This window comes from Chrysemys picta, chromosome 3 (assembly GCF_011386835.1).
Source record: "Chrysemys picta bellii isolate R12L10 chromosome 3, ASM1138683v2, whole genome shotgun sequence".
Lineage (NCBI taxonomy): Eukaryota > Metazoa > Chordata > Testudines > Emydidae > Chrysemys > Chrysemys picta.
The window spans coordinates 182,621,480-182,689,746 of record NC_088793.1 but is presented as its reverse complement, the minus strand read 5'-3'; the positions used below and the strand labels follow the sequence as shown (position 1 = coordinate 182,689,746).

The 68,267-nt window shown below is 44.0% G+C and overlaps 1 protein-coding gene and 1 long non-coding RNA gene across 8 annotated transcripts; one reads left to right on the top strand and one right to left on the bottom strand.

Moving 5' to 3' along the window:
• The first annotated feature begins 7,829 nt into the window (after window positions 1-7,829).
• STON1 (stonin 1) lies at window positions 7,830-66,726 on the top strand. 7 transcript variants are annotated; one of them, XM_065590741.1, is made up of 5 exons: window positions 7,830-7,970; window positions 51,563-52,813; window positions 53,276-53,536; window positions 62,279-62,481; window positions 63,387-66,726. In XM_065590741.1, exons 2-5 carry the CDS (start codon window positions 51,613-51,615, stop codon window positions 63,459-63,461), a joined length of 1,740 nt encoding a protein of 579 aa, XP_065446813.1. In that variant the 5' UTR covers window positions 7,830-7,970; window positions 51,563-51,612; the 3' UTR covers window positions 63,462-66,726. The 7 variants fall into 7 exon arrangements, with proteins under 7 accessions (XP_065446813.1, XP_065446814.1, XP_065446811.1 ...); XM_065590742.1 differs by lacking the exon at window positions 53,276-53,536; XM_065590739.1 differs by having other exon boundaries at window positions 51,563-53,536.
• LOC135982698 (uncharacterized) lies at window positions 15,908-46,633 on the bottom strand. Its single transcript, XR_010600242.1, has 3 exons — window positions 46,496-46,633; window positions 26,451-26,720; window positions 15,908-16,493 (listed from the first exon to the last, which is right to left on the bottom strand). It is a non-coding gene; the product is annotated as an uncharacterized LOC135982698 (long non-coding RNA).
• Window positions 66,727-68,267: the final 1,541 nt, after the last annotated feature.

Below are 68,267 nucleotides of genomic sequence, written 5' to 3'. Positions count from 1 at the left end.
TCTCTCAGAGTCTCTCCCTGAGGAGGCCTCAGATGGAGCCCCCTGTCACCTGTGCCCCCCGTCGGCGTCGAGACAATTGCTGCCTCAGTTGCAAACAGGGAGGACTCTGGGGCAGTGCAGGGAGACTTTACCTCCATCTTTGACCCATCCACTGGGTCTGACCCCGATCACACAGGGGGAGGACGACCCTTTGCCAGCGGGTCACGCCACCCCCTCCTCCTCTTTCTCCCTTGCCCCAGGCTGCTGCTCCTGCTCTTGACCTTGGGGCACCCCTCAGTTCATCCATCTGCCTGACCGCAGACAGCACCCTGCCCATGACTGCCAAGTCCCTGGTGGCAACGGCCGGTGCTGAGTGGCTGGGCCCCGAGCCCTTGGGTGCGCCCCTTTCTGAGGCAAGGTGGATGCCTTCCCTCATGGCGGGGGGGCCCTGCCACTGATGCCACCATGCCCGACACCGTGGTTGAGGGTGCTGAGCCTGTTGAAACACCTGGGCCTGGCGTCGGTGAGGGCCCCCTTCCCGTCCTTGCCCCTTTGGCCCCTGAACCCGGTTGAGAGGTGCTGCACCCCGGTGACATGACTGCTGGGAATACTGCTACCAATTTTGCCCCTGTTCCTGCCCCTGACCCCAGTGAAGCGTCACCTGCCTCCTTCCCCTCCACTCCCCATATTGCTGCTGACCCCTGGGTTGACTCGTTTCCCCTGTCCTTGGACAACTCTCAGGGGGGCAGTTTTCATGTCCCTCATTCCTGACCCTCTAGGGGCTGCTCTGTTCCCTCGCTGCTCCCTCCCCCACCAGTACCGAAGGCGGGTCACACAGTGCCACCACTACAGGCGCCGCACTGGGGGTCTGCCCCCTCTTTGCCTGTCTTCGTGGGCCACAGAACTATCGCTGGGACACAGCCGGAGGACGGCAGCGGGTCTGTGACCCCATCCCCTGCTGCACTGCAGGACAAGCTGCGCCTCTTCCTGGTGGAAATCTGTGGCTTTAAGGATAAGGTGCAGCTCACTCCCCAGCACTGGGGGGACTTCCATCTCATCCTCCAGGCCGTGAGGGTTGTTTTGCAGGAGGGGAGGCTGACCAAGAGGCCGGACATAGAGGCCTACCGGTGGGCCCGCAACTTCCATGACTTCCTGCTGGCTTTTGGGGTCGGGCACGGATTGTTGTAAGGCCCACTGGGGGCTGCCGACACCCCTGCCCACGAGGATCCTCCCCAGCCCTCACTATGAAACTGACCATCTTTCCCACCTTGAACACCCTCAGCTGTAGGATGGGTCTCCACAGGAGTCAGGTGCTCTCCTTCCTTTGGGGTCGGGGGGTACTCTGATTTTCCTGCAGGAGACCCACACGGCTGCAGCTGCCGAGGCTAGCTGGCGGCTGGAGTCGGGGGACAGTGTGTTCTTTAGCCACCTCAGCACCCATTTGGCTGGGGTGCCCATCCTGTTTTCTCCTGACCTACGGCCCGAGGTGTTGGGGGTCGTCAAGGTCGTGCCCAGTTGCCTGCTCCATATCCGGGCCGGTATGGAGGGGCCGACGTTGAATCTAGTCAGCGTCTATGCCCCAAACACAGATCTGGAGCGAGTGCGTTTTTATCAGCAGGCGTCCGCCTTCCTCGGCACCTTGGATCCTCACTAGTGCCTGGTTCTGGGTGGGGATTTCAATACCATCCTTGAGGAGTGGGATCGCTCGGGGTGAGAGAGCAGCCAGGCCACCGCAGTCGTCCTCAGGGAGATCATTGAGCATCACTCCCTTGTGGATGTCTGGAACAACCACCACCTGGATGATGATACCACCTTCACCTACGTCCGGTTGGAGGGTGATTGGTCACGCCACTCCCGGTTGGACTGCGTTTATTTATCACGTTTCCATCTGGCATGGGCCCACTCCTCCAACGTTCGGCTGGCCCCGTTCTCGGATCACCACTTGGTGACGGTGACTGCCTCTCTCAGCTCGAAGAGGCCGGGGGTGGCCTATTGGCACTCTAATAATAGCTTGCTGGAGGATGTGGGCTTCGTGGTGTCCTTCCGGGAATTCTGGCTGGCCTGGTGGGGGCAGCGGCGTGCCTTTCCCTTGGCACAGTGGTGGTGGGATGGGGGGAAGGTGCACGCCCAGCTTTTCTGCTGAGACTGTACCTGGGACGCCAACTGGTGGAGGGATGCGGTGATAGGGCAGTTGGAGCAGGAGGTCTTGAAGCTGGAGAGGCATCTACCTGAAGGGGGGTTCCAAAGAGGCTGGAGCTCGGCTGTTCTCAGTGGTGGCAGATGACAGAACAAGGAGCAATGGTCTCAAGTTGCAGTGGGGGAGGTCCAGGTTGGATATCAGGAAAAACTATTTCACTAGGAGGGTGGTGAAACACTGGAATGCGTTACCTAGGGAGGTGGTGGAGTCTCCTTCCTTGGAGGTTTTTAAGGCCCGGCTTGACAAAGCCCTGGCTGGGATGATTTAGCTGGGAATTGGTCCTGCTTTGAGCAGGAGGTTGGACTAGATGACCTCTTGAGGTCCCTTCCAACTCTGATATTCTATGATTCTATGATCTGGCCGCCAGCACTGGGGATCCATCCCTCTGCGGAGCATGCCGGGAGAAGCGGGAGGAGCTCCGGGCCCTGGAGGACCATCGCGTTAGTTCGATCCCGCATCCGTCTCCTTTGGGAAATGGATTGCTGCTCCCGCTGCTTCTATACCCTGGAGAAAAAGAGGGAGGCAAAAAAGCATGTCACCTGCCTCTTGGCGGAGGATGGCACTCCCCTCACGGATCTGGAGGAGATGTGTGGAAGGGCCAGGGCCTTCTACGCCAGCCTCTTCTCCCCAGATCTGATGGACTTCGATACTTGAAGGGTGCTCTGGAACTAACTCCCAATGGTCAGCGTGGACAACCAGGACCGGCTGGAGCTGCCTCTCACTCTGGCCGAGTTCTCGGAAACCCTCCGTCCCATGCTCACCAATAAATCTCTGGGCATGGATGGGCTGACTGTGGAGTTCTACCGCGTGTTCTGGGATGTCCTTGGCCCGGACCTCGTCACCGTCTGGGCCACGTCCTTGGAGAGCGGGTCCTCCCTCTGTTGTAGAAGTGAGCCATGCTCGCCTTGTTACCCAAGAAGGGGGACCTCTGCGACCTTCGGAACTGGCATCCTGTCTCGCTCCTCAGCATGGACTACAAGGTCATAGCGAAGGCCATCTCACTGTGGCTGGGGTCTGTGCTGGCCGACTTGGTCCATACCGACCAGACCTACCTCGTCCTCAGCCACACCATCTTTGATAACTTGATCAGGCTCAACTGGACCCTGACAGGGGTGTCCACTGTTGGGCCAGTTGTATACTCTGGCAAGCAAGCCCTTCCTCTGTCTCCGTCCGAGGTTGACGGGGTTGGTGCTCTGGGAGCCGGAGTTGCGGCTGTTAGCGTACTCCAACAACGTGCTCATGGTCCAGCTGCTGGGTGACCTGGTGCAGGTGGAGGCCTGCCAGATGATCTACTCGGTGGCCTCCTCCACCCGGGTCAACTGGGTCAAGAGCTCTGGCCTGATGGTCGGGGCAGGGTGGCAAATGAGCTCCTTCCCACCTGTGCTTCAAGCCATTCAGTGGAATGTGGGTCCACTGCTCTATCTTGGCGTTTACCTTTCCGCCACGCATCCTTCTCCACAGGAGAACTGGCAGGATTTGGAGGCCAGGGTGGGTGAGCAGCTGCACAGATGGACAGGACTCCTTTGCTGCCTCTCCCTGCAGGGGAGGGCACTGGTACTGAATCAACTAGTCCTGTTCATGCTTTGGCACTGGCTCAAACACCCTGAACCCAGCCCCGGGGATCCTAGCCCAGCTCCAGAAGGTAGCTCTGGAGTTCTTCTGGCCAGGACTGCACTGGGTCTCTGCAGAGGTCCTGAGTCTTCCCTTGGAGGAGGGAGGATAGGGCCTGGTCTGCCTCCACAGCCAGGTCCATGTCTGCTGCCTCAAGGCCCTGCAGAGACTCCTTTATGGTACAGGTAGTCCGGCATTGAGCACGTTGGCGCACGCCTGCCTCTGCCACCTCCGATACGACCAGCAGCTCTTTTTTCTCTACCCAAAGAGTCTTTCACGAGAACTCTCCGAGCTGCCGGTCTTCTACCAGGACCTCCTCCAGACCTGGAAGCTGTTCTCAGTGACCAGGTCTGTTGTGGCCACTGAGGGGGTGGACCTCCTTGTGGAGCCACTGCTACACAATCCCAATCTTCATGTGCAGGTGGAGGAGTCCCCCTCGGTGTGCCAGAGGTTGGTCCTGCAGAAACCACCAGAATTGGAGACCTCCTGGACTATGACTGGGGGGATTGGGTGGATCCCCAAGCGCTCGGTCGGTGCATGGGGTATCCACCCTCCTGACCCCCCTGCGCGTACTCCAGGAGGTGGGGGCAGCCTTATCGCCCACCTCTTGGGTTTTCCTTGAGTGGGTACTGCGAGAGGGTGCTCCCCGCCCGCCCCTCACCCCAGGCCTTCCGGACCTTTTCACCAGGCCACTGTCCCGCAAGCCCTCTCGGCCTCCTCTCGTCCACAATCTGAGCTGGCTGCGTGCCCTGCAGCTGGTTTGCTTCCGGACCACACCAAGGAAACAACTATACACGTTTGTGCTCGACACGTTTCACTTCCTCACCCTTGTGGCGAGACTATCTACTACCTGTGGAGGGTGAGGAACCCCGGTGGGCCAGCCTCTATTCCACCCTGGTCCCACAGCCCGCCAAGATATCGGTTGGTGGCTCCTCCATGGAGCTGTGAGCACAGGCGTGTACCTGGCATGGTTCACCACCATCCCCGACGCCTGCCCCTTTTGCGGCGTGAGAGAGAACCTGGCGCATGCCTATCTCGAATGCACCAAGTTGCAGCTCCTATTCTGGCTGCACTTTTCCCCACACCTGTTTATATTTACACACCCTGTCCGTGGCCCCACCAAGACACGAGACCTCCTTGTCAACCTCCTCCTGACTCTGACCAAAGTGGCCATCTTCAACAGCAGGAGGAGGAGGTTAGACTAGGGGTGCTCTGCCACTGTGAGGCCTATCTCCGCTCCTTCCTGGTCTCACGCATCTGGGCAGAGTTCCTCTGGGTGGCGTCCACTGGCTCCCTAGACAGCTTTGAGGAGAAATAGGCGCTGTCTGGGGTTCTCTGCTCCGTGTCCCGCTCTGGATCCCTAGTTTTGAACCTGTGTCCTTCACTCCTGACCCTGTTATTCTTAGTTGTCCCCCATTTTCAGTTGGTTCCCCGGTCCAGTGGTCCCTCCCGCAAGGCTGTGGGAAGGGCCTTTAGATATGGGTGGGCTTGCACCCGCAAACCTCCCAGGATTTCTAATAAGGTCCCACTAAAACAACATACAAAAATAGAGATGAAGCATTATACTACATAAGCTACATCATCTTTAAAAAGGAAAAATGTGTAGAGAAAGGCGCTGGTATTGTTCTTCTAACAAACAAGTCTGAAAGTAACTCCTCTGTTTAAATTAAAATAAATTATGCGGTCTCCCACAGTATTCTTACGGTCTCCCACAGTATTCTTACGGTCTCCCACAGTATTCTTGCCACCAAGTTAAAGAAGTATGGGCTGGATGAATGGACTATAAGGTGGCTAGAAAGCTGGCTAGATCGTCGGGCTCAACGGGTAGTAATCAACGGCTCCATGTCTAGTTGGCAGCCGGTTTCAAGTGGAGTGCCCCAGGGATCGGTCCTGGGGCTGGTTTTGTTCAATATCTTCATTAATGATCTGGAGGATGGCGTGGACTGCACTCTCAGCAAGTTTGCAAATAACACTAAACTGGGAAGAGTGGTAGATACGCTGGAAGGTAGGGGTAGGATACAGAGGGACCTAGACAAATTAGAGGATTGGGCCAAAAGAAGCCTGATGAGGTTCAACAAGGACAAGTGCAGATTCCTGCATTTAGGACGGAAGAATCCCATGCACTGTTACAGACTAGGGACTGAATGGCTAGGTGAGGCCTCATCTGGAGTACTGTGTCCAGTTTTGAGCCCTACATTACAAGAAGAATGTGGAAAAATTGGAAAGAGTCCAGTGGAGGGCAACAAAAATGATTAGGGGGCTGGAACACATGACTTATGAGGAGAGGCTGAGGGAACTAGGATTGTTTAGTCTGCAGAAGAGAAGAATAAGGGGGGATTTGATAGCTGCTTTCAGCTACCTGAAAGGGGGTTCCAAAGAGGATGGATCTAGACTGTTCTCAGTGGCAGCAGATGACGGAGCAAGGAGTAATTGTCTCAAGTTGCAGTGGGGGAGGTTTAGGTTGGATATTAGGAAAAACTTTTTCATTAGGAGGGTGGTGAAGCACTGGAATGGGTTACCTAGGGAGGTGGTGGAATCTCCTTCCTTAGAGGTTTTTAAGGTCAGCTTGACAAAGCACTGGCTGGGATTATTTAGTTGGGGATTGGTCCTGCTTTGAGCAGAGGGTTGGACTAGATGACCTTTTGAGGTCCCTTCCAACCCTGATATTCTATGATTCTATCCCGGAACAAAGAGTGAGAGTGATGTCATCATGAAAGTGCATAAGACAGAAAGTGCAAATAATCAACAAATCAACAACAAAAGTGAATACACAAAGTGCTTTCAAAAAGAACAAAGTAAACTGAAAAAAGTCTTTTTTGGCTAACTTCTCTGTTATACCAATAATAGGTGTTACTCAGTATGGTAGAAAGAAAAAATGGTAAGAAAATATGATTTTCAAGTGGATGCTGTTTTGATCTATTTTATAGAGAGAGGATATTAATCATTACCCCAATTTATTCTATAAAAACTTCCATAAGCTCTTTAACTTCCATCAGAACATTAGCCAGAGATGGGTGGAACAAACCTTGACCTAGTGTCACCTGAACAGCAGCACTTTCTTAGTACTATACTGCATTGTCAGGCTCATCCTAATGCTTGGTTTGGGACTAAGGGTTTCCATTTGTCACTTTTGCCATTTTGATCTGGATGACTTAAAGTGATCTGAGGTATGTGGAGTCTCTCACTTCCTCAGGATAAGTTTGCAATTTTTTGCACCTTTGAAGATAATGTATTATGGCTCATACACCATCCCTCATCTAACCTCCCAATGTTAGCTAAAGCCGATTCAGCAAGGTTCTTAAGCATATGATTAACTTTAAGCATGTGACTAGTCCTGTTGACACAAAGTTAGGCACTTAAAATAACATTTTCAAGGACATTTAAGTGTCTTGGGAGCGTCCCATCTTCAAAAGAGACTGAGCGTATGTCTACACCAGGTATGGCGCTGTAGCTGTGCTGCTGTAGCACCACAGTTATGCTTCCTACATTGATAGAGGGTTTTTTTCCAGCAACGTAGTGCATTCATCTCTCTGCGGTGGTACCTAGGATGATGGAGGAATTCTTCTGTCCAGGTTGCTATGCCTCCAGTAGGGATTAGCTTGACCTAACTATGGCACTCAGGGTGCAACATTTTTCACAGCCCTGAGCAACACAGCTAGGTTGATTTAATTTTTAAGTGTAGACCAGGTCTTAGGACTCTAAGTCCTATTGACTTTCAATGAAATCTTGGTTCTTAAGTTACTAAATCACTTTTGAAAATTGGATTTAGGTTATTAGGTTACCAAGAGGCTTTTGAAAATTACACCCTTTAGGATGCTTAAGTTTACCTTGTTCAACCAGGGTTCTAGACATAGTGCAAATTAAAGACACTCAACTTTGTTTACAAGTAATTAAATGTGTAAAAACGCTGCGTGCCTACGACCACTGCTGCTTCCTCCCTGGGCTGGCTCCATCTTAGCCTGGGGCACGCTCAGTTTCCCCAGCTGCGAGCTTGGCCCATAGCCCGGCCTGTGGGCCTGCAGCCACTAGGGCCCTCCCTGCAGCAGGGCTGAGAGCAGAGGAAGCTCCAGCCTCCTGCATTGTGCGCCGGCCCCTCCTCCCCCTCCGCCAGTCTAGAAGCCTGTCCTCCCGGCCGGTGGCCGGCGCCAAGGCTGCGATCCCGGGTGCCGTGCAGTTCACACGGGTAAGGGGGGTCCCGGGGCAGCAACGCCCCGCCGGGCAGGGGATACCGCGGGTTGACTCCGGCTTGGGGCAGGGAGCAGCTGCCCGGCACCGGGTCTGACTGCAGCCGGACCGGGCAGGGGGAGGTGGGAGCCGTCAGTCCCCCCGCCCCTTACGAGGTCAGGCTGCTGCCCGGGGCGCTCTCTGCAATGCTCTCCCCCTAGGGTACTCAGGAGACCTCCAGCGTGAGTTACTTTGTTCTGTGGCCAGCAGGGCTGGGGAGAGACTGCGGACAGGGCTCAGCTGGTATGCGCGGCGCCGGCAGCTGAGCTGATCACTGCCGGGCCCAGGCCTGGGCCCTGGGCCAGCCGTCCTGCGTGGGCTTCCCACTGGACCCCACTCCCTTTGCCAGGGTGGAAATGAGGGGGGGGGGGGGAAACGGAGCTCTAGGACCCTGGAAGTGGGAAGGGTCCCCTCCGCTGCTGGCTCGGACTAGTTGATTATGATTAGGCTTCTTGCGTTCGTTGAATATTTAGAGGCTAGTCAGGCAAGTCGTGTGTTTCTGTTCACAAGGTTGAAAATTGTCATTTGCAGCAAGTTGAACTTCTTGCAAAGTGCAGACTCTCCCAGTAGCTGTTGAGAAGTGTAGTGTAGCTTGTGTACTAACGGAACTAACTACTACCCTCCTCCCTGGTTGTGTGGAAAAATGGCACGGAATTTCTTTCTAAAGGCTGCTGTTCCCAAAGTCAGAGCTCAGGGGCGCCATTTAAGATTTAACTTTAACCATGATTCTAAGGACTACTTAGGGACCTGAAAACTCTAGGTGTTATTTTGTTTTTTTTCTTGTTTGCAGATAGTTTAGAAATTAGCTGATAGGAGCACTGTATCTAATTCCTATACAAAAAAAGAGGATTTAATGACTATTAGACCCACTCAGCTCTAATGCTAACATGTTCTCACATCTTGTGTCAAGTCACTTAAGTTACACTAGTTAGGTTTAAAAATTTTATGTATATTCCTTGTTACTAACTCTTGAATACAACAATTGTAGAAAAATCTAGATTACTTTCTATCTTTTTTTTTTTTTTTTTTTTTTTTTTTTTTTGCAGTTCACCAAACTTGGAATAGATCATGTAACTTTGGAAACATCTTACTAGGGCAAGCCCCCCCATGAGTTTATACTGCACCTGCCTGGGGTTCTAGAGGTGTCACCTCACTACAAATAACAGACTAGAAACTAACCTTAAACAGGAGTGAAACTGACATTTTCAAGTCACTTTCACAGTACTGCCAATCCCAAATGTTCAAAAATCATGAATCAGGTTCACCAAAAATCATGAGATTGGCTTTAAAATCAGGAGATTATGGGAAAATAACGGATTTGGAGTTCTTTTGATTTGCCTTCTGCTTTTTGAGCCTTTAGTGTGCACTGGGGTCACATTTTGAAGTTTTCTCCACAGCCACGAGGACTAGAAACTTCATTTTTCTTTTAGAATGAAGGCTGAAATCATCACATATCCACTTGACTCCAGGAGCTGGGGCTTTAAGGAAAACAATTATCATGAGACTCATGACAAAATCACGAGAGTTGGCAACACTGCTTTTACTTCTGTTTAAAGGCTAGTTACTTTCCAGAAGCCTCTTAAATACAACACTACAGCGATTGAGTGTCAGTTCTCAGAGGAGAATATTTAAAACCAAACACCAAGAAAATTCTATATTTTAAAGTTGAGAAAAAAACTGAGACTTCTGTGATACATCAGGGCCACTGCAGCAGGAAAGGAAAATAAGCAGGCACAGGAGCTCTGGGCAGTTCTTCCTTTAGAAAGAAAGTTGGAAGGTCAAATTTTCTAGTCCTTAATCAATTAAAACTTCTATTGCTATCAGTTCCTCCACTCAGATGTAAACATCACAGTGAACATGTGGTCAATAACTATACACATAATACTTAAATATCTGAGCCTCTTTTACAGGCTAAACTTCCATATCCTTAATCACCAGCCCTTTCTTACCTTAATCACCCTGTCTCTGTTTTTAAACACAGTACTAACTCCCTGCCTCAGGGGCACCTCTCCTCTGCAGAACTTACATTTCACACTAAGGACTTGTATACGCTGGCACTTTACAGCGCTGCAACTTTCTTGCTTGGGGGTGAAAAAACACCCCCCTGAGCGCAGCACGTTTCAGCGCTGTAAAGTGCCAGTGTAGACAGTGCACCAGCGCTGGGAGACGTGCTCCCAGCACTGGTAGCTACGCCCCTCGTTGAGGTGTGTTTTTTTTAGAGCGCTGGGAGCGCTGCCGCAACTACACAAGCCACATTAAAGCGCTGCAGGCTAGTCAGGCAAGTCGCTTTAACGTGGCCAGTGTAGACTAGCCCTAATGCTGTGCTGTAGTTAAGAGCTCCACCTGGGAGCTTGCACACCTTTATGAAACACAAGGGGGGGCTTCTGCCCTTCCCTGGCCCCCCTAACTGGCGCCCTTAGCAGAGCTTTCTGCCTCTCTCATCTTTACACTTGCCAAAGGATGTCATTCTTAAATCTCTCCTATTTTAAATGATGATGAACTTAATTATGGTCCAAAGTTTAAAATAAGTTAACCAGTTGCTTATCTGCCATATTGCCAGCTCTGGCATAAATGTTTCCAAATTCTTTATTTTTGTGCTGTTTTATAAGAACTACACCAGCGTGCCAGACTTGTGGGGAACAAACAAATATTGCAGTTTATGTGAGGCCAGCTTCTGGACTTCAAATTAAAAATTCCAGGGCCAAATTTTCTGCTGAAATAACTCCACTGAAGTTAGTGGAGTTACACCAGCAGGGAATTTGCCTTCCACTGTTCAAGGAGTCTGCTCTCTGGAGAATATTATGAAAGCAAAGTAATGCAGGAGCCTAGACTTCCCACTAACATACTTGGAGAATGATTGATCAAATTCCTTGGTTTCTTTCTTGCGTGTTCAGTATTCAGTAAAAGTTCAACTTTTTTCAGCTTGCTTTGAAAGAAACAAGCTTTAACGCAGTTGTTTGTGCTACTGGCTGTAGTTAAAATTGTCAACATTTCCCATTATTAGCGAGATTTTCATGGTGGCTAAAATGTAGCCAGTAGTTCTGGCATTAGAGTTTATTTAGTATATATTTAAAAATATAATTTTTAAGAGATTTTGTTCTACCACTTTTATTACAGAAAGGTAAAGAAAAAAGTCCTGATTACATTCAGTGCCAAGCATCTTCAACTCCTGTGGAAGTCAATGAGGGTTTGGGTGCTGAGCACCTTGCAGAATCCGGTCCACAGAGTTAGTTTTACTGGTTTAAGGTGGAATACTCATTTTGCTCATGTATGTATGCTTAAGATGGGATATTCTTTCTGCTTATATAGTGTTCTGATATTTGTAGGAAATAAGACTTGTTTCCTAAATTTGTTGGGAAAAAATACTAAATACAATGTTTCAAATATGAATGCCTAAAAGTAAGTTCCTAAGTCTATATTTGGACACTGAGTAAGTGGCCTCATTGTCCATTTGTTGGAAAACTGATGGTGGCTTGCTCTTCCAACAAACAGGTGATAGTAAGACCCTGAAGGTCAAAGGCTGTTGGAGACTTGTTTCATTGCTACAAACAGCAGCTCCTTTCACTTTTTCTTTTAGCCCTATTAAGCCTGCTAGTATTGAACCTTGGAGCTCTGCTTAAGCCTTGTCTACACTGCCACTTTACAGCGCTGAAACTTTCTTGCTCAGTGGTGTGAACCCTCCCCTCCGACCAATGCAAGTTTCAGTGCTATAAAGTGGCAGTGTAGACAGTGCACCAGCACTGGAAGCTACTCCCATCATGGGGGTGGGTTTTTTATGGGTTTATTTGTTTTTTATGGTGCCGTGATTACACAGCCACGTTAAAGTGCTGCCGCAGCAGCGCTTTAACATTGGTAGTGAAGCAGGGCCGGCTCCAGGCATCAGCGCAGCAAGCAGATGCTTGGGGCGGCCAATGGAGAGTGGCGGCAATTCGGTGGCGGGTCCCTCAGTCCCTCTCGGAGGGAAGGACCTGCTGTGGAATTGCCACCGAAGAATGAAGCGGCGGCGGTAGAGCAGCCGCTGAAGTGCCGCCGATCGCGCCTTTTTTTTTTTTTTCCTGCTGCTCGAGGTGGCAAAAACGCTGGAGCCAGCCCTGTAGTGAAGACATATCCTACATCATAGGAAACTAAGGGTCAGAGCCTTCTTTCCCCATCTGGAGGCTGTGTGTCTTATAAAATTATTACAATTTAAGGGAGGGAAAAAGTAAGTTTGTGGATAAGAATAAACTTTTGTTTGTCTACAGCATTGAAAGTATGTGTTCAGAGACAAAACATTTTGTGGACTTTATGTAACAACATAAAATCAAACTACGTCTTTGAATATTTGCATGAGTATCCTGATGGAAATGAGCGCTTAGTATTATACTGTATAAATAGCTGTGGTTAAGAGCATAAAAATAGTTTGGCAATCATAGAGTACGGCCAGAAGTTACACTGAAGCAATATTAGGATTATAAATCAAACCAACAGGAAATTCTAAGTTAAGGCAGACATTTTGCCCTTAAATAACATACACATATGAACTTTTTCTCCCTCAATAACAGGAACACAGAATTTCTGTAACTCTGAATTTTTTGGCTTGTTGCAAACTTAATGGACCGAATTTTCAGGCAGGCCTGCCTAAATCTAGGCTTCTAAATCCCTATTTAGACATTGAACTTGTAGCCCGTATGAATATTAGTCTAGTGGTAGACTTACTTAATTAATGAAGTTAAAGAGCAAAACTCCACAATGAACATCCCCTTGCTTCATATATTTGAGAAATGAGATTTTATTGCTCCAAATAATTCTTTCCACTTCAATAGTATTTTCCATTCAGGGATTTCAAAGCACTTCAAGGGTTATAAAAGCAACATTATCAGGCACCCACAGTTTTTAAAGTTTTCTTGATAGGTATAAATATCACTTTCCCTATCGCCTTTAAGCTAGTCAGTGTAGCAAACATGTATCTTAAAAACATACTCATCTGCACCCCAAGTAAAACAGCAAATTATATATCTGGATGTGAATCCAAATTAGGCTCTTCCGGGGACCAGTTTTGACAGTTACTGATAGTGCACTCATCAAAAATTTGATCTGAGTGAAGGCTATGAAGAAGCTATTGTCAGTAAATGTGAAAATATTGTGCTATACTTGTATCTAATTAAACATGTAATAATGTAATTGTGCAGATTTCCTCTCATACTAGTACACCTTGTGATAACTGTTTTAAAGGCTTTAAGGAAAGCACTTGTGGTGTTCCTATGTAGTTTAGGAGAGAGCATTGATCTGTTGAAAATATTAATTATAGCCCACATACAGTGCTTTTCACACTGAAAGAGCTGCACAAACATGAAGTAGTGTATTAGCCAGTTTAAAAAAAAAATAGCACTTTACATTTTCCTCTTGGCTGCTAAAATGTGGCATAGTTTGAAATGCTGGTTCAAAAACTGACTATTATATAGCATGAGAAAGTAGCATATTACATTACTACAAGAACACTGTCCAGTTCAGAGCCATATTATAAATAGTTTCCTTAACTTTATTATTAATCACAGCTTGCTGTAGATTATTAAAGGTGGAAGCATTTTAAAAACATCCTTTTTGTCATTTATTCTGTTTGTAACGTTTTGCACATCACTCAGCTTGGATAGTACAAATACCAGCTGAGAGGCCAGGTTTATAGTTGTTGTCCTCCCCTCCTCCTCCCCCTCCACAATTATCAGTTACTGGTTCTCATGCACTACACCGGTGCTTAAGTGTTTGGGTCCTTAATATTCTTCTAGAACAGGGGTGGACAATCTTTTTGGCCCAAAGGCCACATCTGGGTGTGGAAATTGTATGCAGGGCCTTGAATGTAGGGCTGGGGCAGAGGGTTGGGGTCCGGGAGGGAGTGCGAGGGGGTGCGGTGTGCAGGAAGGGGCTCAGGGCAAGGGGTTGGGGTGTAGGAGGAGTGCAGGGTGAAGCAGGGGGCTCAGGGCAGGGGGTTAGGGTGCAGGAGGGGGTGTGGAGTGCGGGAGAGGGCTCAGGGGAAGGGATTGGGGTGCGGGGTGCAGGAGAGATTTGGGGAGCGGGCTCCAGCCCGGTGCCGCTTACCTCGAGTAGCTCCAGGGTGACAACGGCATACAGTGGGGCTAAGATAGGCTCCCTGCCTGCCCTGGCCCGGTGACATTCCCGGAAGTATCCAGCATGTCCGGCAGTGGCTCCTGGGGGTGGGGTGGGGCAAGCGGCTCTGCCCCGCGCTGCCCTCGCCTGCGGGTACCACCCCCGAAGCTCCCATTGGCCGCGGTTCCCTGTTCCCGGCCAATGAGAGCTGCGCGGGTCGGTGCCTGCAGGTGAGGGTGGCGCACAGAACCCTCTGCTCCCCCTCCCCCAGGGGCCGCAGGGACATGGTGCCGGCTGCTTCTGGGAGCAGCACGGGGCCAGGGTAGGCAGGGAGCCTGCCTTAGCCCACTGCGCTGGGGGCTGGCAAGGTATCTATATGCCAGATATACTAGTATCGGAGGGGTAGCCGTGTTAGTCTGAATCTGTAAAAAGCAACAGAGGGTCCTCTGGCACCTTTGAGACTAACAGAAGTATTGGGAGCATAAGCTTTCGTGGGTCAGACTTGCATCTGAAGAAGTGAGGTTCTTTTAGAGATTCAGACTAACACGGCTACCCCTCTGATACTAGTATATCTGGCATATAGATATCTTGCAATGCCAGCTACAAAAGTCCCATGAAAATGCCTGTTCTCACTTTCGGGTGACATTGTAAATAAGAAGTGGGCAGCATTATCTCCCATAAATGTAAACAAACTTGTTTGTTTTAGCGATTGGCTGAAAGAGAAGTAGGACTGAGTGGACTTGTAGGCGCTAAAGTTTTGCATTGTTTTGTTTTTTGAGTGGTTATGTAACAAAAAAAAATCTACATTTGTAAGTTGCACTTTCACGATAAAGAGATTGCACTATAGTACTTGTATGAGGTGAATTGAAAAATACTGTTTATCATTTTTACAGTGCAAATATTTGTAATAAATCATATAAAGTGAGCATTGTACACTTTGTATTCTCTCTTGTAATTGAAATCAATATATTTGAAAATGTAGAAAAACATCCAAAATATTTAATAAATTTTAACTGATATTCTATTGTTTAACAATGTGATTAAATCTGCGATTAATCACGATTAATTCAAAGTCAGACTTGCATCTGAAGAAGTGAGGTTCTTACCCACAAAAGCTTATGCTCCCAATACTTCTGTTAGTCTCAAAGGTGCCACAGGACCCTCTGTTGCTTTTTCCAGATATACTAAACATTCGTATGCCCCTTCATGCTTCGGCCATCATTCCAGAGGACTTGCTTCCATGCTGATGATGCTCGTTAAAAAAAATGAGTTAATTAAATTTGTGACTGAACTCCTTGGGGGAGAATTATATGTCTCCTGCTGTATATTACCCACATTCTGCCATATATTTTATGTTATAGTAGTCTCGGATGATGACTCAGCACATGTTGTTCATTTTAAGGACACTTTCACTGCAGATTTGACAAAACGCAAAGAAGGTACCTGCGACCAAGTATTTCTTTTCACAAGCTAGACCCCTGTCTCATCCTGGGTCCCAGTCCTTTCTCCCCAAATCAGTCCTAGGTGTTTACAGCAGTCATCCGGGGCAGGGATTCAGTGGAGAACTGGTGACCTTGATTAACTCACTCTCCAGCCTTACATAGGATTTACAAAATGCGGGAATCTTTTGTTTGAATCTGTTTGATTCCTACCGCCCCTTCAGTGGAAAAGTACCAGCAGTGTCCCAGGTGGTATTTTGTACCAGGTGACATCATCACATTGTGAACAAGAAGTGGGCAACAAATGTAAACAAATTTGTTTATCTGAGTGATTGGCTGAACAAGAAATAGGACTGAGTAGACTTGTAGGCTCTAAAGTTTTACATTGTTTTATTTTTGAATGCAGTTATTTTTTGTACATAATTCTACATTTGTAAGTTCTACTTTCGTGATAAAGAGATTGCACTACAGTACTTGTATTAGGTGAATTGAAAAATACTATTTCTTTTGGTTTTTACAGTGCAAGTACTTGTAATCAAAAATAAATATAAAGTGAGCACTATATACTTTGTATTCTGTGTTATAACTTCAAAAATATTTAAATAAATGGTATTCTATTATTGTTCAACAGTGTGATTAATCACAATTCATTTTTTTAATCGCGTGATTAATCCTGATTAATTTTTTAAATCGTTTGACAGCCCTAGATACCATGGATACATCCCGCCTCATTTGCTTCTAAGTTATAAACCTCAAGTCCAGAGATGTACAGTTTAGTCAAGAGATCCTAAAGAGGGATATCAGAAGATATAGCACTTATGTTTAAAATAGGCAATCCAACGGTTATTCATTTTGGGGTATAAGAACAGAATAATATAATTTCAAAATCTGGTTGGAACAAATATCTTCAATATTTCAGCATTTTGGGATTCAGTACCACTGGTCAAGAACTTGGAAGGAATCTAAGGAGCAGAGAGAGAGAGAAAAATATTTGGTCTTGTACCATCAGCTAGTCATTTGTAATTCATTCTCCTAGTTAGTTTTAATGATACACATATTATTATATGGCAGTGGTTCTCAAACTTATTTGATAGGCCTCCCTTCTTTGCGTCTGTAGTCGTTTACGCCCCCTCCTCCCCCACAAGTACATATACCGCCACCTAGCTCTGAAGGCAAATGGAGAGCTGCAGCTGCTGGCTGGGTGCCCAGCTCTGAAGGCAGCTACATGCCAGCAGCAGCATAGAAGTAAGGGTTGCAATGTGAAAAGTTATATTCATCAATGTCACTTTTCACAGCAGACTTAGCATCCCATTGCCACCCTTACTTCTGTGCTCCTGCTGCCACCCTGGAGCTGACAGCTGGAGCCTTGCCGCCTCCAGGTGAGGGATGGGGGAGTGGGGAGAAGGAAGGCGAGCCTGAGCCTGGGCTGCCTCCTGGTGAGGGATTGTGTTGGGGAGGAAGGCAAGCCCGAGGTCAGATGGAGGGGCTTCAGCTATCCCCTTTATCCCCTGCCTTCTGGGTGTGCATGGTCCTTCTTCATGAGCCCCAGCCACCCGGGACTCACAGATAGAGCTCTTCAAAAAAAAAAAAAAAAGACATAATGCTCACACCTCTCTTGATCCATTCCCGCGCCTGCCTTGGGAGACCTGCTCCATAGTTTGATAACAGCTGTCATGGTATTAGCCTTGTGTATATTTTTCTTACCAAGAGTCAGTCATAAGTATACCTCGGTTTGGGATTTTTTTTTCCTTTTTTTTTTTTTTGCCAGAGCAGCCCAATTTTGTAACCTTCAGGATAGGCTGCATGACCTATCTGTTTTCATAGGCTTTTCTTTGGGAGAGATCGACTTGGAAAGACTGAGTTGAGAAATTTTGTTTGGTATTAAGAAGATAGAAAACAGGTCTGTGTTTTATTTTCATTTATGATCTATGGGTGCAGGCCCTTTTTTAATTGCTTTATATGAATTTTATAACGTGCCTAAAAACTGGACTATGGACAGTGAACTAGGGTCCTAGACAGATAGCTTTTTAGTTTCTTCCACATCAATAAAGCGAGCCTTCTCCTTTACGAGGAGTGGAAGCTCATCTTCCAGCCTTCCATACCCCTTTGCAGCTCAGACATGGGATATGGGCTGCTGAAGTAGAGGAGGGTTTCTGCAAGATTCAGCATCTACCAGCACTTCTCCATCCTAATGCCTCAAAATGTAGTGCTTAACGTTGGCTGACTATCTAATATTCTTTAAATACTGTATTAGATATTTCTGTAAATTGTTTCTGATGTTAAACTCTGCAAAATCTTCTGGGGCAAGGTCTGTAATATTCTAATGCATGCCATAGCATCAGTTTATTAAAGTGTCTCATTGATCATATGGCATTGAAAGGAGACCAGATTAAATCATATTTCATACATAGACTCTCCAGTCTACATTTTTGCTTATTATTGATGAGATGCCTCACAGTATCTTTGCTTTTCCAATAAAGTCTGGTGGGTTTATTTTCCTTTTGAGGTAAATTTTGAAATTACTTCAGATCTGAGTGTTAGGGGAAGCCTAATAGATTGAATTCAGAAACAGGAAAATATTTTTTTTCAAAGCACACCAGTATTCTGTGTGATTATTCCATAGCAAACATGGCAACTGTTTTCAATACAGTAAGTTTTGATGTAAGCCAAAGGGGAGTGTCTCATCTGCACTTAGGACGGAAGAATCCCATGCACTGCTACAGACTAGGGACCGAGTGGCTAGGCAGCAGTTCTGCAGAAAAGGACCTAGGGGGTACAGTGGACGAGAAGCTGGATATGAGTCAACAGTGTGCCCTTGTTGCCAAGAAGGCTAACGGCATTTTGGGCTGTATAAGTAGGGGCATTGCCAGCAGATCGAGGGACGTGATCGTTCCCCTCTATTCAACATTGGTGAGGCCTCATCTGGAGTACTGTGTCCAGTTTTGGGCCCCACACTACAAGAAGGATGTGGAAAAATTGAAAAGAGTCCAGTGGAGGGCAACAAAAATGATTAGGGGTCTGGAACACATGACTTATGAGGAGAGGCTGAGGGAACTGGGATTGTTTAGTCTCCAGAAGAGAAGAATGAGGGGGGATTTGATAGCTGCTTTCAACTACCTGAAAGGGGGTTCCAAAGAGGATGGATCTAGACTGTTCTCAGTGGTACCAGATGTCAAAACAAGGAGTAATGGTCTCAAGTTGCAGTAGGGGAGGTTTAGGTTGGATATTAGGAAAAACTTTTTCACTAGGAGGGTGGTGAAGCATTGGAATGGGTTACCTAGGGAGGTGGTGGAATCTCCTTCCTTAGAGGTTTTTAAGGTCAGGCTTGACAAAGCCCTGGCTGGGATGATTTAGTTGGGATTAGGTCCTGCTTTGAGCAGGGGGTTGGACTAGATGACCTCCTGAGGTCCCTTCCAACCCTGATATTCTATGATTCGATGATTCTATCTCTTTCTGTTGTAAACTAAAAGAAGTGATGTTTCTTCTGAGAATGAGAGGCCTACTTCAGCAGCAGCTAGAAAGAAAAGGATAGTTATTATAGATGGGAATCTGGCTGTAGATTACTAATGTCTATGTATTACCTTTTGAGATATTCTTGTATACTTTCCATTCCATGTGAATTTCGTGACTGTTTATAGCCTTAACAATTTTAGATTAGTTCTAAGGGGCTGCTGGTAATGGGGGAAAGCGGGAGAGATCCCCCGCCCCTTCCCAGCCTCAGCTCTGTGGCTGCCACGGTGAGAGAGATCCATCACATTAGAAAGGTAAGACTACTGATATTAAAATATGAGTTGTGGGCTTTTATTTGTAGAACAAAAAACATTAATTATTATTACGTTTTTTTTATATAGTGCTTTTATCCAAAGCGCTTTACAATAGTTAGCTAATGGTACAAACAACATTTGGAAAGATCATTAAGTGATCCGCCAAGACCCTCAACAATTTTCAAGTGGTCTGCGAAAAAAAAAAGGTTTGAGAACCACTGCATTATGGTAATTTACAGCTGTATGCTCTGCAATACTTAAATTAAGGACAGGTTGTATTCTGTTTTGAAACTATTACTGTTTCTAGCAAAATAGTGTTTTAAGAATTGTCTAAATTTTTGTATAATAAACCATAACAACTCATGTGGTGTCATTATGGAATAGTGTTTACCACACACAGTATTGCTGCAGTTTTGCAACTAAAATACTATTTAGAATATCAGGGTTGGAAGGGACGTCAGGAGGTCATCTAGTCCAACCACCTGCTCAAAGTAGGACCAAAGCGGTACATGCTAAAAATCTTGTTAATATAAGTCATTGGTGACAATGGTTACAAATTAGGCAAGAGGGAAACAGTGGTATGCTTAATCTGCTTTTGTGGATATAAATTTCTAGTGCGTTTTTTCACCCACCGTTTTTTACATTTGCAATTTAGATCACTTGGATGTCAAATTTTATGATTAGTACTTCAGCAATCAAGAACTGAGATGTGAGTGACCAAACCCAAAGATACAATACAATTATTTACACACGCAAAAATGGAGGCTTGGTAAAGACTGGGCTAAAAATGTTACTCTCTCGAGTAATGACATGGATGTCCACTGGTATGCAGCATGTTGTAGAGGTTTGCCAGTGACTCCAAATGGGGAGGAGGCAGAGTAGATACAGAGGGTCTTGACAATGGCTACATGGGCTGTGAGGTGCAATTTAACTTAGGGAAATGTAAAATAATGAGGTTAAGACTGAAAAATGGCAAAGAAATTTTTCTGTAAATGATTAGCATCTTGCAGAATGTAATCTGCAAAGATTACTCCTGGGGGAATTCTGCGTGACTGCGCACCCACAGAAAATGGCCCCATGCAGATTTCCTGTGTTTCCCTGCAGAAAATGGCAGGGAAGTAAAGGGAAGCTGTGCGAGGGGCAACCATAGGTGCAGTTTTTTGTGGGGGATTGCCCCCCTCCAAACAGAGGCAAGGCATGGGGGGGCACATGGGGTTACATGCCACTGCCCCCAGATCTCACACTGAGCTGCCTGCACCCAGATTGCCCCACACAGAAACCTCTCACTTCACACCTGGATCCCCCCACACTTGCATCCTGCTGGGCTGAGCCTGCTCACCCACACCTGGTGCACCTGGCGCAAAGGGGCAGGGCCCTGGGGTATTTCTGGGCAGGCCCAGACCTTGCACTGTCAGGGTCAGGTGCAGCCTCACTGCCGAGTCCCTGTACTGGGGGAGGTGGGGGCTTCAGGGTCATCTCCCACTACAATGCAGCCAATGGCCCGGGGTCCCCACTGCCATGCTGGAGCCACATTTATTTATTGACAAATAAAATTTGCATAATTTTAAAATACTGTGTGTATAATTTTTAATTTTTTGGTGCAGAATTTTAATTTTTTTGGTGCAGAATTCCCTCAGGAGTAAAAGATCCATGGACGAGGAAGGCCAGCAATTTGCATCTGTCAGCTCAATGTCTAGAGTTAGAATAGCTGGTGAGATAAATTAAGCTTGTTTGGAGGGAGTTATTGAACTGTTTTTGTCAAGTAATGTTTTTATTATTATTTTGTATAGGCATTCAGATGCTTCAATGAGTGCATTTTTATACATCTAAAAATAAGTGCATATCTTTTGCCAAATTTCCCTTTTTTCATCTTGAAGTAATTTGAGTTATTCATGCACAGAAAAATCTAAAACTGGCAAGCATGCAGTATGTGCCTGTATATCTTATATATGTATGTATTTAGATTTATAAAATATATATTTCACTAGAACTTGGGACATATGAATACAATTTAATAAACACATATTGTCATACATTTCTATGCTTTGAGGGATCAGGATGTATATCATTCCTTTCAAGAAACCAATTCCCCATTAGCCACTTGTTCTCACCCCTCATAAAAAAATCCCTAAAGAAGAGATGTCCTTTTACTGAGCCCTGAAGGCTAGTAAATTTGGGCTCTGTTGCACCAGCAGGGAGAGCTAATTTCAGAGCAGAGGAACCCACCAGCCGCTTCATGTTTAAATCTGGGGATTTTAGCTTGATATGTCAGCTGATGTCAACTGCTGTGGTGGAGTACAGGGTGAGGGCTAGTCACTCAGATAGCTGGGACCAAACCATCTCATGCTTTATAGACCAAAGTCAGTAACTTGAATTGCATCTTGGAGTGAGCAGATAGTACAGTTTTGGAGAATTTCTGAAGAACAGTTATCACATCTTCCCATCAGCTAGCATTGTCAAACAGGCAACTGTACTCTGCATCAGCTGTAGCCCCATGTACAGTAGTAGAGCTGTCTGCCTGTTGAAATAATCTAGTCTTAAAGTGACAGAGGCATGGCTTACTACTTCCAGGTTCAGATCCAGTAGAAAAGGATATGAGCATTTCCGAGGCTAAGGAGTATTTCCACTGATGTCACTTGTGATTTTAGAAGCAACAGAGGATCCAAGAGCACCCCTAAATTGTGAAACACTTGTGCAAAGGATGGAAAATCACCTCAATAACAGAGGCAAGAGCTACCTTGCTTATACCACTGAGTATGCTAGCATCTCTTTTGTCTTATCCTGAGTTTGTGAACTTGCTCTCCTCCCAGTTCCACTCTTAGGTAAGCACTGAGTAGACATGGAAATGGTAGCAAGAGGGCCTGATGAAAATGAAACACAAATCTAAGTGTCATCCATGTTTTGGATGCAGCCTAAATCACCTTCCAATCCTACACCCAGCTTTATGCATGTGTTGAATGACAGTGGTGATACCATGGAGCCTTACAGAACCCCATATGATAAATACCTCTGGAAGATGAGCAACTACACGAAAATAATAAGTTGAGACTGCTTAGATAGAAAAGTGCCGAACCACTACTGAGCAATATCAAACAGTTGAGCCAGGCTGCACATGTGAGTCAGCAAAATCTGATGGTCAATACTAGAGGCTCCTTACACATCTCAGAGAATCACATACACCAGACAGATGTCCATGATTAGGAGATCAGCAACCCATGAGACAAGCATAGTACCTGGTGCTTAGTCTTTCTATTTTAGGTTTTTTTATAGTACCAAAGAAACTAAGCGGTTTCATAGAATCATAGAATATCAGGATTGGAAGGGACCTCAGGAGGTCATCTAGTTCAACCCCCTGCTCAAAGCAGGACCAATTCCCAACTAAATCATCCCAGCCAGGGCTTTGTCAAGCTGGGCCTTAAAAACCTCCAAGGAAGGAGACTCCACCACCTCCCTAGGTAACGCATTCCAGTGCTTCACCACCCTCCTAGTGAACTAGTGTTTCCCAATATCCAACCTAGACTTCCCCCACTGCAACTTGAGACCATTGCTCCTTGTTCTGTCATCTGCCACCACTGAGAACAGCCGAGCTCCATCCTCTTTGGAACCCCCCTTCAGGTAGTTGAAAGCAGCTATCAAATCCCCCCCTCATTCTTCTCTTCTGGAGACTAAACAATCCCAGTTCCCTCAGCATCTCCTCATAAGTCATGTGCTCCAGACCCCTAATCATTTTTGTTGCCCTCTGCTGGACTCTTTCCAATTTTTCAACATCCTTCTTGTAGTGTGGGGCCCAAAACTGGACACAGTACTCCAGATGAGGCCTCACCAATGTCAAATAAAAGGGAATGATCACGTTCCTCGATCTGCTGGCAATGCCCCTACTTATACAGCCCAAAATGCCGTTAGCCTTCTTGGCAACAAGAGCACATTGTTGACTCATATCCAGCTTCTCGTCCACTGTGACCCCTAGGTCCTTTTCTGCAGAACTGCTACCTAGCCATTCGGTCCCTAGTCTGTAGCAGCGCATGGGATTCTTCCGTCCTAAGTGCAGGACTCTGTACTTGTCCTTGTTGAACCTCATCAGGTTTTTTTTGGCCCAATCCTCTAATTTGTCTAGGTCTCTCTGTATCCGATCCCTACCCTCTAGTGTATCTACCACGCCTCCCAGTTTAGTGTCATCTGCAAACTTGCTGAGAGTGCAGTCCACACCATCCTCCAGATCATTAATAAAGATATTAAACAAAACCGGCCCCAGGACCGACCCTTGGGGCACTCCGCTTGAAACCGGCTACCAACTAGACATGGAGCCATTGCTCGCTACCAGTTGAGCCCAATGATCTAGCCAGCTTTCTATCCACCTTACAGTCCATTCATCCAGCCCATACTTCTTTAACTTGGTGGCAAGAATACTGTGGGAGACCGTATCAAAAGCTTTGCTAAAGTCAAGGAATAACACATCCACTGTTTTCCCCTCATCCACAGAGCCAGTTATCTCATCATAGAAGGCAATTAGGTTAGTCAGGCACGACTTCCCCTTGGTGAATCCATGCTGACTGTTGCTGATCACTTTCCTCTCCTCTAAGTGGGGTGGGGAGGGATAGCTCAGTGGTTTGAGCACTGGCCTGCTAAACCCAAGGTTGTGAGTTCAAACCTTGAGGGGGCCACTTGGGGATCTGGGGCAAAATCAGTACTTGGTCCTGCTAGTGAAGGCAGGGGACAGGACTCGATGACCTTTCAAGGTCCCTTCCAGTTCTAGGAGATGGGATATCTCCATTAATTTAATTTAATTTAAGTGCTTCAGAATTGATTCCTTGAGGACCTGCTCCATGATTTTTCCAGGGACTGAGGTGAGGCTCACTGGCCTGTAGTTCCCCGGATCCTCCTTCTTCCCTTTTTTAAAAATGGGCACTACATTAGCCTTTTTCCAGTCATCCGGGACCTCCACCAATCGCCATGAGTTTTCAAAAATAATGGCCAGTGGCTCTGCAATCTCATCCGCCAACTCCTTTAGCACCCTCGGATGCAGCGCATCCGGCCCCATGGACTTGTGCACGTCCAGTTTTTCTAAATAGTCCCGAACCACTTCTTTCTCCACAGAGGGCTGGTCACCTTCTCCCCATATTGTGCTGCCCAGTGCAGCAGTCTGGGAGCTGACCTTGTTCGTGAAGACAGAGGCAAAAAAAGCTTTGAGTACATTAGCTTTTTCCACATCCTCGGTCACTAGGTTGCCTCCCTCATTCAGTAAGGGGCCCACACTTTCCTTGACTTTCTTCTTGTTGCTAACATACCTGAAGAAACCTTTCTTGTTACTCTTAACATCTCTTGGTAGCTGCAACTCCAAGTGTGATTTGGCCTTCCTGATTTCACTCTTGCATTCCTGAGCAATATTTTTATACTCCTCCTTGGTCATTTGTCCAATCTTCCACTTCTTGTAAGCTTCTTTTTGCGTTTAAGATCAGCAAGGATTTCACTGTTAAGCCAGGCTGCTCGCCTGCCATATTTACTGTTCTTTCTACACATCGGGATGTTTTTTTCCTGCAACCTCAATAAGGATTCTTTACAATACAGCCAGCTCTCCCGGACTCCTTTCCCCCTCATGTTATTCTCCCAGGGGATCCTGTACATCAGTTTCCTGAGGGAGTCAAAGTCTGCTTTTCTGAAGTCCAGGGTCCGTATTCTGCTGCTCTCCTTTCTTCCTTGTGTCAGGATCCTGAACTCGAGCATCTCATGGTCACTTCCTCCCAGGTTCCCATCCACTTTTGCTTCCCCTACTAATTCTTCCCGGTTTGTGAGCAGCAGGTCAAGAAAAGCTCTGCCCCTAGTTGGTTCCTCCAGCACTTGCACCAGGAAATTGTCCCCTATACTTTCCAAAAACTTCCTGGATTGTCTGTGCACCGCTGTATTGCTCTCCCAGCAGATATCAGGGTGATTAAAATCTCCCATGAGAACCAGGGCCTGCGATCTAGCAACTTCTGCTAGTTGCCAGAAGAAAGCCTTGTCCACCTCATCCCCCTGGTCTGGTGGTCTATAGCAGACTCCGACAACGACATCACCCTTGTTGCTCACACTTCTCAACTTTATCCAGAGACTCTCAGGTTTTTCTGCAGTTTCATACCGGAGCTCTGAGCAGTCATACTGCTCTCTTACATACAACGCAACTCCCCCACCTTTTCTGCCCTGCCTGTCCTTCCTGAACAGTTTATATCATCCATGGCAGTATTCCAGTCATGTGAGTTATCCCACCAAGTCTCTGTTATTCCAATCGCATCATAGTTCCCTGACTGTGCCAGGACTTCCAGTTCTCCCTTCTTGTTTCCCAGGCTTCTTGCATTTGTGTATAGGCACTTAAGATAACTCATCGATCGTCCCTTTTTCTCAGTATGAGACAGGAGTCCTCCCCTCTTGTGCTCTCCTGCTCGTGCTTCCTCCCGATATCCCATTTCCCCACGTACCTCAGGGCTTTGGTCTCCTTTCCCCGGTGAACCTAGTTTAAAGCCCTTCTCACTAGGTTAGCCAGCCTGCTTGCGAAGATGCTCTTCCCTCTCTTCGTTAAGTGTAGCCCGTCTCTGCCTAGCACTCCTCCTTCTTGGAACACCACCCCATGATCGAAGAATCCAAAGCCTTCTTTCCGACACCACATGCATAGCCATTCGTTGACTTCCACGATTCAACGGTCTCTACCCCGGCCTTTTCCTTGCACAGGGAGGATGGACGAGAACACCACTTGCACCTCAAACTCCTTTATCCTTCTTCCCAGAGCCATGTAGTCTGCAGTGATCCGCTCAAGGTCATTCTTGGCAGTATCATTGGTGCCCACGTGGAGAAGCAGGAAGGGGTAGCGATCCGAGGGCTTGATGAGTCTCGGCAGTCTCTCGTCACATCGTGTATCCTAGCTCCTGGCAAGCAGCAGACCTCTCGGTTTTCCCGGTCAGGGCGGCAGATAGATGACTCAGTCCCCCTGAGGAGGGAGTCCCCGACCACCACCACCCTCCTCCTCCTCTTCCACGGAGTAGTGGTCGTGGAACCCCCATCCTTAGGACAGTGCATCTTTTGCCTTCCAATCGCTGGAGTCTCCTTCTGCTCCCTTCCCTCAGATGGGTCATCTAGTCCACTCTCCGCATTAGTACCTGTAGAAAGAACATGGAAACGATTGCTCACCTGTATCTCCATTGCTGGTACATGGACGCTCCTCTTTCTCCTTCTGGAGGTCACATGCTGCCAAACTTCTTCACCATCCTTCTGTCCCTGCTGCGCCTGCTCTGAATCTTCAGAACGTTGTGGCCCTAGAAGCATCTCCTGATGTCTGTCCAGGAAATCTTCATTTTCCCTTATGCAACGCAGAGTCGATACTTGTTTCTCCACACCTCAAACCTTCTCTTCCAATATGGAGACCAGCTTGCACTTTGTACAGACAAAGTCGCTTCTGTCCTGTGGAAGAAAGACAAACATGGCACAACCTGTGCAGGTTACAACAGCTGATCGCTCACCTTCCATATCACCTTCCTCTTAAGACCTTCCTCAGCTGTTGCAGTAACTACTCAGAGAAACCCGCAGATGAAAGCCTCAGTGAGCTCTCCCCAGGCGAACTCCCTCTGTTAGCCTCTGCTGTTCGCCGCTCAGCTGGTTCGCTGCTGACTGCCCTTATATACCAGTCAGGCCCACTCAAGGCCCACCTGGAACAAAGCACTCCCAATTCACACTTTTCAAGCAAGCAAGCAAGCAAGCACACGGCCAAACTGACAAACTGTCCAACATCAGACACTCAGATACTCACCAACACAGCCCCCCTAATGCAGCACTTAGCGTACCTCCTCTCGGACAGATCCCAGGCAAACTCCCTCTGTTAGCGTCTGCTGTTCGCCGCTCACACCTCAACTCAACTCATGACCCAGATTCAGAAAGTGGTCCAAAATCTTATGTGGAGCCCTGAAATTGTTTGTGTGTTTAGTACAGTGTACCCTCCAATCAGGACCAAGGATTATTAGGTTTTGAAAAGTGAGGAGGAAAATGTGCATGATATATTAACCATTATCTGCCCAAGGACTTACAATATACTTCACTGGAATATATTTTTATGGTCCAACTGAAACTTAAAAAGTTGGGGTTGAGAATGAAATATCTCAAAGAACTAGAACCAGAATACTGAAGACCAACTACCCTTACGTTTTGGGGAAGTTTGGATATGAAACCAAAATCTGAAGCTTAGTTCTGCTTCCAGAAAGAATCTAACAGTTCTTTTAGTATAGGCTTTAAAATGCATTGCTGAGATAGAGCTCTTATGCTACTTGTTTTCTTATTCTATCCTGCAAAACCCTCTTTCACGTTCCCAGCTACTGAGAGGACAACAGGATCACCCTGTATAAAGCCCAGCCTCTAATAATGCCATCATACCATCCAGGATGTCAAGTATCATTCCCTTTTTTCTGTTTTAATAATATTAAAAAACAAGAAATTAAATTACAATTATTCAGAAAGTGCTACAGGTTGGATTCAATCTGGTAAAACTAAGGATTTACTTGGGTTGAGTGGGGTGAGTGAAGAATGAGTTACAACCTCTGAGTAAAATTATGTTAATGTATTTAAGTTAGACCCTGTGATAAATGAAGAGTGGGGGGAGCTCTCATCAGTATCATACCTAGAAACTACTCATTTAAAACCCCAGATATGTAAGTAGATCAGGAAATGTCTAGGAAGACGCAATTAGGTTTATCCCTTTTATTTCTTTATGGCTTATTGATTCCTCTGTGCTAACCGCAGGTGCTTTTGTTTTGCTTTTAACTTTTTGCTGGACCTCAAGAAAGCTATTCTTGGTGCTTAATCCTTGTAGTTGCTCTTTTAAAATCTAGCAATAGCCTGAGTTCCCAGATGTATTTTCTTTCTTTTTTTATTAATAAAATTTACCTTTTTAAAGAACAGAATTGGATATTTGTGTCTTAAGAGGTTTGTGCACGTGTTGTTTAATTAGCTGGTGGCAACAACTGATTTCCCTTTTTTTTTTTTCTTTCTCAGCTCTTTCCCGGAAGGGGGGTGAAAGGGCTTGAGGGTACCCCACCAGAAAGAATTCCCAAGTGTGTCTTCCTGGACTCTCAAAGGGGTTCTGCACTTGGGTGGTGGAAGCATCTACCAATCCAAGGTCAGAGAAAAGCTGTAACCTTGAGAGTTTAATACAAGCCTGGAGTGGTCAGTATTAATTTTTAGAATCCTTGCGAGCCCCCACCTTCTGCACTCAAAGTGCCAGAGAGGGGAATTAGCCTTGACATGGTGGCAGAGGTGGGATCATTTTGAACCACAAGCACAGACCTCGGGGTTTTAAAAGGTCACATTTTTCCTTTTGGCAGCCTGCAAAGCCAGGGAATATTTTTTCTTTCTTTTCTTTTCTGCCTGAAGGGGAACAGGCATGCAAAAGGTTCAGCCTGAAAAGCCAGAGAGTCCAACAAGCAGTTTATTTTTTTTCTAGCTTTGTGGCAATGATATGGATAGGCTAGAGTAGGGTAGCCCTGTGCATGAGGTTGCAGTCAGGCACCGAAACCCTAGAGCAACCAGCCTTCCCTAAGCGGCACGCCACGGAGAAGACAGACCCAAATCAAGCCCAGACATCCAGCTCCATGACAGAAATGCAGAGAGGGAATGGGGGAACAGAGATTTCCTTGGAGCGAATGGTCAGCCCTCCCCAACCCGAGATCCAGGTGCCAAGATGGAGGGATGTCCTTAAGCCAGACCTAGTTCTAATTGTGGAAGACAGGAATTTCTTCCTACAGATGAAGTGCTTGGAGGCGGAAGTGGAAGCAAAGCACTTGGAGGTGGAGGAGAGGAGAGAGGCGAAGTCCTTAGAGACAGAAATGGGGCTGAAGTGCTTAGAACTGAAAAGGGCTAAGCTGGGTCAACCAGTTAGCCCTAACAGTCTTCCTCCAGGTACTGCTCCCCATTCCAAGAAATTCCCCACATACAAGGTAGGCGATGATATAGAGGCCTTCTTAGAAAATTTTGAAAGGGCCTGCCTTAGGTAGAACATCTGTACAGACCAGAATATGGTGGAGCTGAGGCCACAACTCAATGGACCCTTAGCAGGTGAAATGCCTAAAGAACACATGAACGAATATGAACTTTTTAAACAAAAGGCCAGAATTTGGATGGGGCTAACACCTGAGCATGCCCGTCAGCGGTTCAGAGCCCTAAGGTGGAACCCAGATGTGGCATTTCCCCAACACGCCTACCCATTCTAGCCTTCTTATTGTAAAAAATTTGGATGTCTGGATATCAGGAGCAAATGTTAATTCTCTGGAAGATCTGTCTCTCCTAGTACAAATGGAGCAATTCTTAGAGGTGTTCCTGAGGAAATAGAAAGGTACATCCTAGATGGGAAGCCCAAAACTGTAATCAAGGTGGTGGAGAACAGAGCCAAATGGGTGGAGATGGCGGAGAAGACGAAAGCTAATAGCAGTTGGTGGGGATACCAGAAGAGGCAACCCGAGATGACACCCCACCATTGGAGTGAGCCCAAGCCGCCACCTCGCAAGGAGGAGTCCTCCACACTGCTAGGGAGACCCCAGATGCCCTCTTATTCCAACCCCCTACTTTCCAACCACCCCAGCGCACAGTCAGATGGGTGATGCTTTAAATGTAATGAGCTGAGGCACGGGAAGGCCAACAACCCCAAGAGCACCAGCTGACTGCAACTCATCACCCCAGGATCCCACCAAGAGCCTTCAGGCCCAGATGGCTCGCAAATACCCCCAGAGTGAAGGGAAACTGTGAGTGTGGGTGGGAGAAAGATTACTGCATGGAGAGACACTGGAGCACAAGTGTCAGCTATCCACCAATCCCTGGTGGACCCCAAATTCATCGACTCACAGGTCCAAGTGATGGTGCAACCCTTTAAGGCCAACTCTTTTAACTTGCCTATGGCCAAGTTGCCTGTCCAGTACAAGGGCTGGTCAGGAATGTGGACTTTTGCAGTCTATGACGATTATCCCATTCCATGCTGCTGGGAGAAGACTTAGCCAACCATGTAAGGCTAACAAAAAGAGTGGGGATTGTCACCCCAGCCAGGTTAAACAGGCCTCCACACCTAACTCCATTCCTAAGCCTCCTACAAGGACCCAGTCTGTGTCCCCTGATACCACAGGCCCAGGGACCCAGCCAGAAGTGGTGGAACCAGACTCCAGACCAGAGTCTATGGCAGCGGTTGTAAATCCAGTTTCTGGGACCCAGCTACAGAACCAGCCCAAGGATTGGAACTGGCAGAGCAGTCAGCACCAGAGCCCATGCTTGCAGCCCCAGCAGAGTCAGGGGAGCCAGCACCAACGGGCGCCACAGAGCCTGCACCTGCAGCAGCAGCTAAACTGGTGCAAGAAGCTCAGCCGGAGCCTGAAATACAACCTAATGCACCAGCAAAGAGCTGTTCACAGTCAACAGAGAAACTCCCATCACCTGCATCGCTTCCAGTGGGACTAAGCCCAAGTCCACAACCCAGCAAGGAACTAATGTCTCCAGCATCAAGGGAGCAGTTCCAGGCAGAGCAGGAAGTGGATGAAAGCCTCAAGAGAGCTTGGATGGTGGCGCGGATCAACCCACTGCCTCTCAGCTCTTCTAATAGGTCCAAGTTTGTTGTAGGAGGAGGACTCTTATACAAGGAAACCCTTTCTGGTGGGCACAAGGGGGACTAGCATCCTTAGAAACAGTTGGTAGTTTCAATTAAGTATAGGGAAAAGCTCTTGAGCATAGACCACAATCAACCTAGTGGCCATGCTGGGGTGAACAGGACCAAGGACCATTTGGGGTAGTCATTCCACTGGGAGGGAATGGGCAAGAATGTTTCTACCTATGTCCAGTCTCGTGAGGTGTGCCAGAGGGTGGGAAAGTCCCAAGACCAGGTCAGGACCCTTCTCCAGCCACTCCCCATAATTGAGGTTCCATTTCAGCGGGTAGCTGTGGATATTCTGGGTCCTTTCCCTAAGAACACACCAAGAGGAAAGCTGTACATATTGACCTTCATGGGTTTTGCCACCTGATGTCTGGAAGCAGTAGCTCTAAGCAACACCAGGGCTAAAAGTGTGAGCCAGCCATTGGCAGACATTTTTGCCAGGGGAGGTTGGACCTCCAACATCCTTACGGATTCAGGAACTAACTTCCTGTCAGGGACCATGAAACATCTTTGGGAAGCTCATGGGGAGAGCTACTTTGTTGCCACCCTTTACGACCATTAAACGAATGGACTAGTGGAGACGTTTAATGGAACTTTGGGGGCCAGGATACGTAAATTAATGAATAAGCACTCCAATGATTGGGACCTAGTGTTGCAGTAGTTGCTCTTTGCCTACAGGGCTGTACCATGTCCCAGTTTAGGGTTTTCACCCTTTGAACTCATTTATGGCTACAAAGTTAAGGGGCCATTACAGTTGGTGAAGCAGTGATGGGGGGGAGGGGGGTACATCTTCTCCAGGAACTAACATTTTGGACTTTGTAACCAACCTGCAAAACACCCTCAAAGACTATTTAGCCCTTGCTTGAGAAAACCTACAGGATGCTCAACAAGAACAAAAGTCCTGGTATGATAAACATGCCAGAGAGCGTTCCTTCGGAGTAAGCGACCAAGTCATTGTCCTGAAAGTGCTCCAGGCCAATAAGATGGAAGCGTCGTGGGAGGGGCCATTTATGGTCCGAGAGTGCGTGGGAGCTGTTAATTACCTCATAGTGTTCCTGGACCCTACCCTAAAACCTAAAGTATACCATGTTAATTCTCTAAAACCCTTTTATTCCCCAGAAATCAAGGTTCTCCAGCTTACAGCCCAGGAGAGAGAGAATGCTGAGTGGCCTGAAGGAGTCTGCTATGAAGGGAAAAGGAACAGTGGTGTAGAAGAGGTGAACCTTTCCATAACCCTTGGGCGTAAGCAGCGACAGCAAATCTAGGAGCTGTGCACCAGCTTCGTGCCAATGTTTTCAGCCACCCCAGGATGGACAGAACGGGCGCACCACTCCATTGACACAGCAGATGCTCGCCCAATTAGAGCCCAGCCCTACCAGATGGCTCGTCAAGCGAAAACCACGATAGAAAGGAAGATCAAGGACATGTTACAGATGGGTGTAATCTGCCCCTCTGAGAGTGCATGGACCTCTCCAGTGGTTCTGGTTCCCAAACCAGATGGGGAAATCCGCTTTTGCGTGGACTATCATAAGCTAAATGCTGTAACTCGCCCAGAGAACTATTCTATGCACGGATGAGCTATTGAAAAAACTGGGACGTGCCCAATTTATCTCCGTCTTAGGCCCCATCTACTCTGGCAAGTTTCTGAGCACTAAAGCAGCTTTGAGGTGTACACACTGCCAAGCCACTTAGTACGCAGAAACTGCGCAGTTGCAGAGCTATAAAAAAACAACCCTGACAAGAGACGTAGAGCTTTCTGCGCTGGGGCTACAGCCCTGCGGTGTCAGTGTAGACACCGTGGCAATTACAGCACAGCGATTGGCCCACAATGCCTGTTCCTGCTTCTCTGGTCATCAGTTTGAACTTTACTGCCCTGCCCTTAGGTGACCAACCGTCAACCCCACCCCTTACATTCCTTTGTAAATTTGAAAGTCCCCTTCCTATTTGCTCGGTGATGCATGCAGTGGTCTGAGCGCATCTTTCCAGGTGGCCATACCTGCTCCACGCACCAGGCGATCCCCCCACTTGGAGCAATGCCGAGCTGCTGGACCTCATTGGCATTTGGGAGAGGAAGCTGTGCAGTTCCAGTGGACAGATTTCATGATGCATGATAGAAAGGGGCCATGACCAGTACACATTGCAGTGTAGGGTAAAAGTGAAGGAATTGCGGAACGCCTACCACGAGGTCCAGGAGGCAAACTGCTGCTCTAGTGCTGCGCCCACTAGCTGCCAGTTCTACGAAGAGCTGGATGTGATACTCGGTGGCGATCCCACCTCCACTGCGAAGGCCCCTGTGGATACTTTGTTGGCTCACGTGTCAGTTGAGAGTGGACCAAGCCAGGAGGTGGAAATCTTGGACAAGAAGGGGGGAGGGGGACCCAGAGGCAGAGGATGACTTGGAGGCCAGAGATGCATGTAGTCAGGAGCTCTTTTCTACCATGGAAGAGCCTAGCCAGTCACAGCAGTCGGAGCTTGGCAAAGCTCAAACAGGAGAGGAGGCCCCTGGTAAGTGGATCTGATTTTGGGAATTGATGAAGCGAGTTGTTGGGGGCAGGAGGGTTGCAGAAAGCAGGCTTGTCTCCCACAGCATGCCTAGTCTGAGAAGCGGAACAGACTGTTGATAGACTCCCTCACTTCACAGGAATCTCCCTCAGAGATCTCCAGGAAACTCTCATGGAGATACTCGGCAATCCGCTTCCGCAGGTTCTTCAGCAGAGCTGCTTTGTTTCTTGCCCCATTAATAGTAACTTTCCCGCGCCACTTTGCCGTGACGGGGGCGGGGAGAGACGGGGGGGGGGGCATTGCTGCACACAGGCTAGCCGCGTAGGCACCAGGGTGGAAGCCGCAGGCTTGGAGAAGACGCTCCCTTGATGCCCTGCTCACCCTCAGCAGCGAGATACCTCCCATAATGATCACCTCCTGTGGAAAGTGTGGGGACAGAAATTATTATCAGGCCCATCCTACAGTGCTGGCTCTCCCCAAGGGCCATGTGCCAAGTGTACAGCAGTGATTTACCCTGCCCCTGCGGCTACTCACCATTTTGGGGGTCTTGTGGCTCATGTGTGCTTGCTTGGGGTCAGCCAGTTAGTGACAGGCGTGTGAGTACTGGCTGTGTTTTAAATCACTGTTTTGAATCACTGTTGTCTGTGTTGCAAACAATACTGCTTCTGTAAAACGTTGCATTTAATCTTCACAGAGATGACCTTGGGAGGCCAGGCTCCTTTATCGGCAGCAGAACGGCAGCGCAGAATTAGAAAGCGTCCAAGAAGAACTAAGGAGGACTTTCTGTGCAAGGTTATGATGCACTCAGCCGCCGAGAAACAGGAATTGAAGGAGTGGTGGGACAGCTAGAAGAAGGACTGAAAGGAGAACACGGCACACCAGAAAGAAGCCACGGAGTGGCTCCTAACAGTTATGGAGCACCAAGTGGACACGCTCCAGGCGATACTAGCGCTTCAAACTGAGCAGCTCCACGCCCGCCCTTCCCTGCAGCCGCCGTCGCAAAACTCTTTCCCATGCATCCAACACACTGTTATCAACCTCCTGGCTCCATTCTCTACCCGCAGCATTCCACTCCTCCCTCCTCACAGTCCAGAACTGTGGACTCCCAATACCCACTGCACTCAACACCCATCCATCTGCAGTTGGGCCCTGCTGAAGTACAGCACTGGGTGCATTGTACTCCAAAGGAGAAGGTTGTGTATGATCCCTGGACATACACAAATCTGTAGCTGTCCCGGGACCCCTCCTCCTCTTGAGAACTTCCCTTCTTCTGTACCTCCTCCCCCTCCTTGCTGATGAAATTTTTCATTTGACTCTCCCTCCGGTTGTTGTCTTTTAATAAAAGAATTGTTTGTTTGAAAGCAATCTTTATTCTATTAAGTGAAAACAAAAAGAGCACTCCAAGGCAACATACAATAATGTTAAGGCCCCTTCTTGCATCATGCACCAATCACCTCCTAGCATTACAAGCAATGCAATCTCAAGCATAGCAACAAAAATTAATGGCTTTCAGCTTCAAATTGCTGCCTCAAGGCATCCCTGATCCTTATGGCCCTGCGCTGTGCCCCTCTAATAGCCCTGGCTGTTCAAACTCAGTCTAATAGCCTCTGCAGTCCAGCCCTGAGTGAAACTTTCCCCCTTCCCTTCACAAATATTATGGAGCATACGGCACACGCGAATATTGTCATCAGCCGTGTCCAGCTTCCCATAGAGGCAGTGCCAGTGGGCTTTTAAATGGCCAAATGCACACTCCACAGTCATTCTGTACTTGCTCAGCCTATTGTTGAACCACTCCTTGCTGCTGTTAAGTTGCCCCGTGTATGGCTTCATGAGCCACGGCATTAAGGGGTAGGCGCGGTCTCCCAGGATCACAATGGGCATTTCGACTTCCCGTACGGTGATCTTCTGGTCTGGGAAGAAAGTCCCTGCTTGCAGCTTCTTGAACAGGCCAGTGTTCAAAAAGATGCATGCATCATGCACCTTGCCAGACCAGTCTGCATTAATGTCTGTAAAACGCCCACAGTGATCCACAAGTGCCGGGAGAACCATTGAGAAATACCCCTTGTGATTAATGTACTTGGGAGCTAGGTGGTCTGGTGCCAGACTTGGAATGTGCGTGCCATCTATCGCCCCTCTGCAGTTAGGGAAACCCATTTGTACAAAGCCATCCACAGTGTCATGCATGTTACCCAGAGTCATAATCTTTTGGAGCAGGATGCTATTAATGGCCCTGCACACGTCCATCAACATGACTCCAACACTCGACTTTTCCATTCTGAACTGGTTAGCGACCGATGGGTAGCAGTTTGGAGTAGCCAGCTTCCACAGTGCTATCGCCACGCGCTTCTCCAACAACAGGGCAGCTCTCATTCTTGTGTTCTTGCGCCGCAGGGCTGGGGTGAGCTCATCACACAGTTTCCTCATGCGAAAGTTCTGCAGCCACTGCTCATCATCCCAGACGTGCATCACGATTTGATCTCACCACTCAGTGCTTGTTTCCCGATCCTAAAAGCGGCGTTCCACTTTGGTCAGAACCTCCATGAATGCCACAAGCAATCTCGTGTCGTAGCTAATATGCATGGTGAGATCAATGTCGCACTTCTCTTGCCTTTGTAGTTTAAGGAATAACTCCACTGCCACTCTTGACGTGTTGGTCAGAGCGAGCAGCATACTGGCCAGCAGTTTGGGATTGAGGTTGCAGGAACAAACCATCCTGATGTGTAGAAAGAATAGTAAATATGACAGGCGACCAGCTTGGCTTAACAGAGAAGTCCTTGCTGATTTTAAACACAAAAAAGAATTTTACAAGAAGTGGAAGACTGGACAAATGACCAGAGAGGAATATAAAAATATTGCTCAGGCATGCAGGAGTGAAATCAGGAAGGCCAAATCACACTTGGAGTTGCAGCTAGCAAGAGATGTTAAGAGTAACAGGAAGGGTTTCTTCAGGTATGTTAGCAACAAGATGAAGGTCAAGGAAAGTGTGGGCCCCTTACTAAATGAGGGAGGCAACCTAGTGACCGAGGATGTGGAAAAAGCTAATGTACTCAATGCTTTTTTTGCCTCTGTCTTCACAAACAAGGTCAGCTCCTAGACTACTGCACTGGGCAGCACATCATGGGAAGGAGGTGACCAGCCCTCTGTGTAGAAGGAAGTGGTTTGGGAATATTTAGAAAAACTGGATGAGCACAAATCCCTGGGGCCGGATGCACTGCATCCGAGGGTGCTAAAGGAGTTGGCGGATGTGATTGCAGAACCGTTGGCCAGTATCTTTGAAAACTCATGGTGATCACAGGAGGTCCCAGACGACTGGAAAAAGGCTAATGTAAAGCCCATCTTTAAAAAAGGGAAGGAGGAGGATCCGGGGAACTACAGATCAGTCAGTCTCACTTTGGTCCCTGGAAAAATTATGGAGCAGGTCCTCAAGGAATCAGTTCTGAAGCACTTAGAGGAGAGGAAAGTGATCAGGAACAGTCAGCATGGATTCACCAAGGGCAAGTCATGCCTGACTAACCTAATTGCCTTCTATGATGAGATAACTGGCTCTGTGGATGAGAGGAAAGCAGGGGACATGTTATTCCTTGACTTTAGCAAAGCTTTTGATACGGTCTCCCACAGTATTCTTGCTGCCAAGTTAAAGAAGTATGGTCTGAATGAATGGACTATAAGGTGGATAGAAAGCTGGCTAGATCATTGGGCTCAGCGGGTAGTGATCAATGGCTCCATGTCTAGTTGGCAGCCGGTATCAAGCTGAGTGCCCCAACGGTCGGTCCTGGGGCCGGTTTTGTTCAATATCTTCATTAATGATCTGGAGGATGGCGTGAACTGCACCCTCAGCAAGTTTGCAGATGACACTAAACTGGGAGGAGTGGTAGGGATCGGATACAGAGGGACCTAGACAAATTAAAGGATTGGGCCCAAAGAAATCTGATGAGGTTCAACAAGGACAATTGCAGAGTCCTGCACTTAAGACGGAAGAATCCCATGCACTGCTACAGACTAGGGACCAAATGGCTAAGCAGCAGTTCTGCAGAAAAGGACCTAGGGGTAACAGCGGAGAAGAAGCTGGATATGAGTCAACAGTGTGCCCTTGTTGCCAAGAAAGCTAATGACATTTTGGGCTATATAAGTAGAGGCATTGCCAGTAGGTCGAGGGACGTGATCATTCTCCCCTGTATTTGACATTGGTGCGGCCTCATCTGGAGTGGTGTCCAGTTTTGGGCTCCACACTACAAGAAGGGTGTGGAAAAATTGGAAAGAATCCAGCGGAGGGCAACAAAAATGATTAGGAGGCTGGAGCACATGACGTATGAGGAGAGGCTGAGGGAACTGGGATTGTTTAGTCTGCAGAAGAGAGGAATGAGGGGGGATTTGATAGCAGCTTTCAACTATCTGAAAAGGGGTTCCAAAGAGGATGGATCTAGAGTGTTCTCAGTGGTACCAGATGACAGAACAAGGACGAATGGTCTCAAGTTGCAGGTTGGATATTAGGAAAAACTTTTTCACTAGGAGGGTGGTGAAACACTGGAATGGGTTACCTAGGGAGGTGATGGAATCTCCTTCCTTAGAGGTTTTTAAGGTCATGTTTGACAAAGCCCTGGCTGGGATGATTTAGTTGGGAATTGGTCCTGCTTTGAGCAGGGGGTTGGACTAGATGACCTTCTGAGATCCCTTCCAACCCTGATATTCTATGATTCTGTGATCCATTCCTGCAGCCCAAAAGAGGCAGGGTACGCAGTACACAAATCGTTGAAAGATGGCGCCAAATGCGGATGGAAGTACAGGGATTGATGGGATGCGAAGCAATGCATCACGGGGTATTGGTTCTGGACCCAGGATGCCCCGTGACCCCCTCCGCCTTCCCACAAGTCTTAATGGCAAAAGAGAAAGAGGTGCTATGTGGGATAGCTGCCCAGAGTGCACCACTCTGAATAGCGCTGCTAGTGCCGCAAGTGTGAACACGCTATTGCGCTGGCAGCTATCAGTGTGAACACACAACAGCATTTTCCCTTCTGCGCTCTCTGAGCGGTGCTGTAACTGCTGGGCTGTAACTTTGCAAATGTAGATGTGCCCTTAGACTTAACTAAGGGGTACTGGCAAGTGCCGCTAGATAACCCAACCAAGGAAAGGTCAGCCTTCATCACCCAGGTAGGGCTGTATGAATTTAATGTGCTCCCTTTTGGACTGCACCCGCCACCTTCCAGAGACTGGTAGATAACCTTCTGGCTGGATTTGGGGAATTTGCAGTCGCCTACCTTGACGATGTGGCCATATTCTCAGGTTCATGTGCAGAACACCTTCAAGCTGTCTTCCAGCGCATAAGGGAGGCAGGAGTAACCATTAAGGCCAAAAAATGTGTAATAGGGCTAAACAGGGTAACGTAGCTTGGACAGCAAGTGGGTCAAGGAACTATCAACCCCCTACAGGCTAAAGTAAATGCTATTCAAAATTGGCCTGTCCCTAAATTAAAAAATCTTTCTTGGGCTTGGCTGGGTATTACAGACAATTTGTACCACTCTACAGCCAAATTGCCACCCCACTGATCAACCTAACCAGGAAAAAACAGTCAAATGCAGTTCAGTGGTCTGAGAAGTGTCAAAAAGCCTTTAACTACCTTATGTCTAACCCTGTACTAAGGGCCCCAGACTTCGACCAATCTTTCGTTGTAACCACAGATGTATCCGAGCATGGTGTAGGAGCAGTTTTAATGCAGGAAGGACCAGATCAACAATTCCATCCTATTGTGTTTCTCAGCAAAAAACTTTCTGAGAGGGAAAGCCACTGGTCAGTCTCAGAAAAAGAATGTTACGCCATTGTGTATGCTCTGGAGAAGCTACGCCCATACATTTGGGGACAGCATTTCCACCTGCATACTGACCAGGCTACGCTAAAAGGGCTTCACACTGTCAAAGAGACTAACAAAAAACTTCTGCGGTGGAGTTTAGCTCTTCAAGACTTTGATTTTGAGATACAACACATATCAGGAGCCTCTAACAACATGGCTGATGCACTCTCTCAGGAAGGTTTTCCAGAATCAGCGAGGTAAAAATGTCCTGTATTCTAAGTCATTATAGTCCTTAAAATGTGGAAAATACTGTTTAGTTCTTCCTGTAATAGTAGTAAAATTAGAGGTGCATGTATCTTATTAACTCTGTTTTCCTAAATCTCCAGGAAGAAATCCCAGCCAGTGTGGACCCAACCTGAATCAGGCTGTCCAGCACCGTCTGTGATTTGGGTGTGTGTGTGTGTGGTAAATAAAGGGTGGGGCCGCTCCCTTTTATGGACACCCAGCCAGCCAGTTAGCTATACAATTCCTCTTAGTAGCTGTTCTCTAATTGCTCTACCTGTAAAGGGTTAAAAAGTCTCACTGCTAGGCATAGGTAAAAGGAAGTGAATGGACACCTGGCCAAAAGAGCTAATGGGAAGGCTAGAATTTTTTAAAATGGAGAAAAGACTCTCCTTTTGTCTATCTGTTGTTGTTCTCCCAGGGAGAGGCGGACAGGGCAGAGCTATGCTGTAAGAAGCTTGGGCCAGGTATGAAAAAATCATCAGTATCATACCTAGAAACTACTCATTTAGAACCCCAGATATGTAAGTGGATCAGGAAATGTCTAGGAAGACACAATTAGATTTATCCCTTTTATTTCTTTATGGCTTGTGGACTTCTCTGTGCTAACCCCAGGTGCTTTTGTTTTGCTTGTAACCTTTAAGCTGGACCTCAAGAAAGCTATTCTTCGTGCTTAATCCTTGTAGTTGCGCTTTTAAAATCTAGCAATAGCCTGAGTTCCCAGATGTATTTTCTTTCTTTTTTTTATTAATAAAATTTACCTTTTTTAAGAACAGAATTGGATTTTTGTGTCTTAAGAGGTTTGTGCATGTTGTTTAATTAGCTGGTGGCAACAGCTGATTTCCCTTTTTTTTTTTTTTCTGTCTCAGCTCTTCCCCGGAGCGGGGGGGGTGAAAGGGCTTGAGGGTGCTCCACAGGAAGGAATTCCCAAGGGTGCCTTCCTGGGCTCTCACTACTTGGGTAGTGGCAGTATCTACCAATCCAAGGTCAGAGAAAAGCTATAACCTTGGGAGTTTAATACAAGCCTGGAGTGGCCAGTATTAATTTTTAGAATCCTTGCGGGGCCCTTGTGGGGAATTAGCCTTGACAGAACCTTATCATTTGAACACCAATTTTTTTGGTCTGGTTTTAGTATTCTACAAATGGTATTTCCTGTCACATTTCTGTATTAAATACCACACATTCTTGTGATTTAGATGTTATGAGCTGCACAACATATGTACTAATGTAAGGTCAATGTCTTTGTGTACAGTTTTCCTCTGATTAAGAATTTGTAGGTTAAATTTACATGGATCCCATTCTAGTTTTTCAAGAGTGAGAACTGGTATATTTAAAGCTCTGCTTCATTGCCATTTCCAAGGAAAAGTTTCTTAAAATTCCTGAAAAGGAGTGAATTGAAGCACTTCATGTCAGGTTGTTTTTTAAAGAAAGATTAATTTGTTGAGCCCTGCACAGTGAAGGCAGCAGAGAAATAACAGCAGTGGGATACAGCAATGTATGACTGCAAATGCTTATTTTGTAAGCTGCAAATGGAATGGCACTAATACTACCCATTACAAATGCAGGGTGTGAATTCCCTTTTATTACAATATTATTAATTTTTTTTTAAATCTTTTTTTCATGGTGCTGTGGTCAGACCTAGAGTTCCATAAGTGGAGGTCAATGGACTACAGTAGAATCTCAGAGTTACTAACTCCTCAGGAATGGAGGTTGTTTGTAATTCTGAAATGTTCATAACTCTGAACAAAACATTATGGTTGTTCTTCCAAAAGTTTACAACTGAACATTGACTTCATACAGCTTTGAAATTTTAGTATGCAGAAGAAAAATGCTGCTTTCCCTTAATTTTTTTAGTAGTTTACATTTAACACAGTACTGTACTGTATTTGCTTTTTTGTTTGTTTGTTTTGGATCTCTGCTTCTACCTGATTGTGTACTTCCAGTTCCAAATGAGGTATGTGGTGGACTGGTCAGTTCATAACTCTGCTGTTCGTAACTCTGAGGCTCCACTGTACTATATATTTGAATATTTCCTTTTTGTTTTTTATACATGTAGTATTTTTGCTCCCATTATCTCAAAAAGTAATAAGGGAAAGCTCCATTCATGCCAAAAGGCATATGAATGGCATAAATATAGATGAGAGAGATGTATGTGGAAAAACGTTTTTCTTCATAGACTTTTATTAACTGAAGTTAAATATTTCACAGGTAAAAAGACTGGAGCTTTAAAACAAAATCTGTGGAGAAAGCTGTAATTTCATGTTCAGACAGAAAAAATTTATAGAAAGGCAATAACTGTGGACAGAGGAATAGATACGAATATTAACATGTGGAATAACTGACATTGAAAAGGTGCCGTGTCAGTGATGGGAAGGGGAATAGTTCACAAAGTGCTGTTTAGGAAAAATATATATTTGTTGTATATAATGTTTATGTACTTACAGTCACATTTTATATTTTGTCATTTTTTTTCACTTATGCTAGTCCATATTTAACAACTTGTGTGTGTCAAAATAGTTAAATAAAAAGGTTTATGCTTTGTCCTACCCAATTCAAGCCCTATCTCTGCACTCTCCTGTGTCCGTTTCAGTAGAATTTCTCTTTTGATCACTTCCTTTCTGCCCACTCATCATCATCTCCTCCTCCCATCACTTACTTGTCTCTTGTAACCTCCCTTTGAGCTCTAATGCAGAACTTCTGTGCCCACTTTCCACCACTCTCCAACTTGTTGATGTGCCTCAGAATGCTTTGCTCCTGATTGTCACAGCAAAAGTGATGCTGTAAGTGAGTACCACCCCACCTGTGATTAAAAAAGGTAGCAAGGTATTTTGGGATGATACCAGCTTGCCTGTGGAAAACAGACCATGTAATTTTGAGATTGCAGGAGTAAGATGATAGGAGGGGAGACGGGAAAAGAGGTGAATGAAGAATGCTGGCAACTAAAGGGGAGTGGCTGAAACAGTAGAAAAAATGGTAATGATGTGGGTAGAAAATGACCCACGTTTTCTGTCCATTGCTAAACTTCAAACTCATACATAGTGTTTGAGTGGATAACGGAGATGCTAATGGGCCCTAACTACAATGTAACCATTTGGAATGCTCTCTCTTTTGAGAGGTGGAGGAGAAATCTTACTAAAAGTAACTAGTATACTGCAAATATTTTTTGTGAAGAAAAAGGTTTAGAGTTCAAAAAATAATGAGACTAAAACAACTCCATTCTAAATTCTTGTTTGTTCAGCAATAAAATCAGCAAAAAATTTGTCGTAGACCAGGATGCATTCCTAAATTTTAAGATGGCCCAAAAGAAATTGCAAAGTGTATGGCACAACATACAAATTCATTTGGCTGAACTCTTTCCTTTTTAGAAACAAACTGGTTTCCTAATCTCTACAGATTAAGAATGGTTTGTATGGCTATATGACAAATAACTCAAATAAACAAATTGATGATATAGCTGTGAGGGGAAAATGCTTCCAAGTAACTGTTGTCTAATCCTAAATTATATAGGAATATACATGCAGGTGGTACAATGAGTAGGAACATGGCCATTCTTGTGCTTTCATGCAGACATGAATGTGTACTGACATAATCAGGATATCCTTTCTAGAATGAACAGCATTTGTACAAACCCTGCGGTGTTTCATTGTATTTTGTTTAGAGATTTATTTCTTGTTTCTTCATCAACCACAAGGAGTGGAGGGGGGGAAGAACTCTTTGGGGACAATATATCTAATATAGGGATATAATGTTATGTGTTTCGTGTTTTAAATTGTACATTAAAAATTAAAGTCCAGGTTAACTGTTTACTTCAGTGATACTCCGATCTCAGGGGTTCAGGAGCCAAATTGGCAACCAGCATTACCCAAAAGAACCACAGTAGTGTGAATTCATTGTTTAATTTACTATATATATATATATATATATATATAGTATATCTATAAATTATTCTCACAGCAAAATAACTGACCAAGTATTCTACAATTGATTAATAAAATAGTAAAAGCATCCTGACTGGTTAATAACTTAGATTGTGTGATTTAATTATTAACCAATGTTTTAATAACATGTCCTGCAAAGAGCTGCAGGAGATACAGTAAAGAGCCACTGATTTACTGCTTGAATTCTCATACAGATTACATTTAATAATCATAGAATCATAGAAGATTAGGGTTGGAAGAGAAGGAGGTCATCTAGTCCAACTCCCTGCTCAAAGCAGGACCCTCACCAACTAAATCATGTCAAGCCGGGCCTTAAAAACCTCTAAGGATGGAGATTCCACCACCTCCCTAGGTAACCCATTCCAGTACTTCACCACCCTCCTAGTGAAATAGTGTTTCCTAATATCCAACCTAGGCCTCCCCCACTGCAACTTGACACCATTGTTCCTTGTTCTGTCATCTGCTACCACTGAGAACAGCCAAGCTCCATCCTCTTTGGAACTCCCCTTTCAGGTAGTTGAAGGCTGCTATCAAATCCCCCCTCACTCTTCTCTTTTGCAGACTAAACAAGCCCAGTTCCATCAGCCTCTCCTCGTAAGTCATGTGCCCCAGCCCCCTGATCATTTTCGTTGCCCTCCGTTGGACTCTCCAATTTGTCCACATCCTTTCTGTAGTGGGGAGCCCAAAACTGGACGCAATACTCCAGATGTGGCCTCACCAGTGCCGAATAGAGGGGAATAATCACTTCCCTCGATCTGCTGGCAATGCTCCTAGTAATGCAGCCCAATATGCTGTTAGCCTTCTTGGCAACAGGGGCACACTGCTGACTCATACTCCATCTCATCCACTGTAATCCCCAGGTCCTTTTCTGCAGAACTGCTGCTTAGCCAGTCGGTCCCTAGCCTATAGATTCTGCATGGGATTCTTCATCCTAAGTGCAGGACTCTGCACTTGTCCTTATTGAACCTCATTAGATTTCTTTTGGCCTAATCCTCCAATTTATCCAGGTCACTTTGGAACCTATCCCTACCCTCCAGCATATCTACCTTCCCCCCCCCCCCCCTCTTAGTGTCATTTGTGAACTTGCTGAGGATGCAATCCATCCCATCATCCAGATAAGCATAATCCAGATAAGCGTAATAATGCTTATATCAGAAGAATATTTCAGTTAAACCTAATTTATTTACTGATTGAATGAATTGTTCTTTTCCAGACTCCCAGCCAAATCAGTGCTTAGCAGAATGAATGTGTCCCTACTTCTTGGGCTTGTGGCTAAAGTCAAGTGTAAAAGAGTCTCTTCATAAACCACCAGACCTATAAACCATCCTGAAAAGGGTTTGGATTTGCCAATCTAAATGTGGGGAGGGATAGCTCAGTGGTTTGAGCATTGGCCCGCTAAACCCAGGGTTGTGAGTTCAATTCTTGAGGGAGCCATTTAGGGTTTTGGAGTAAAAATCTGTCTAGGGATTGGTCCTGCTTTGAGCCGGGGGTTGGACTAGACAACCCTGAGGTCCCTTCCAACCCTCATATTCTGTGTGCCCACATTTCTGCAATCTCTGACAGGTTAAGTCAGAAGCTGAAATAATTTTGAGTATTTTGGGTGTTCTCATCATCTTCAGTTCCCTGTATCTGATCTTCACTTCTTTTAGTGAAAGTCATCCCACAAATTACAAGCAAAATCCAATCTATACACAAAATAAATACTGTTTATAGAACCTGTTTAAGGTTGTACAGTTAAGCCTTCACAAGCTAGGGAATTCCAGGGTTAAGGTTGCACTGGCAATTTATCTCTTTGTGTGTAATGTATTATGATACAGTTTTAATTACATGATCATATACTAATTTTTCCACAGGACACTGTCTCATTCAGTGCACAGGATGGATGGTGCTCACTGAATGAGTAGTTATTAATTATTTCTCTTTAGCCAAAATGTGACTTCAGGCCTTATTTACTGCTCACCATCCAAACCCTGCACTAAATACAGAATTATTAATTTCCTCATGGGCTTTTCTGTGGCACTTGTTACCATAGTATCTGAGCACTTCACAAATATGAATGAATTTATGTTCACAACACCAGTAGGTGTTATAATGGAGGAGTTATAATAGCCATTTTACAGCTGGGGAACTGATGCACAGAGAGATTAAGGCCAAAATTGTCAAAACTATCTACCATATTGTCTCTCCCCACCGCTCCCTCCGCAGAGGTCATTAGCTGGGTTTGGACCTGTAGATCCCTAGCACACTAATGGAATAATGGATGGTTGTACGAGGCTGTTATCTCATTGTGGACCAGCCACCAGAGGCTGATGGGACACATTTTGTTAGTGGGATTCACAGCTCTTTGCTGACACCAAAGAAAAGTTGAGAGTCAGGAATCCTGGGTTCCATTTCAGGTTTTGGAGGGGAAATGTGCTCAAGTGGTTACCCTTCTTTCCCTGTCCCTTAGCATACACCTACCTGTTTCCCCTCCTATGCCGCACCAACTGCCTGTCTTTGTCTCCCCTCCCCCCCCAGCCTATCTCTGTACCACTCTGCACCTATCCCCACCAGAATTCAAGTCCTGTCACCTCAGGCATAGACTGTGTCTTCCCCAGCACCTGTCCGTGTCTCTCTGCAGCCCCATGTCCCTCTCCCTCTCCCTGAAGATACAATGCTTTGTTAGTGACAAGCAGCAAACCCTTCCAGGTGCTGTTATCAATCAGCACAGCAGCATGTGGATCCCCACACCCAGCTAAATTGCATGAATGCTCCCGGAGCCACTCACAAATCACTCAGAGAAAGGCACCAGCTAATTCCCTCCAGTTCCCCAGCCTTATACCACAGAACTGTACTGTCTTGCCCTGGTCAGAAGCCCAACCAGTGTAAGTTTATTACCCAGTCCGCCCCACCCTCAATGTGGAGAGATCATGCCCTCGCCTTTGTAACCTGAGTTGAGATTTCCCAAGCACTTCAAGCAAAATAATTACCACAGAAAATAAAAGATAAGCACACAATCTAAATCTTAAATCTTATTACACTAGGCAGTATTTAAATTGAGCAATTTTCTTACCCCATTGGATGTTACAGTTCTTATACACAGCTCTCAATACAACCAGTCTCCTCAGTTGAAGTCTTCGTCTTCTCAGCATTCTTGTTGCTTCCAGCATAGGTGGGGGAGGAGAAAGGCAAAAGCATGATGCCACTCTCCCCTTTTTTATATTCTTAGTTCATGTGCCTAGAAGACACTTGCCCAGACATGTCCTGGTGAGTTTTGCTGAGTCACTGGATTGAGCAGTCCTTGTTGTGGTCTTGTGCAACTGCCATTGAATTGTAAATCCCTTGATTACAACTCCCCTGCTGATTAATGGTTGGTTAACACCCTCCTGGACTGGGATCACCACCCTTGTAGTAGAGACTCTCAAACTGACAACATATTTCAGTAACAACCATACAGCAAAATATCATAACTTCATACATGTTAATGATATACATATTTGAACAGAACAGTAGGTTTCAGCAGATCATAACCTTTCATATAATATCATACATGGCATGCTTTGTATGAAATATCACGATATATGAATGATGAATATGGGAGTTACAGGGTGCTCTTTTGAGGGACATTGTGTTACAGATGGCCTCCCTGCTTTTGGTTTCTGTGTCTCATACAACAGCAACCCCCTGCTGCAAGGACGAGCAATTTCAGGGAAAGTCCTGCTTAGCTCCTCTAGCATGTTAGTGTGGAGAATTTAGCTCCAAACCTGTAACTGTTCTACCACTACTTCTTCTTTCGTATGGCAAGAGGGGTGATTAACAATGTTCAGATAACCAAGTCCAGATTAGTGAGCTGATTGGTAGCTTCGGGAGTGGCTTGATGTAAATCTGGGATGCCACTGGCAAATGATCAAAGCGGGCACTGATTTACAATGTGGTCCATAGTTTTGGTTGTGTCCACAGTCACCCTGTGTGTTGCTGTCATCTCTTACACCTTTGGAAGATGAGAGACATCTGCCATGCAATGTTCTAAAATATTCAGTGCAGACCATTGTTTCTGGGGTAAGCTCGAAGTTTTTTTTCAGAGTTGGCAATTTAGTGTGTGTTTTGGACATTAGCATTATCCTAGAAAACTTTCCAAAGTGCCTCAGAATTGCATGAGGATGCTTTAGGAACTTTAGCACAATCCCAGAAAGGCTTGCAAGATTTCAATCATGTCTTTGGAAGGTTCTGGAGGTCCTCATGAATTGTCTACTGAGCACGTGAAAGTTGCATTTTTTTTATTATACGTAGCACACATTTCCTCCATGCATACATCCCTATGTTAAGAATAGGGCTGTCGATTAATTGCAGTTAACTCATGCGATTAACTCAAAAAAATCATGATTTAAAAAATTAATTGAGATTAATCACAGTTTTAATCGCACTGTTAAACAATAGAATACCAATTGAAATTTATTAAATATTTTTGGAGGTTTTTCTACATTTTCAAATGTATTGATTTCAATTACAACACAGAACACAAAGTGTACAGTGCTCACTTCATATTATTATTTTTGATTATGAATATTTGCACTGTAAAATGATAAACAAAAGACATATTTAAATTCACCTCATACAAGTACTGTAGTGCAATCTCTTTATTGTGAAAGTGTAACTTACAAATTTAGATTTTTTTTGGTTACATAATTGCACTCAAAAACAAAACAAGGTAAAACTTTAAAACCTACAAGCCTACTCAGTCCTACTTCTTGTTCAGCCAATCATTAAAGCAAACAAGTTTGTTTACATTTACAGGAGATAATGCTGCCTGCTTCTTGTTTACAATGTCACCTGAAAGCGAGAACAGGCATTTGCATGACACTTTTGTAGCCGGCATTCCAAGGTATTTACATGCCAGATATGCTAAACATTCATATGCCTCTTCATGTTCGACCACCATTCCAGAGGACATGCTTCCATACTGATGATGCTTGTTTAAAAAAAAAAAAGTGTTAATTAAATTTGTGACTGAATTCTTGCAGGAGAGTTGTATGTCTCCTGCTCCGTGGTCTGACCTGCATTCTGCCATATATTTTGTATTATGGTAGTCTCAGATAGTGACCCAGTGTATGTTGTTTGATTTAAGAACACTTTTACTACAGTTTGATAAAACACAAAGAAGGTTCAAATATCAGATTTCTAAAGATAGCTACAGCACTTGACCCAAGGTTTAAGAATCTCAAGTGCCTTCCAAAATCTGAGAGGGAGGAGGTGTGGAGCATGCTTTCAGAAGTCTTAGAAGAGCAACACTCCAATGCAGAAACTACAGAACACGAACCATCAAAAAAGAAAATCAACCTGGTGGCATCTGACTCAGATGATGAAAATGAACATGCATCAGTCTGCACTGCTTTGGATCATTATCGAGCAGAACTAGTCATCAGCATGGACGCATATCCTCTGGAATAGACATATGAAGCATGAAGGGACATATGAATCTTTAGCACATCTGGCACATAAATATCTTGCGACGCCGGCTACAACAGTGTCATGCGAACACCTGTTCTCCCTTTCAGATGACATTGTAAACAAGAAGCAGGCAGCATTATCTCCTGTAAATGTAAACGATTGGCTAAACAAGAAGTAGGAATGAGTGGGCTTATAGGCTTTAAAGTTTTACATTGTTTTATTTTGGAATGCAGTTATTTTGTACATAATTCTACATTTGTAAGTTCAACTTTCATGATAAAGAGTTTGCACTACAGTACTTGTATTAGGTGAATTGAAAAATACTATTTCTTTTGTTTACAGTGCAAATATTTGTAATACAAAATAAATAAAAACTGAGCACTGTAAACTTTGTATTTTGTGTTGTAATTGAAGTCAATATATTTGAAAATGTAGAAAACATCCACAATATTTAAATAAATGGTATGCTATTATTGTTTAACAGCACGATTAATCATGATTAATTTTTTTAATCGCTTGACAGCCCTAGTTAAGAATGTTTTAAGGTTGTAAAGTCTAGCACTCAAAAGTTCGGAAATGCCAGAATTCAACAAAATTAGAGTGGATTTTTATGGTGACAGCAAAACGCACATCCCTGATATCAAGCAGACTCCCACCCTTGCCAACTTTCAAGTCCCTATTCCAAAGCCTGGAGGCCCTAGAACTTCTCAATTAAATGGTAATAAGTTTTTTTTTAACAAGGGTAGAACAACATAATCTTCCCTAACTTTGCTCTGAGAAATAGCAGAACCGTTTTAACTGAAATTTTCAAAACATAATTTAGTCTGAGTCAGACACCTTTCATGAAAATTTCAGCCTGGATGGTTAAAGTTTGGCAAAGTATAAGGTCTGTTATTAGTTGCTTGTAAATGGACAATGTTAGATGGTCTTTCTTAGAGGTCTTTCTGCCAGCTCTCCCTATAAAGGATGTTGTTATTAGCTCTATCTATAATAAATTTTAGTATCCACTAAAATGTGGTATACAGAATGTCATTTTATACTTTTAATATTCAAAATTTATGCTTCTGAAATGTCCATTCCATGCCTCTACTACAAAAGCAAATCTAATGTGAACCATTTCAGACAACCACAAAACAAATTAGATGTGGAATTTTCAGTCATATCTTGCTAACAACGTGTACATCCTGATGGTAAGAAACCCTAAGGTGACCATATCTATTTACAGTACTTACAGAATAGAAAACTTTATGTAGTTTGGGAAAAATTGGCTCACCATAGCATAGACAATGAAGATACTTTGTAACACCACAATTTGTTCTGAATGCTTCAGTGTTACTTTCGTGTAGTTTTGCTTAAGTTTATTTATTCTTAACTGTCTTGAAGAACAAGAAGGCATGGATACTAAACTTATGTGGGGACAAAGCCTAGTATTTCCTTCAAAGCTGGCTTTTGACATCACAGGTGCAAAGGGCAAGAATAATATGTTTCCCCCCACACTTTGGACGTGTTTCTCCCTACTGCTATTACCAACAACCATAATCAGGAAAAGAGCCAGCACAAAAGTCTCGTGGAGTGAGCAGAACTTTTAATTGTTTGTAAATAAAATTATATATAGCACACACACCCTCCATGCACACATTCCTATGTTAAGAATGTTTTAAGGTAAAGTGTAGCACTCAAAAGTTAGGAAATGCCAGAATTCAAGTTGCTTGTGCAACCTTAATATGCCCCTTTATGATTATGTAATATGACAGTCTTTAATTACATTAATTACTTTTTTCCTCCATAGGACCCTTCCATCCTGTCCCTCTGCACCTAGTCATATGCATTTGAGTTTGACTGTTTCCTTTTCCTCCATGCTGCCTAGGCATCAGTCTCCCTGGCCTGAGTTCTGCTCAGCCTCTTGTTGGAGCATGTGAATTGTGGCTGGCACAGAACTCTGTGTGGGTAGATCAGGCTCAGTACAGATGGAATGTTCAGGGAATTTTTCTGCCAGCCACAACAAACTTCTGAGATATGTAAATTTATAATTTCAGAGGCTTATAACTCAGCCAAATTTGGGTGAAATTTCAGAGACAGAAAAAGGGCATAGGGTGAGAGAACCCAGCTTCCTCCACCCACACACATGCCCCTCTTCCAAATGGTAAGTTTCTGCCCCAAAGCATGGAGGTGCTATAGCTTCTCAGCAAAACAGTTGTAAGAATTTTTTAACATGGGCAAAGCAATGCATTTCCCCCCTAGCCTCCATCTTGGAAACAGATGAGCCATTTTTGCTGAACTTTCCCAAAAAATTCATCATGAGGCAGATACCCAGCATGAAAATTTCAGCTCAAACAGTTATTTTGCCAAAGATGACAGAGCCTTATAATGGAAAACATTAGGCAACCTTACCTATAGGTATTTCTGTCAGCTCCACTTACAGTGTGTGTGGGTGTGTAGATCAAATGTTCAAAGCTGTCCGCTAAGTTTGGGTGCCCAATTTGTGACATCAATTGGAGGTCTATGGGTGCTCAGTACTTTAAAAATCAAGCCTTAGGTGACTCAAGTTGTGCATCCAGAAATTGAGATGCCCAAAACTGGATGCTCATGAAAATGTAGGCATTATGAAATTTGAATGTTACAAGTTTTTTTCAAAAGTAATTGCATTTATTTCTTATCACGTCTGTTCTTGTTTTGTGTTATTTCTTAACAGATGACTCAGAGGTGATACCTGTATAAGTGTTTCAAGTTTTTTCCTACAAGATGTGTTCCACATATCCAGCAAACTGGGTCACTTTTGATGATGAACCCCTCTTTCAATCTCCTCAAAAATCAGTGGAAAATCGTAATACCTGTAAAGCAAATGGTCTTAATCTCAATCTTGCTAATATGCATGAATCTTCCAGTAGGTCATCTTCTACAAGCAGCACTCCACTTTCTTCTCCTATAGCTGACTTTTACTTAAATCCTGGACCTCCTAGTAACTCTCCACTTTCTACACCTACCAAAGAGTATTCAGGAAGTCCCTGTACCCCCAAATCAGGAATTCACATTCTTTATCCTATTCCTGAATTGTCATCAAACATTAACCTTCACCCACCACCTGGGACTTGTTCTTCCTTAGCTTTTCAGAAACTGAGCACTGCAGCTAATGATAATCCACCTAAGATTTTATTCTCTAAACAAGCAACCCCAGGTGAAATAAATCCTACTTACCAAGAAAGCTGCAATAAATTAGAAGATCAGTTGGAATTGGAACGCTTCCAATATTTTCAGAATGACTGTGCTTTTTCAACTCTATTTGGGAAAGAGGGGTGTTCAACTAGCATGTCTCCCTGTAATGTTGACACACAAAGAAAGGATAAAAAGCTTTGCAGAGGTATTTGCCATCCTAAAGAAAAAGACACTTGCCATGATCAGAAAAGTCTCAATCAGAATTCCTTCAGTTATGTCTGTGAAAGGCTTGAACATTTGCAAACTGATACTTTGGGAAGCCTGTCTGCCTCCAGCATACATGCATGGCATAATCTCTCTTCTTTCATTCCACACAGTCTCTTCAGGAGCCAAAAAAAAGATGGTTGGCCTATCATGCTAAGAATTCCTGAGAAGAAGAATATGATGTCATCTCGGCAGTGGGGTCCTATTTATCTTAAAGTCCTACCTGGGGGCATTTTACAAATGTACTATGAGAAGGGCCTTGAAAAACCTTTCAAAGAATTCCAGCTCCAACCATACTGTAAACTGTCAGAACCCAAGCTAGAGAACTGTAGTGTTTCAGGAAAAATCCATACTGTGAAGATTGAATATGTGTCTTATACAGAGAAAAGAAAATTCCACCCCAAAGCAGAAGTGGTCCATGAACCAGAGGTGGAGCAGATGCTAAAGTTAGGAACCACGGATTACAATGACTTCACTGACTTCCTTGCAACAGTTGAGGAAGAGTTAATGAAGCTTCCAGCCATCTGTAAGCAAAAGAGAAATTATGAGGAACAAGAAATTATACTAGAAATAGTGGATAAGTTTTGGGGGAAAATCACTAAAACAGAAGGAAAACTCGTAGAAAGTGCTGTCATCACACACATTTATTGTATGTGTTTTGTGAATGGCAATACTGAATGCTTTTTTACTTTAAATGATCTAGAGCTTCAGAAAAGAGATGAATGTTATTTTGACAAGGACCTGGAGAAGAAATGGATTGATATTCTTGACTACCATTTCCATAAGTGTGTCAAAACACATGAGTTTGAGCAATCTAGAATTATTAAGTTTATACCCCTGGATGCCTGTAGATTAGAACTGATGCGTTTCAAGACACTGTATAATGGGCAAGACCTTCCATTTTCTTTAAAGGCTGCAGTAGTTGTTCAAGGAGCATACATTGAACTTCAGGCTTTTATAAACATGTCTTCTACTTCTCTGATTCCAGCACGTTTGCATTCCATGAAATACTGTGAAAATGTCATGATACGCTTTCCAGTTCCTGCACAGTGGATCAAAGCACTTTGGACAATGAATCTCCAAAGACAGAAGTCCCTAAAAGCAAAAATGAACAGAAAAACATGCCTTGGTTCTTTACATGAAGTTGAATCTGATCCTGTAATTCAGGTCTCAATTGGAACAGCAAAATATGAAAGTGCCTATAGGGCTGTAGTGTGGAAGATAGACAGACTTCCGGATAAAAACTCAAGTAAATATATTGTGCATTATCAAAATAGTATTTTTTGGGTACAGCTCTTCTACTGGAGGAGCCTGATTCTTCTCTCACGCTGATCTTATACTTGTATAACTTCACTGACTTCAGGGGAAATGCTCCTAATTTACACCAGTGTAAGGGCCCAGTCCCAGTGCAACTCCCATTGTCTTCAGTGGGAGATGGACTGGGCCTTTTAATGAGAGAAGAATTTGACCTTAAATGCTTTTTCTAATGGGCAATTTCATCTTGATGGCGGTAGCTTCTTCAATACTTGTACTACAGTAGTGCCTAGAGCCCCTAACTGAGACCAGGGCTCCATTGTTCTAAGCACTCTTGTAAACCCATAATAAAAAATGGTTCCTGCCCATGAATATCATACAATTTAAAGAGACAAGACAGACAAAGATGGGATGGGAATCAAAAACAGATCAGCGTCACTGAGCTGGTCAGTGGCAGAGCTGGGACTAGAACCCAGGAGTCTTAAGCTTATAGCATCTTCATGCCAAGAGATAGTGTCAGTGTAGTTAGAAGGTGCTGTGGTCAATCTCCCATGGAGTCCAGAGGTCTATTGAGTTTCAATATTCTGAGTTTGTATTCAGAGAAAAATATCAACAGTGACACCATAGTGCCTTGGGTTATATTCCTTCTCTGTGGTGGTGATACATTAAATAAATGCCCACTGCAAAAAAAAAAAAAAAAAAGGCAACTAAGCTTTTATTTAGGGCTGTCAAGCAATTAAAAAAATTATTTGCGATTAATCATGCGATTAAAAAAATTAAGACTGATTAATTGTGCTGTTAATAATATTAATATCTTGGATGTTTTCCACATTTTCTAATATATTGATTTCAATTACAACACAGAATACAAAGTGTACCATGCTTGCTTTATATTTATTTTTTATTACAAATATTTGCACTGTAAAAATACAAGAAATAGTATTTTTCAATTTACTTAATACAAGTACTGTAGTGCAAACTCTATCATGAAAGCTGAACTTACAAATGTAGAGTTATGTATAAAAAATAACTGGATTCCAAAATAAAACAATGTAAAACTTTAAAGCCTACAGGTCCACTCATTCCTATTTCTTGTTCAGCCAGTTGCTCAAACAGATTTATTTACATTTGCAGGAGATAATGCTGCCCGCTTCTTGTTCACAATGTCACCAGACAGTGAGAACAGGCATTCGCATGGTACTGTGGTAGCCAGCGTTGCAAGATATTTACATGTCAGATGCGCTAAAGATTCGTATGTTCCTTCATGCTTCAACCACCATTCCAGAGGACATGCGTCCATGTTGATGATGGGTTCTGCTCGATAACAGTCCAAAGCAGTGCAGACCAATGCATGTTCATTTTCATCATCTGAGTCAGATGTCACCAGCAGAAGGTTGATTTTCCTTTTTGGTGATTCGGGTTCTATAGTTTCCGCATCGGAGTGTTGCGCTTTTAAGGCTTCTGAAAGAATGCTTCACACCCCGTCCCTCTCAGATTTTGGAAGGCACTTCAGATTCTTAAATCTTGGGTTGCGTGCTGTAGCTATCTTTAGAAATCTCACATTGGTACCTTCTTCGTGTCTTGTGAAATCTGCAGTGAAAGTGTTCTTAAAACGAACAACATGCTGGGTCATCATCCGAGACTGCTATAACATGGAAATATATGGCAGAATAAGGGTAAATCACAGAGCAGGAGACATACAATTCTCCCCCAAGGAGTTCAGTCACAAATTTAATTAACATATTACTTCTTTAACGAGCGTCGTCAGCATGGAAGCCTGTCCTCTGGAATGGTGGCTGAAGCATGAAGGGGCATATGAATGTTTAGCATATCTGGCATGTAAATACCTTGCAATGCTGGCCATGTGAATGGCTGTTCTCACTTTCAGGAGACATTGTAAATAAGAAACTGGCAGCATTATTTCCTGTAAATGGAAACAAACTTGTTTGTTTTAGTGATTGTCTGAACAAGAAGTAGGATTGAGTGGACTTGTAGGCTCTAAAGTTTTGCATTGTTTTGTTTTTGAGTGCAGGTATGAAACAAAAAAAATCTACATTTGTAAGTTGCATTTCACAATAAACAGATTACACTACGGTACTTTTATGAGGGGAATTGAAATATACTGTTTCTTTTATCATTTTTACAGTGCAAATATTTGTAATAAAAATAATATAAAGTGAGCAGTATACACTTCGTATTCTGTATTGTAATTGAAATCAATATATTTGAAAATGTAGAAACACATCCAAAATATTTAATAAATTTCAATTGGTATTGTATCGTTTAACAGTGCAATTAAAACTACGATTAATCACGATTAATTTTTAAAATAACAATTTTTTTGAAAGAAGAACAGGAGTACTTGTGGCACAAGTACTCCTGTTCTTCTTTTTGCGGATACAGACTAACACGGCTGCTACTCTGAAACCTGTCAATTTTTTTGAGTTAATCACGTGAGTTAACCGCAATTAATCGACAGCCCTACTTTTAATCATACACATGGAAATTGTTCATTTTTTCCACTGGGGAAGCTAGTTAACTTAAATTCATTCAGGAAAAATTGATTTTTTTAAAAAGAGAAAAATATGAATAAAGATTCATTTTTAAAAACCTTACTTTTAGTGACAGTTTCAGATTAATAGAACAATGCATTATTTTCAAGAGGCATAAATAAGACTAAAGAATACCTTGCTCTGTCTTAGTAAGTGCTGGAGAATGAAGGCCCCTTGGATATGCATTGTGTATTTGAGGATTTTGGAATATTTTGTGCAAGGCAATGACAACTATTACATTCTCTTGTATGTAATACCATTTCCAGAAATTATGCCTTCTAGAAATATGGGTGCAAGAAGGTAGATTAACAAATGGATCAAAATAGCAAGATAACTTATATTTTACCACCTAGAAATTCAAATTACATCTTGAAAAAGCCCAGCAAAACTTTAACCCTTTCCCAGAGGAGGGAACTCCAGTCATTAGGAAAAGGCAGGTGTTAGTAATGGGAGATTCGATCATTAGAAACATAGATAGCTGGGTTTGTGATGACTGGGAGAACCGTATGACTTGCCTGCCTGGTGCGAAGGTTGTGGATCTCTCGAGGCATCTAGATAGACTTAAGTGTAGTGCTGGGGTGGAGCCGGTGGTCGTGATACATGTAGGTACCAATGACATAGGGAAGGGTAGGAGAGACATCCTGGAGGCCAAATTTAGGCTGCTAGGAAAGAGACTGAAATCCAGGACCTCTATGGTAGCATTCTCAGAAATGCTTCCAGTTCTATGCGCAGTGTCTGGTAGGCAGGCAGAGCTTCAGAGTCTCAATGTGTGGATGAGACGATGGTGTAGAGAGGAGGGGTTTTAGATTTATTAGGAACTGGGGAAACTTTGGGGATAGGGGGAGCCTATACAGGAAGGATGGGCTCCACCTAAACCAAAGTGGATCTGGACTGCTGGCACTTAACATTAAAAAGGTTACAGAGCAGTTTTTAAACTAAGAGATGGGGGAAAGCCAATTGTTGCAGAGGAGCACATGGATCGGACAGAGACTTCTTTTAGAGGAGAGTCTATTGATAGAGATTCTCTAGGTTCTAGTCAGAAGGAGAGGATGGAACAGGATATAGTATGGGCGAGATCAGATGAGAAACATTCACATAAAAAAGAATCTGACACATCAGAAAAGGGAAGACAAATAAATAGTGACAAGTTTTTAAAGTGCTTGTACACAAATGCTAGAAGTCTAAATAATAAGATGGGTAAACTAGAGTGCCTCGTGTTAAAGGAGGATATTGATATAATAGGCATCACAGAAACCTGGTGGAGTGGGTACAATCAATGGGACACAATCATTCCGGGGTACAAAATATGTCGGAAGGACAGAACAGGTCATGCAGGGTTGGGGTGGGAGGGTGGCACTATATGTGAAAGAAAATGTAGAATCAAATGAAGTAAAAATCTTAAATGAATCCACATGTTCCATAGAATCTCTATGGATAGTAATTCCATGCTCTAATAAGAATATAACAGTAGGGCTCTATTATCAACCACCTGATCAGGATAGTGATAGTGATGATGAAATGCTAAGGGAGATTAGAGAGTCTATCAAAATGAAGAACTCGATAATAGTGGGGGATTTCAATTATCCCCATATTGACTGGGTACATGTCACCTCAGGATGAAATGCAGAGACAAAATTTCTCGATATTTTAAATGACTGCTTCTTGGAGCAGCTGGTACAGGAACCCACAAGGGGAGAGGCAATTCTCGATTTAGTCCTGAGTGGAGCGCAGGATCTGGTCCAAGAGGTAACTATAACATGACCACTTGGAAATAATGATCATAATATAATAACATTTAACATTCCTCTGGTGGAAAGAACACCTCAACAGCCCAACACTGTGGCATTTAATTTCAGAAAGGGGAACTATGCAAAAATGAGGGGGTTAGTTAAATAGAAATTAAAAGGTACAGTGACTAGAGTGAAATCCCTGCAAGCTGCATGGACCCTTTTCAAAGACACCATAATAGAGGCCCAACTTAAATGTATACCCCAAATTAAAAAACATAGTAAAAGAAGGGAGAGACAGGGACTCTTGCAATGGAAATATAGAACAGACCAAAAAAAGAAGGGAAATATTAAATTTAAATTGCCTCAACCTGTATGCGGACTACATATGCATCTGCCTACTGTTTGAAATATCATCTCTAAATGTACTTTTTCTGTTTAGGATAGCTCTTTTCTTCCAAAGTGCTACCCATTGAAAATGGAGTAGAATAGAATGAATGAAAATGTGTTCCATTTCTTAATAAAGGTGCTGATGACAGTAGGAAAACAATGTACAAATAGATTTCTAGTAAATATGCCCTCCCATGCCCACTCCCCTCCCCCCCCGAAGTGAAAAAACGTTAAAAGTGGACAAAATTCTGGTTACTGTAATTAATATACTATATCCTATTGAAGACAATGTGATTCCTTGCATGGATAAGGTGCACAGGATTTGGTCCTATGGCTGTAAAGTCACTGTGAGAACGTGTGGTATCACAGTTTTACCAGCAGATAAGAATCAGATTAGTATATTGTTTTAAAAAGTATATTAACTAATGACATTGCATTAAATACTCTTGCACATTTGGTAGAATTAGAGGCATTATCCTTTATAGACTGCAGTCACTAAAGGGTGAGATCTCACACACTTGAGTAGCTCTGGCATTTCATCCATTACAGGGCACTGATACCCACTGTAGAAAGACTGACCCACAAACTCAGATACAGGGATGCTATCAGGTTCGTTCCAGCCCAGCTCACCATTCCCTTTGAGTAGGGAAAGGCTATAAGAGTGTCTGGCTAGAAAGACATGACACATAGTGCTTTTGAGAAGGCTGGGCTTCATGCCCAAAGGTCGCAGGACTGGACTGAATATCTACTGAGCAATTTTTCAATTTAACTTGTTTTTCTTTTGTTTTATAAACACTCTTGAGGAAAAGACTCTGCAGATAGACAGCAACTGCTTGGTGTGATTAATCTATTCACCAGCTTAGAACGATCTATCAGTGTATGGATGAGAAAAGTACAAGTGCAGTAAAGTACTATATTAACATTAATTTTTATAGTTGGCCCAAAATGTTTCTTGTACCTACCACATAGAAGATTCTAGTAAGGTATACAGGGTTGAGAAGCAATTTTCTACTAGAAGTGCCTAACTTTTGGCTTTGATCTGTGGCTCATGGTTTATGGTTCCCTCCTGGCGTCCCCTTTCAGTTCCCCTGCTTTTGACTATCTGCCAGAGTAACTGGGGTTTGTCACAGATACTCCCCTCTCTGCCTTTCCAGCCTTCAGGCAGCCTCCCTGCTTTCAGTGAGAGACCCCGAGGAAACTGAGGGATGGAACTGGCTAGAGAGTGTTGAGCAGTTGGCAAGGGGAAAGGGAAGGAGTTGCAACATCAGCAAATGCTATGGGTGATGAGGAAGCAGCCCAGGTCAGGCTGTGAGAAAGTACTGGAGATGGAAAGAGACATAAGAGGGAAGGATAGAAATTATTGTTAATTATTTGTATTACTGTACCACATAAGTGTCCTAGTCATGGACCAGGACCCCGCTGTGGTAGGTGCTGTACAAACAGAGCAAAAAATGACCCTGCCCCAAGAAACTTACAATCAAAGTATAAAACAAGAGACAACAGATGAATAAAGACTGACCTGAGAGAACAAGGAATCAGTATTGGCCAGTATGATAGGTAGGGCCATACCAAATTCATGCCTGTGAAAAACATGTTACGGAATGTGAAATCAGACCTCCCCCATGAAATATAGCTATTGGAGGGCAGGGCTGGGAGTGCCCCAGCCGGGAGCTACCATTCACTGGGCTCCAGCTGCTAGTTTGCTATCAAAATTGGTCAAATATGTGTTATTTTCTAAAAATTATTTTAAGATTTTCTCCTTGCTAGAGACATTATGGGTGGACTTTTCAATTCATTGGGAATTTTACCATTGACTTCAGTGAGTGCAGAGTTAGGCCAGTGCCGAGTGCTTTTGAAAATCCTATTTTATATGGCACATTTCATACTGGATTGTGTTCACACCAAACTAAACACTCTGAAAATATGGACCCGTAGTGGAAGTTCTGACTAAGATTTAATTATAGTGCCATAAATATAGATAATGATCTTGTCTCGATAAAAGATTCAGGATAGGAGTTGATTAACAACAAGGTCTTGAATAAGACTTCAAGATATCTGAAATATTTCTGAAATACTTTAAAAATGTTACGTTTAAGTATATCTATACTCCATATGACAGTCTAAGGTTGTAAGAACTGATTAATACAAGTAATAGATATTCAAAACTAGCAAGAGAGAAACTCTGTTTCCTGATGATAGTGGTTACTTTTACAAAGTAAAGGTCACTTTATTTCCCCTCGTATTTTATTAGGATAGCTCAATCAGTTTTCGTTTACCCTCTCACAATGCATTGATGCTGTGGGTAATTACTTTGCCTACTTTCTTTCAAAGGTCCATTTTTGCCTTATGAATTGCTGATGAAGTTGTGAATGTAGTGTACTATGTGTTGATGACATCCACATGACAAATAATGCTAAGCATATAATCTTTTTATTTACCTTCACATAAATTTAGTTTCATCCTCCCTGTTTAGTGGTTGCCACTGAGAAATGTAAATTCATAAAGAATAGGCACTTTTATGCTGCAGGTTGACATGTAATTCACTGTAATGGGTTAAATCTAAACCTACAGTCCCATTCACAAAGTATGGGCAGTCCTTTTAGTAACAGTGCTTTCCTGCCTGAAGCCAAACTGTGGTTAAAGTACACAGTTCCTCTCTATACTGACACTACACGTGCTTTAACAAGCACTGGGGAGGAAGAAAAGACAGCACGACCACTTACTTTGCTCTGAAGACTTTGCAGAGGAAGCTGTGATGTAGAAGATTCTTTTCATTCCAATATTTTCCTTGACCTCACAAAGCAAACTTCCTGATTTCAGTGTCTTTGGAAATCTAGCTGTTCACCCTGAAGTGCTTGTGTGCCAACAGATGGAAAAATGAACTCCCCTGCCTCTCCCAAGTTATTTTAAAAAACTGAATTTATAGGATCCAGGACCAGATTAAGGCAATTTGGGGCATACTGCAACACATGCCCTCTCCTCACTATGCAGCAGCTGGGGGCCCCATGCAATTGTAAAGAGTCAGGAATGGTGGCATGGGATTCCCACCGCCTTTTGGATTTTTAGAGCTCCCCACACATTTATCTCAGCTGGAGAGGACAGGGTAGCAGCAGGTCCCCACACATTTATCTCAGCAGTTGGGGTGTACGTGCTTGGACGGGTGGCATTCTGTACTGCTCTCTTGTTCTCCTGCCACACACATTATATTCTGATATGGGAGTGCTGACAAGCTGCCCAGAGCAGTGGGTCTTAGGCCATGTCTACACATTAGACGCTACAGAAGCATAGTGACAGCGCCATAACTATTTTGCTGTATGCTCTTAGCATAGATGCAGACTACAGCAATGGAAAGTGTTTTTCTGCCACTGTAGGAACTCCATGTCCTCCAGCAACAGTATCTAGGTTGACTGGGAGCATTCAACCTAGCTGCGTCTACAGTGAGCAGTAAGTTGGCATAGCTATGGCGCTCAGGGGTGTGGATTTTTCACACCCCTGAGCGCCATAGCTATGTTGATATAAATTTTAAGTGTAGACCAGGCCTCAGAGTTTAACACCCCATTGAGATACATGGGGTAATTCGTCCATTGGAGGGCTATTGTTTCAGACTGTTGGCAGACAGCACAGCATGGTTACACTTGGGTCATGTTTTCAAGCTTTTCTTCACACATATGTGAGATAGAAACTGAATTATTTTAAAAAATGAAAGCTGAGATTCTAATGTAATCATTTAAATCCAGGAGCCATGGCCCTAGACACAGGTTTATGGTGTCCATCCATTAATCCAGCCCTCAATGTATCTGGTGACTTTTGTGAAAATTGATTTGAAAGAACTATGATGACTGCTATAGAAATATTTTGAAATAGGCAGAAAATGATAACGGATGTAATCTTGTGCCTAGATACCAAGTGATTAGGCACTTTATAAATAGCTAGACAGATGATAGAGTAATCTTGCATTATGTATCAACTAGAGTTTACTAAAAGATAGCATTACCATACCCAGTTAACAAATTAACCATGTACTAAAAATGGAGAGAAAATAATGAACTGTGATTTTTCCTTTCAAAGGCCCATATCAGCCACACAGTCTGTCTTACAAACTAGAACTTGGATCAGACCAGGAAATACCTTCTGACTGGTATCCATTTGCAACTGTACAGTTTGACATGCTTGATGCGTGTGCCTCGGGGACTGAAGTAAAATCGCTGGGCATAGAGTGTGATGTTCAGCCCCAGAAACATTTGAACCAGAAAACTTGCTACAACTGCCAGGTAGTCTTCATTTCTTTGCTTTCTGCAGTCTTTTTGTTCTGATACACCATTTACAAAGTATGTGTAGGGCTCTACCAAATTCACCGCCATGAGAAACATGTCATGGACTGTGAAATCAGACCTTCCCCATGAAATGTAGTTTTTGGAGGGGAAGGACAGGGTGGGCACCCCTGCCAGGGGCTCCCACCATTCCCCGGGCTCCAGCTGCCAGTCTGTCGGGCTGGGGAAAGACAGGACTTCCTCTTCCCCTGCACGGCCACTCTTTGGGGGAGATCAGGCCCACCTCTGGTTATCTCCCCCAGCTGCAGGAAGCTCTGCAGCTTCCCAGCTCTGAAGGCAGCACAGAAGTGAGGGTGTCAATCCCGTGCCCAGCCTACAACAGCTTTGCGACCCGCTCCATGTCTCCATTTTAGTTTGGGACCCTCACAATTAAAAAACTGAAATTTTAGATGTAAACATCTAAAAATATGAAACTGACCCATTTTAAAACCCTTTGGCCATGAAATTGACCAAAACTGATGGTGAATTTGGTAAGGCCCTAAGTGTGTGTGACTTGCATTTTAAGCATATGATCTTGCATGCATTTATTTATTGGCTTAATGGCTTTGAACACAGTAATTATTTAATAAAAGAATATCCTTGATCTGAACACATGATTCTTAGAGATGGGGCCCAAACCAGACCTGCTAAACCAACTTCCCTTTTCCCCACCAAACCAATTTTGGATGTGGTAATTTGAAATTCATTGGATCTCAAGTCCTGTATTTCAGGCCTCCACCTGTAGGGCTTGATTCTGTACCCACTGAAGTCCATGTCAAAAATCCCATTGACTTCAGTAGTGCACGATCAGACTTATGATACCTAATCATTTGCTAATGTTGTTCTTGTATATTTTCTAACCACAGGTTGAAATTGAAAAGAAGTGGATCAGGCTTGATGGAGAAGACCCAGATAAGGCTAGCAACTGCCTAATGCAGTAAAAGGAGACGAGGCACTGTAATACATGGTTACGTGTTCTTTAAATATGAAAACAATGAAGGAAAATGTTAGTGGGTATTAATTTCCATAGTAAATATTTTTATTGTAAGAAAAAGTGCAATGATCTAATGTATAATAAATACAGTAGTTGAAAATCCACTTTTCACAATTTTTGTAATGCTTCTGGGTCTGATACTGCAAATTGTTAGTCATTTAATTAGCCTTAATTCAAATGAGCAGCCCAGTATGGGATTACTGGTGTGAGTAAGCACTGATTGTACAGTTAGAGGTTTGCAGGACTGAGCCCTTAGTGTACAGACTGTAATATATGTCTCTGCAAAGTATCTATTACTTGTGAATGGTCTCATGCTCCATGATGAGAACTTATATCGCTATTCTAAAAAAATTATCTTTTGGCCATATCGATATTTAACAATAAAAACATCCAAAATGGCACAAACCAGGACCTGGGTAGTGTGCAGCAGGATCAATTGCATATTTGAGTGCAGTTTGTAAATATGCAGTTTGTAAATCTCCATGTTTTTGAACAGCACAAGCATACGCTTATTTCCCAATAAGAGTTTCCACATAATGTAGAGTGAGAGCATTTCCTCAGGAATAAAACTGCTAATTCTCTCCCTTCAGGGGTTGTAAATGTTGCTCTCACTGTTTCCTCTAAGATTGTTGAATGCAAAATCTCAGGCAATCTTGATTGAAATTCCCATGCCAAGGTGAGGCTAATTTATTTCAGTGCCTCGGAGAGTGAACAGGGCCTGACCCTCAGCTGACATAAATCAGCATAGCTCCATTAAGTTCAAGGCAGCTTTGCCAATTTACATGAGTTGAGAATCTGGCCTTATGAGTTATAAAGGTGGCTAATCACTACTTGTTGTTTTTTGTTATTTTGGATGTCTTTCAAGACTCAAGTTCCAGATGTTGGTTTGAAACTAGAGCCTGTACGGCATCACTGCCTTGAACTGTAAGGCAGAGGGGAATGCAAACGTACAGGGAAAGTTAGAATTGTCCTTACATTGCCATCTATAAAGGAATTTGCTACAGAGGAAAATTGATGGTTATATTTATATACCAGGCTTTAGGGATTTATATCCTCTAGGAATTTTGTATTTTTTAACCAGAATTTTTTTTGTCTGGCTTTATTTTATGATCAAAGTTCTGATTTTTTAAGGCTTAATTGTTTAAAAATGTCCACTGAAGTTACCTGCGTTCATATGTGGTTTGACTTGGTGCTTGGGGCAGACGGGAATACACACTAGGACCACTGGTATAATCGTACATGATGATCAGTGTCTACTCAACATAGCTCAGGACTGGAAGCACAAGTCATCACTGATTATGTTGACAGAATTGTGTGGGGAAGCATGTCTGCCTTTTGCTCGGCTCCAGCTAATGCTATGGGCACTTAAACTACATTCAACTACATTGGTCACTTAAAATGTCAACATTTACTAACATTACCAAAGAGCAATTACTGTTGCTCCTTTGCCAAGTGGAAGCAGAATTTTGAGATCTTGCAGGTCAGTTTTACATTTGGAGCAGAAATCACTGATGCAGAGTAGGGTATTTTCTTAGTGTAATTCAGCTGCGACACAACGCCATCCAAGATCACCTGGCCAGAGCCATCCCGCCACCCATGGGGAAAGTTACTGTAAACTCCGCCATCCCTGGAACTGACAGCCAACTGCGACTGGACATCATCATCACCAACGAAGACCGGAAAAAGATCATCATGGTGGAAGTCACAGTGCCGTTCGAGAACAGGACCCCAGCCTTCCACGATGCCTGAACTTGAAAGGTAGAGAAATATGCCCCTCTGGCTGAAACCTTGAGAGCTAAGGGTTACCAGGTCCAGACAAATGCACTGATTGTCAGAGCCTTAGGTGCGTGGGACCCCAGTAATGAGTGAGTGCTGAGAGACTGCGGAATCGGTCAACGCTACGCTTGGCTGATGTGGCAACTCATGGTGTTGGACACCATCAGGTGGTCGAGGGACATCTACATAGAACACATCACTGGACATCAGCAATACCAGGAGGGATGAACTAGAGCGCCTATGAGAAGTGCAGTCAGGAAAGTAACAAATACTTTCCCCATGGATTGTATTTTCTAAATGGACAACCAACATAATTCTCAATTACTGAGTGACAATCTCCACTCATTGATATATTTTGCTTTCCACAACCAAATCTCTGTACATCTTTTCATGAGTGATGTACCCGAGTATTCGGATTCTAATATCTAAACTGTATTGTTAAATCTGTTCACCTAAATTTGGGTTGTTGCTGATTATGTACTCTATGACTTTAAAAACAAACTTTATATTTGTGGATAATCTAAGCACTATACCCAGATGTACAGACACTCTTTTCCCAACCTATGTATTATATAATTTTTTTTAACATTAGTTTTAATAACATTTTTAAATTTGTTTATTTACAACAGGTACACGAGTTCTGTTTTCTCAGACAGGTGGTAACAAACTGGATTTCTGCTGACAGCACTACTATATGTGATGAGCACTTGACATACAGTAGTTATAGGCTCAGTCAAACTCCCATGGAAGTCAATGGAAATCTTTGACAAAATGGGAGTTGGATCTGGGTCTCTAACAATAAGGAGAAACAAAAATTAGTAGTTATGGACAAAGAAATGCACAGCAGAAAATTCTTGGTGCTTGTAAATAAATATCCTACAATGCCTGTGTGGTTCATCCAGGAAAGAGAACATGAGAGGAAACTGATTGTTACTCGATATCCATGTAAAAACCCTGTAATGATTGTGGATGATTCTCTAGTTGCCATTTCTATTGCCCTTCTCTAGTGAGGAATTTGATAATGTATTCCATTAATTGTAGTGCCAAGCTGCTGTTTTTTGCACATTTCTAGATTATGCAACATTAAGTGTACAAAGCTGACAAACATTTGGAAAAAAAAGTATGCTTTCAAGTGTTTCTTTTAGTTAAGCCTACTTGACATGACATAATACTCAATTGCAGTACCAGTTTCCATATATCTGTTTTAACTGTATTTGTCTTTGCTGACCAACAGTTCTAACTAATTATTGACATTAGTAATATTCAGCTATCATTTTGATCATTTATAAATAACTTTGAATCACTATTATGCTTAATTCAAAATATCATTTTGTTCTGTCAGTATAAGTACAAAACAAATCAAGCTGATAATCTTGTAACAAAACATTGTACATGGCATATTGATTTTTTTAAAATTAAAGTTGTATTTCAAACTATCATTTTTTTGTTTCCCTTTATTGAATATTTTATTAAGGTGATTTTATATTTAATAGAATTAAAACCAACAGTTTTCTTTGTCACTTCACCATTAAAAGATTTCGCTCTGTATGAATGAGTATAGGGACATTCTGCCTAGATTTTAAATACTGCTGGGTAAACTGGATCACTGGGTAGCTGGACTTTTAGCACAATATGCTAAAAATAAGACTGCCATGGCTCCTTCTAGCCAACATTTCCTCCAAATTCTCTGAGATAGTTGAATGTAACCTAATGAACACACAATTCCTAAAATTTTGACAAGTTATATGGACAGCACGGAATGAATAGTTACTGCCTACCAGTACCACCATGTGGAAATGTGTTAATATTCAGAGATTTGAAGGCACAGACTTCAAAGAATTGGATTAACAAAATGAACACCACAGGCTAATTTTACTCCTGGTACAAAGAGGTCGTCAGTGTTAATGGTGTAACTGAATAGAACTCCCAAGGTGAATTTAGCTCCTAGAGAAGAAGGTTTCTGAAGATATAATTAAATAATTCAGGTTTCAGAGTAGCAGCCGTGTTAGTCTGTATCTGCAAAAAAAGAACAGGAGTATTTGTGGCACCTTAGAGACTAACACATTTATTTGAGCGCGATGAAGTAGGCTGTAGCCCACGAAAGCTTATGCTCAAATAAATTTGTTAGTCTCTAAGGTGCCACAAGTACTCCTGTTCTTTTTTAAATAATTCAGCCAACTAAAACCAGGGATTAATTTTCCTAAGAAACATGTGTCAGTCTATACCTGCAAATCAAACACCCAATTAGACAGTTTCCCCACTATCCTACAGGAACTATACCTGTAAGAATTGCCTGAAGATTGAAACTATTCGTATATTCATCACAGTTGTTATCATAGAATCATAGACTATCAGGGTTGGAAGGGACTTCAGGAGGTCATCTAGTCCAACCCCCTGCTCAAAGCAAGACCAATCCCCAACAAAATCATCCCAGCCAGGGCTTTGTCAAGCCTGACCTTAAAAACCTCTAAGGAAGGAAATTCCACCACCTCCTTAGCTAACCCATTCCAGTGCTTCACCACCCTCCTAGTGAAAAAGTTTTCCCAATATCCAACCTAAACCTCCCCCACTGCAACTTGAGACCATTAGTCCTTGTTCTGTCATCTGGTACCACTGAGAACAGTCTAGATCCATCTTCTTTGGAACCCCCTTTCAGGTAGTTGAAAGCAGCTATCAAATCCCTCCTCATTCTTCTCTTCTGCAAACTAAATGATCTCAGTTCCCTCAGCCTCTCCTCATAAGTCATGTACTCCAGCCTCCTAATCATTTTTGTTGCCCTCTGCTGGACTCTTTCCAATTTTTCCACATTCTTCTTGTAGTGTGGGGCCCAAAACTGGACACAGTACTCCATATGAGGCCTCACCAATGTCGAATAGAGGGGAATGATCACGTCCCTCGATCTGCTGGCAATGCCCCTACTTATACAGCCCAAAATGCCGTTAGCCTTCTTGGCAACAAGGGCACACTGTTGACTCAT

Excerpts from the sequence above, each read along its gene's own strand:
- STON1 (XM_065590739.1), top strand. The coding sequence starts at position 51,613 with ATGTGTTCCACATATCCAGCAAACTGGGTCACTTTTGATGATGAACCC. Across the intron at positions 53,537-62,278 it reads ACTTCCGGATAAAAACTCAA|GCCCATATCAGCCACACAGT; the intron begins GTAAATATATTG and ends TTCCTTTCAAAG. Across the intron at positions 62,482-63,386 it reads AAACTTGCTACAACTGCCAG|GTTGAAATTGAAAAGAAGTG; the intron begins GTAGTCTTCATT and ends TTCTAACCACAG.